The sequence below is a fragment of the Pinus tabuliformis genome, chromosome 4_2 (assembly GCF_031772625.1).
Source record: "Pinus tabuliformis cultivar Carrire ecotype Pingquan chromosome 4_2, CPIR1, whole genome shotgun sequence".
In the NCBI taxonomy this organism is placed as follows: Eukaryota; Viridiplantae; Streptophyta; class Pinopsida; order Pinales; family Pinaceae; genus Pinus; species Pinus tabuliformis.
Window position 1 is genome coordinate 543,511,046 of NC_142304.1, and position 60,948 is coordinate 543,571,993.

General features: G+C 40.0%; 2 pseudogenes; both read right to left on the reverse strand.

The window, feature by feature from the left end:
• Window positions 1-24,156: 24,156 nt before the first annotated feature.
• Window positions 24,157-24,925, reverse strand: LOC149170432 (myosin-11 pseudogene; annotated as a pseudogene).
• Window positions 24,926-58,009: 33,084 nt separating this feature from the next.
• Window positions 58,010-59,838, reverse strand: LOC149170433 (ATP-dependent helicase rhp16-like; annotated as a pseudogene).
• Between the last annotated feature and the right edge of the window lie 1,110 nt (window positions 59,839-60,948).

A 60,948-nucleotide genomic window follows, 5' to 3' on the forward strand; every position in this document is an offset into this window, starting at 1 on the left:
TACGACAGTGACGATGATCTAGACTATATCTACAGGATAACTGCACGAGAGCAGGACTGGGTGAATCCAACAGCAGATGACAGGATTTCATGGGAGCGCAAAAGCTCCTATACCTCAGATTCAAACGAGGAGATAGAATGATGGCAGAACCAGTTACACGAGGTAACCACGCTCAACTGCAACATGATGATAAGGTCACTACACTGTGTAGCAATAGAAACAAGAGATTTGCCTATGTATGATGGGTTGACAGCGGTGGATGGTTTCCTGAATAAATTTGAAATCGAATTACCGAAACAATAGTGTTTCGATGCTCCGAAATGGGCACTACGCACTATGCCTCCAAAATGGTGGGGTACAAATCAAAGAAGTTTTGAGGACTCGCGCGAATGCAAAAGGATGATGCTCATGTGGTTTGGAAAGCCTCAGATGTGGATGAAAGCCGGGTATGATGGAAGAAACAGCCTGCACGCCCACCTCTCCAGATGGGTATAGGCGTATGGTACGCAACCTACACAAATGCACACCATCCTCGCGATAGGAAACATGACCAACAAGTAGGAGCGGGAAAGACGATGGCACAAATTACGAAGTATGATAAGACCAAGCGCACCAAAGATTATCCAAATGAAAGCCTTTGACAAAGTGTGTGAAGTACTGAACACGGTCCACCATGTGAGATGCACTAACTGGGACCTGTGCATACCAACGATTATATGGGCTCATAGGACCATGTGCAAAACCCTGACCGTGCGGGCACTTCTGATGCTGAAGTATGAAGCAAAGCTATAATCCCCATGGAGCATGCAAATCCTAGTCCACGCATAGCAGCACCCATAGGCACAACAGTTCGCGAATCCTGGAAAGAAGGAATCACACAATTGCAAGAAATAGAACACATGGGACTTGAGGAAGAAATCCAATAGGGAAACCTTAGACTCTGCGAACTTGAAAAAGAAAGGGTATGGATAAGGAAGAAAATCGCTTTGATGGATGCAGAGGTTAAGAAGTTGGATGACGATTAGGCAAGATGTCTACAATCATACTAACACATTTGAGAACTATTATCGTGAATTGGTTAGTCTGATGCCTTGGCTTGGACAACATATCGCCAAGCGTAGTGACCAGGGTAGCGCATTGCAAATGGTGAAGTGTGTGATGCCGACCACAACAATAGAAGGTGGGGATTCTCCAAGAAACCTGATGGAGGATAGGATGGAGCTCTACACAGGTGGTGCAACCACCTGACTAGCCAGGGGAATGACAGTCTTAGCACTCCAGGCAGTTGGAAGAGAGCACGAGACTATAAACTATTCTGCCCAGGAGCTATGCGATATTGGAGATGCACATAGAAGTAGAGAGTCACAAGGTCCACGACCATGCATATGGGGCTGCGCTGCCATGCAAGTTGGCCAGAAAGTGACTGTTGAAGTCACTATTCATGATAGGATGTGTGAATTGAGGCCAAATGGAGCAGGTAGCAGGCATTTAAGATGCAATGTATGGTCAAGAGTTGGGAAAATCTACCGCCAAGAAATAATTAATGAACCAAAATGTGGGGGAGTAGTCGAATTCAAATTTAAAAAGTGTTATATAACATAAAGGGCTTCCCAGCAAAAAGCACTTGGTCATTTGTGAATTGAGTGATTGAGCAAAGCCCTGAGCATTGTGAGCTGAGCATTGATTGAGCCCCTAAATTCGCGAGTGACAAATCACAACCCAGATACAATGACAACAACTAAGGATGGTCTGGGAATAGAAGAGGTGACCACCAGCGATGCTACGCAGGCCTTCACTATGGAGAATGTTCCAGAAGGTGTCGGGGTTGTGGCAGATATCCCCAAATCACTGTGTACACCAGGACCCAAGAAGGATAAACAAGAAATGGCTCCCGTACATGTTTCCTCAAGGAACCCGCTGCATAGCAAACTATCGATGGAAGAGAAGGGGAAAGTTGTCATAATAGAAACAGATGAGGAAGAAGCAGATTTGCAGGCCCTTATCATCGCAAAGGAAGAAGACGAAGGCATGGAGGTGGATACTCAGGCTAGGCACTCTGTGACAAAACTACCCACCTATGTCTCTCTACAGAAATGGAAGGCCAAAGTACCCAAAGACCTAGACGAGACCATGAGTTTGCTCCAGACCCTGCTCCTCCCAAATGGCATTACATTTGAAGGCACGCACCTGGGCCATGTGCCAACTATGAAATTTGTAGATTAGGACCTCGCTAACCACGAGAAGTTCCCTCACCTTGAGACTGGAAACCTCATGAAGCAACACACTGCAGGGGTAGTAACAACATTGGAGTCACGGAAGTGGTTGCATGGTGTTTTTGGGAAAACTAGTGTCTTTTCGAATGACTAGCCCTCTAGATTTGGCAACTACCCTAGAAACAACAGTTTAAAGCAATTCAACGATTTCTTCTATGTATAATAGATAAGAGAAAGATAACAAAACCAACCTGGAAATTCCACTTAATCCATTGTTTGATCTCTCTCCCCCTTGACAGAGCTTGCAACTCCTCCCCATACTTAACCCGGTTGGAGAGTACCTGTAGAAACACAGTAACAAAGAACCATCAAAGCATCTTGATCTATTATAACATAAAAATTTACAGAATCGGATATATAATGAACATACAATATCATTCACAAATGATAACATTCACAATTGCACGATCATATGGAAGAAAACTTGAAGAACTTTATTAAATAGAAGGGATAATTACAACCCAGTTGTCTGATCTAGCATCAACCTCCCAGCATCAATCCCTCTTCACCTCATGAAATAGCAAGATCACACCAACAATACAATGCTCCTTCCTCAATTACAAACTATCAACACTTTCAATTCACAATATTCCAGCCTCTAGATCTCTTAGATGAGGGATCCATTTATAGATGTGTGCAAGGGTGTGAGTCATCTCTGGGTTTTGATTAGTGTCATTCCACTTGTTACAATTGGTTCCACTTGGATATTTCTTGGATCTCTTACTCATCCCTGGGCGAATTCAGACAGGCAACTATCATAGGAGAAGCTTCTAGAAGATTCCATGAGCAACCACCTAACAAATTGTCTCGAACATTTGTCCATCCTCGCCCATCGCACCCTATAGAAGGCCCAAACAGTATGCATCACACCTGGGCAGTGTAACACTTAGTATGCATCACACCTTGCCAGTGGAGCAGTCAGTATGGTTCAGTTTAGGCCATTTATGGATGGTTTCTCAGGTGGAACCTTTTGGGAATGATGTAATCATATTACCATGTTCTTTTAGGGTATAAAACAACTCTTTTAGGGGTTGAAGTGCCCAAATATGTCTATAACAGTTGCCCCCTAAAGCATGAAGTCGTAAATCTTGATGTCGGGTGAAATGCTTTATCATGAGGATCTGAGGTTTCAAACTGGAAGATGGCCTGCATAAGTTACAATACAATACATCATCATAATATAATTTTCATGATCTAGCTGAGGTAGGCATTCCCATGCTCATCTTTATAAATTCATTTTATGTACATAGATCAGATAGTCATCTACAGATGCAAACTGTTGATTCTTCAGATGTAGAGTCATCATCCTTGGTTTGGATGACCATCTGTGCAGCGTCTTTGTACATTTTATGTTTTTATATCCCTGAATATACCGCAACCTGGATGGGCGAGACTAGATTCGGGGTCTTCAAACTCATTCAATCTTTGCCCGATGTACAAGTCAATCCATGTGAAGAGATGTTTTGAAGTCGAACATGGAGAGACATCGCCTGATTACCAACCAATAATGTGAGCTATTAATAGGAACGAGAGGAATCATTGATAATGATAATGGACCTCAAGGTACTATAGTACAATTTACATGGTGTGAATATATGATCCGATGTCGAACGCCATGCAAAATCTTTCAGTCGAAGGCCATTGATGTCAAACTATCGTCGAAAGTGAGAAACTTGCCATTGAGGCATGCAAGCTTCAAAGCACTGAAAGGGGTGTTTCTAAGTCAACTTCTTGGATAATGAGCTGATGTCGACAAGAAGCAACTCATCGTAGGAGGGCCTTGATGTATCCCACATCTACGACATGAAAAGAAGAAAATGATTTCTAGAGATGAAAATGATCTGATGACATAAGGTTTAGGAATGGCGGTCATGAAAAAATGAAGGTTAGAGGTATTGCAGTGGATGAGGCATTAACTAGATTGTGGTTTCTCAACTAAATGACTTCTCTTGAACATGTCAATGACACTGAGATGGATTGGTAGCGTTAACCCCAAAAGATGGATGGTGCGAAAGACTAATGGTGAGATGATGGGTGAATGGAATACCCAACCCGACCCAATAATGGTGATGGAGCGAAAGTGTCATGTTCAAGAGCGACCTGCTACCATAAGTTCTTCAAGTTTTTTCCCTTTTTCCCCAGTCATTTCTGACTAGTACCTCTTTATTTTTGTCAAGCTTGAGGAGGATAACATATGCTTGTTCTATAATTTGCCCATTGGGCAAACCTATCGCTATGTTTTAATGAGTCTAGTGACAGTGAAACTCGGTCTTGTCTAGAATGGACAAGTTTGTCGCTATTGTTTTAATGAGTTTAACGACAAGGATAACTCGGTCCTTTTCATGTTTAGAGAGTTTGAAAAGGGATGAAAAGAAAACTCCAGAAGTTCTTTTTCATAAAATAATCCCTTAAGTCCAAAAAAGGATAAAATAATACAAAAGGGATGACTTTTCTGATCAATTTAACGAGCCGAGAAAGAGAAGCGCTCACACTTTTTCATAGGATAATCCCTTGGGTCCGAAAACGTATAAAATTATATAGGAGGGATGAAATTTCCAAGCACTTTAACGAGATAGAAAGGCCAATTGCTCGACAATCTTTTCATATTTAACGAGTCTAAAAAGGGTTTAAAGGAGACTCGATTTGAGGAACGAGTGGTGTCTAAGGTAGCAACTGGTTCCATGTAATCTTGGAACTTCTCAAAACATGGTGAATTATGTGAAGAGGTTGGCTAATAAGACCACTCATCGCAACTGTTTCTCAAAAAGGGTAAACAACCAAGTGGAAGTGTATGATCGGCCAAAAGAATGGAGGTGATGAGAGGTACACAACCAAGGCTCAAAAGGCTGATAGAATGGTAATAACAAAGGTTAATTACTTGAGGGTGGGTTCATTTTTTACAAGCTTGAACCATGGGGGAACTATGCTTGGAGTCAATTTCATTTTTACACAAGCTTGAAATGACAAAATTTTTCTTGAATCAGTGGTCAAAGATTTTCACTTCATTGTTTAGCACATCAGATTCTTTCGTCGGTCGTTCAACCTGCTCAATCACTCCATCAAATTGATTAGAAATACATATATTTGTACAAAAAATGAACTAAAACTAACATTTTACTTCAAGTATGTGAATAGTAAATACAAAAAGTAGTTTTACCTTTTACTTTCATCATTTCATTTCAAATTTGGGATTTTGGAGCTCTGGAGTGGTTTTCCCCCTAAAATTTCACTAGTCAATTTCGGGAGATCTTGTGGACCATTTTCCATGCCATCAAAACCAGGTAGGAGCTAACCCTGAGCTCTTCATTTTCATTCCATCTTTTCTTGATTCTTAGCTATTTTTTCCACTTTTTTCGGCTACTGGGGTTTGAAGAATTCATTCCCCAACCATTGTACCTAGCCTATATCAAAAGGTGTGATGCATACTGAGATGTACACTATCCAGTCAGTATTCATATCACCTTGCTCAAAGGCAGGGTGCGATGGGCATAGAAAGGAAACTTTAGCCAGTTTTTTTCATAGAAATTTTCCCTGATTTTGCTCAAATTTGGATCCTAACTCATATTTTGTCTACATTTCAGATATTTGTTGGATCAAGATGGTTGTCACATGGCGTGAACGAGAACATGAAGAGGACGACATGATTTCTTTACATGACGAGAGCACAATTGATGCATTAAGAAATTGTGGTTTGTTGAAGTTCTTCCGCATATACAGCATGAGGCAAAAGATCAGTTTGTTGCAGTATTTTCTTGATGCTTGGAATCTGATTAACCAGGTATTAAAGATAAGAGGTAAATCTATTCCATTGATGGTCGAGGACATTTACTTCCTGACAGGATTGTCGAGGCGTGGTTCCCCTCTTTCACTATCAGGATTCGCTCATGGGGGTGAATCCGTGAAAGATTACATTCATCAGTTCTATAGGGATGGATCTCAGCCCAGCAAAGATGGTAATACTAACATCCAGGATGTCATTGATTGACCATTGAGGGCCATTTTATTTACCTTTGCTAGATTGGCTGGCAGTGTGGCCTTACATTTGACAAACAGATCTTACGTGGAGTATGCCCTAGAATGCCTGGAACCAAGGGTGTTCGACTGGTGTGAGGCGATACTTTTGTTGAAAAGTGTGCAACAAGAAATTCTTGTTGAAAATGCAACAAGATGATGGAGCTTAGTGGAAATGAGTCACCTTCACTAAGTGGGCCCACAGGCAAATTATGGTGCAAAGTCTATTTTTAGACTATGTCTATTTTTATACATATGGATCATGTCTATGAGTTGTAGGATGTTGTTTATGGATGAATGGTCATGTTTGGAAAAATAGATGGACTTCTATTTTTGGATCACAACAGGAGTGATCAGAGTCTATTTTTAGACTGCTAATCAAAAATAAAAAATGTCAAATATTATTGTCTCATAATAATATTTAGACTATAAACTTTATCTTATCCTCTTGGAATACTTCAGTTTGAGCTATAGATGTGGCACATGCAGCTGACAAAAGGAAATACACTTTTCTTATGTGTTATTTGAGCTATTGCATGCAGGACATCAGTTAGAACTCATGTGGTTGAGTTCTGTGGAGTTAGATGAGAAGTTGATGGAGTTGTGTTCAGTTTGACTTTGTTAAACTAGTTGTATTTAGTCTAACTAGCCAATAGACTAAGTGATGAGTTGTGTGAATTAGTTATTAATTAATTCACTAATTATTAACTCATAATGCAACTAAAGAATACATCAGTTAACTCAGTGCATGTACAGTTCAGTGGAGACAGGTGTTAGAGGTTGAGATTGCTATCAGTTGTGACTATAGTTGTGCATGAGACTTTGCACAAGCAATGTATTGAGTATGCCCATGAGAATGCCCAGTAATATAGCATGTGGTCATGTGATTTCCAGTGTGAGTGATTTTCCAAGGTAAATAGAACTTGGAACGAGTTTGGATTCATTAATTCTCTTGCAAGGTCGTGCAGTGGAGGCAGGCAAAGCAGTGGAGGAGATTTGGAGATCAGATCTGAGCTGTATTGTGTGTAACAGGTGGAGATAGTGCTGGATACTTGTGAGGATTATTGTACTATGTAATGTTACATGTTCTTAATCATTAATGTATAGATAGTATGGGGTTTTCAGCTGTATGCTTTCCCCGGGATACATACTGTGTTAATGTGTGCGTGCAATTGATGTTTCATTGTTTTTAATGCTGCTAAATTGATGATCAATGTAGATGAGGTTATGTATTATGCATGTATTCTACAATAGTGTATAATCGGGATAATCTCTGTGAATAAGTGTCATATTATTCAAAATTTCTACAACTTCCTATCATAAAAGAACAACTCTCCAAAGTAAAGAATGGAAGAACCAAGGATTTTGGCTACGGATCCATATTGACTGCTTTTGCTTTGGAGAGGATTCCACTAATGCAACCTTAGAACATTTCACTGGGATTGCCAGCACCGAGGGAACCACAAATGCAGAGATGGGTTTATCTTATGGCCAGACATGCTGGCCAGTCATGGATTTCCTTCTCTGATGCCTTTTTCGAGTGGTTCAACCGCCAGGAGACAGTATTTGTGGAGTATCCATACATCAGGATGGATTTTCGAGGTGACCCAAATTTGGCGTTACCAGCTGGCGAGCAGTGGAGTGCTATAGGTAAAATGATTTGACCACATCTTTGTTTTTTAGTTTTATAATGTTTTAGTGTTTTTGATGTTACCAAGATTAAACAAACTTATATGTGTGTGCATATGTTGGAGCGGTGAGACCAGTGGTACTCCCACGGGTGGCAGATGACACTCTAGTAGGAAAGGCTGTAGGGAGGGCCATCCTTCGGGATTTGGACATATCGGAGACCCTGGCAGTGTTGCAGGATCAGAGCGAGGGCCTCACTCTCGGCATTCAGGATGTCAGGACCGATGAGTTACCTTTGAGGTTACAGTGCCATACTACTGGCGTACCGAGTCGGTGGACTAGGCTCTTGCGTATGATAGCATAGGCGGTGACATGTTATCACTAGCATCACTAGTCTAGGATGCTTTTCTTCATTCATTTTGAGTTTCTTGGTTAATTTACTGATTTTGCCTTGGACACAAAACATTTTTAAAAAACTATAAACAATCTATTTTTGATTTTTTGAGTTTTATTTTGGTTAAGCTATGCAATCCTAATGCAAATGTTGATGTGAAATGTTTTCTTTACAAATGCTACAAATGTCTATTCAACACATAGTTTGCTAATGAATCAGTCAATGTGTTTAAGTTTCTGGAAATGTGTTAATATTGAATGGAATCAAAATGTCTTTCCAAAATCCTAACTCTTAAGAACATGCGATAAATAGATGAGTTTCGAACGAAATAAACACCAGTAAGCTATAGAATGACGAGTTATGAAACTAACCTGACAATGAGTCAGTGTATGCCATGTGAAATGGCATCAGAGAGAAGTTCAATCAACGCGCTATACTCAGCGATGTTGTTCGGCGATCGACCAATACATATCCCCCTGAAACTCACTAAATCACCTCTTGGAGCGAAAATGGCCTAGGTTGCAGAAGATAGGTTCTGTGTACTACGACTAGCTCCATCGGCATACCCAACAAATGGTTCCAAAAAGTTTGACATCTGCAACAAATGCGAAGTGGATTACCTAATCAAAATGACAACTCTAAAAGAAAACACACTAAAAAAAAATGCAATGAAAGCATATATACAATGAGTTTACTACACTTAATCAAGTGTAGTAACATTTAAGATACAATCTGTTCCAGGGCTGCGACAATGGAATCCCATCATAATCAACCAGTTCGTAGGCTCCTTTTTTCAATACTTGTTTAACAATGTACGGGCCCATCCATAATGGCTCGAATTTACCTACTCCTAATTTGTCACAGTCCTTATCATGAAGCAAGACTAGGTCACCTTCTGAGAAGACATGAGGCTTGACATTTTTTTCATATTGTGCCTTGATGTGTTTCTTATGTGCTTCATTATCCAGCACGGCATCATGACAGGTTTCATCCAGATGGATTAGTTCCAAGAAATGTGCCTCTTCTTTAGAAGTTTCGGGAAGCATATCAATTGCAAGCTTGAGGGATGAGATTTCGCACTGAATTGGTAAGACTGCTTCTAGACCATACACCAATTGAAAGGACGTAAATCCGGTCACATTTCTCACCAAAGTCCTATATGCCCACAAAGTTGAGTACAGGATTAAATGCCAATTCCATTTGTGGACTCCAATCATTCTCTGCAGCATGCGCTTAAGGACTTTGTTGATCAACTCAACTTGTCCATTAGCCTGCAGATAATGTGGAGTAGAACTATCATGGGATAGTCCTAATTTGTTAGTCAATTTGATCATCATGTGATTGCAAAAATACAACCCATGATCTATGACTATAGCCTGTGGTACACCAAATCTAGAAACTACATGATTGAAAAAGAAAAGAGCAACTGTTTTGCTGTTGTTATTTAATGTAGGCATTGCCTCAACCCATTTTGTAAAATAGTCGACAGTGACTATAATATACCCATGCCCCCCAGCCGAGGTGGGGTTACATGTCATGAAATTAATGCCCCATTTAGCGAATGGACCAACAGAAACTACTGGGTGCAGTGGTGCTGGTGGTAATCTGGTTTTGCAATCAAAAATCTGACAAGCATGGAAACTTCCGACTGCAATTATTCAATCTTTGAATATGGTTGGCCATAAGTAACTAGCTTGTAAGATCTTTTGTTCAGTAGCATAACCAGATAGATGCTCCCCACAAGCACCTGAATGACAATCATTCAAAAAAAAATCGGCCTCCTCATGCGTGAGGCACCTTCGTAGAACTGTGTCGACACTACGACGGTAAAGTGTATTACCAACGACCAGATAGTCCTTGGCTTATTATCGAGTACGTCGCTATTCAAAGTGAGAGGTGTTCAGCCTAAAAGTTTGGGTTTGGGTTTTGATAGACCAGTATATCCCCATACCACAGATCACTTGGCGATATCAGAAACAAAGTCTCATCCACGATTGATGCTTTGGACGTTAAATTGTTGGATGACGAGGGAAGGTCACAAAGTAACTCTGTGAAGATGAGATATTTCTTTGATTTGGATTTGGTGAATTCCAGATCAAACTGCTGCAAAATGGCTATCCATTTGGAATATTTTTCACCTAGTAATTAACGCGACATAATGTAGGTCATAGGGTTGCAATCTAACACAATGGTAGTTTTGCGAAAGAGAACATAGTGTCGAAATCTATGTATTGCTTCAATGGCTGCTAAAGCCAATTTTTCAACATAAGAGTACTTGCTTTCTGTATTATTAAGATTGTGACTTAAATAATATATAGGATGTTCAATTCCATTATCTTATTGCACTAAATCCATGGTGATCGTTGTATCTGTAGCGGCAAGATACAGGTTAAAGTCTTTTTTATAGTCAGGAGCATACACTAATGATGCTTTTATTAGGGAATCTCTTAAAGCATCAAAGGAAGCTTGCACAACCTGATCCCATTGGAAGGGTACTCCCTTTATCAAAATACGTGTATAACCTTTAGTGAGCTCAGCATAATGTGGAATGAACCTCCTCAAAAAGTTAGATTTCCCTTGGAGTCCTGAATCTGAAGCAAATTTTAAGGTGGAGGCATGTCAAGGATTGCCTGAACCTTAAATGGGTTGAGTCGAATTTCATCCTTAGAAACTACAAAACCAAGTAATCGACCAGAACCAACACAAAAGACACATTTGTGCGGATTGAGTCGTATCTTGTAGTGTTGGCAACGTAGAAATATGGCTCTTAAATGTTGCAGATGATCAGTCCATTTTTGCAAATGAGCTAGCAGATCGTTGAGATAGGGTTGAACGATGTGTTGGATGTAATGGAAGGCCTAATTCATTTCCCTCTAAAAATTTTCCCCTGCATTCTTCAAACCGAAAGGTAATTTACGATATGCAAATGTGCCCCACGGACATATGAATGTAGTCTTTCACTGGTCCTGTGGTCGAATATTAATTTGATTGTATCCGAAAAATCCATCCATGAATGAAAAGATTTCGCATTCGACACATTCATCAATAATCTGGTTGATAAAGGGTGTAGGATAGTTGTCCTTTGGACACGCTTGATTTACATCCCTATAATCGATGCACACTCTAATCGTTCCTTGTTTTTTCATTACAGGAACAATATTCGATACCCAATCAGTGAGAGGAACAGGGTAAATGAAGCCAGCATGCAAAAGTTTTTCAACTTTTGCTTTAATGGTAGTGGCTTTCTTTGAATGGACAGGTCGAAGCCGTTGTTGTACTGGTTTGACATCTAGATACATCTTGATTTCATGTTCAACAATTCTCGAGTCAATGCCTGGAATTTCTTCATATGACCAGGCAAAGACATCTCTGAATTCACGAAAGTGAGTGCTGTAAATCTCTAGTTCTGATGGAGAACAAGATTTTCCAATGTGAATATTATCTACAACATTATGTTTGGTCGAAATATTAATTACAATAGTTTCTTCAATGTTGGACAGATTTTGCTCAAAATCTACTGTATTTACAGTATTTAATAAAAAATCAAAAACTAAAGGATGATTGAGGTCACTTGAATAATCTTCATTTTCATCTCGAAGGTGGGAATGATGGTGGTAATCTTCCCACGATGCCTCTCCTATCATCATTGATTTGATGATTCCTTCGTCTATAGAATGTATACGAGACCAAGGATCAGAAGAGGTACCATACTCTAAAGACCTATCTATCCAAACACTCGTCGAGCGCTGATTCGGGTTTGCCATCCAAGCCTAGAAAATTGATTGCTACAGAGCTTCGATGGGGCTTGGTGGCAACACCTCGCAATGATCCTCACTATCAAAATGGTCGGAGTTCTTCTTAAACTCAAATGATGTAGAATAGATCATATGATAGGTTTCCACTGTGGCCACTTCCGCAAGACCATATGGAGGTGAGAGGGCAAAAGTACCCATTAAGGAAGGGTCTTTTAGGAGACCTACTCCGACATTTTGAAGCAATTGTGAACTTCCATGGATCAATGGAATGCTTCCAGTAGCTTGTGAATTGTTAGGAAAAAAGGCTAGTTGGTCAACGATTGTAATTCCACCTTGGAAGGGAAATGCAATCTTTTTAAAATATGTAGACACAATGGTAGCCATAGCATAAATCCAGGGTCTTCCCAGTAAGATATTGTAATCAAGGTTTCCATTAATGACCTCGACTTCAATCTCTACTATCTTTCCCCCAAGTTCAACTTGCAAGTTACTTAAAATCCCATACGGAGTGTATGTTCTTCCATCGAATGCTTTTAACGTTGTTGATGATCACGACAAGGGTGTTGAACCAAGAGTTTTCCAGCAACTCATTAATATAATACAGGTAGATGCCCCCTCATCAATGATGGTTCAATGAACATTTTTATTGAGGGCTTTTACCTGCATAAGGAAAGCGAGTTGGGCTAGTAACTAAGGTGTATATCCTTTATGATTAAAGGCCACCAGATTGGAATCCGCTAGATCAATCCCACCTATTGCTGATAACAAAGCCTGCTTTTGGGAGGGACAATTTTGCAATACCTCAAGTGTCGACATAGCGGATGGCGATTGAGCCAAATTATCCATTATATTATAATTCTAAGCAGATCGATCACGAGGATTAAAAGTCTATTTATGTACGACTCCGTTTGGCAGTTTTATAGTTAATTCAGGAATAATGGGTGGAACAACTTTTGGCAAATTTGTTGTCGAACCACTAGGTTTATCTGTAGCCTAGTTGTTTTACGATGCTAGATTCCCATAATCTTTATTCCTTATCAATATCAAAGCATCATTTTTCTTGTTTGAGATGGATAGCATAAGCACTTGAGATGTGGAAGCATGATCGATAGCAACCAGATTTGTTTCCGGGTTTGGAAACGGATTAGTCAACACTGCTGAGGTATTTGAAGCCTTAAAAAAATTTGCAACCTCAGCTCAATGTGGACATTCTTTCATATAATGATCCTCGTTACATATCAAACATGGAAAACGAGGAGGTTTCTTTGGCCCAGTAGGGTTCTCAGATGATTTTCAGGAGTTGAATTTTCATGTTTCTTCTTGTTATTTTTCTGTTTCTTCTTGCCCCCTAGTTGCTTTGGATTCTTTCCCTTGTCACATGACACGGCATTAATCTCTGAGGCAAGAGGTTTGTCATTTGCATTTTGACTAGAAACCGCAAAAGCTTTACCAGATGGAGCCCTTGCGGTTTGCGTGCTTGAGGCACTGATCACGCAGTAACCTGCATGAGATTCCCTATTCGATTTAGGAGGAGGTGGAACAGAAAATTCTTCTCTAGGAGCGTCAGGCATTTTGTTTTAGAGTGTGCCAGAATGAGTATAGATCAAGTCTAAATATTGGGCACAAGAAATGACTTGCTCTTCAGTGACAACTCCTCCTTTCGCCATGTCCTCAGTGATACATGGAAATAAGGACTTAATAAACCACTCAGCTAAAAGCTGATCAGGAACATACGTCTTTACCATTCGACGATGACACTGCCACTCATGAATATGATCAGATATGTGACTGGTTGTGGTCTGTTTAAAGTTGGTAAGGAGTTATGTTCCTGTTTCGTACCTGATGGGTAACTGAAAGTGGGTTAGACAAGTAGTGACGAGGATGCTGAAGTTATCAAACGAATCTCTAAGCAATTCAATGTACCATTTCGATACTGGACCAGTGAGTGTTCTCTAAAAAAGGCGAAGCCCAATCGAATCATCATTCAGGGTATTAGATGAGAACCACAAATGAAAAGTCATTACGTGATTCGATGGATCTTCTCCTGGATTTCCATTGAATTTAGGAATATCGAAGCGAAGTTTATGAGGAATCACTGGCCACCAAGGGGCATATGTAATTGGATCATTTGTCAACCAATTCAAATCTGGTAATTCTAGAGTTGCTACAAAAGGAAACTATTGATTCAGGTTAGGTGGAGCATACCCAAGATAAGAAGGAATCACCTGAGCAGTAGGTCTTTGCATACCAGCATAATGTATCTGATGCTGGTAACTTTGATAAGGTTGTTGGACATAACCAGTATAGTGTGGTTGTTGATAACCGTTTTGAAAATGTGGATGTCCATTACCTACAAATACTTGTTGCTCAGGTCCTCGGTATGCTTGATATTGACCAAATCCAGTTTGAGCTTGTAAACCAAGCCCAAACCGAGGTTGGGTTTGCTGGAATTGTGGTTGTTGGACCATTTGCTATTGCCCATGATCAGGTGCTCATGTCCTAAGTGTCGGAAAATGCTCAAAATTTAAAGTGCTTAGAACTAGTTCAAAGTTGCATTACTAGAAATTTCTCGTCTTCTTGATTCCGGCGCCACAAACGGTTCGAAAAACGGTCGTCGTATGAGGAAGTTATGGCAAAAAGAAGAATTTGTCCATAACATTAGAAATTTTAATTTTTCAAAAAAAAATTAAAAAGGGAATATTCCGCCTGGCACGAAATCCGAGGCAACCACCAAACATTAAATGTAACTGCAGTTAAGTTGGTGGAATTTTGGCAGGAGCGCCAAATTTGGCGGACCCGCCATAATTGGCGGAGCTAACTGGAGTTAACTAAAGTTAGCAGGAGTTTTTCTAGGGGCAAACTGGAGAAACTTTAAATGGCCATAACTTTGGCTAGGAAAGTCGGTTTTGGACGAATTTGCTTTTGATTTTGGGTATTTTCGACCTTCTGAAGCCATTGGCATAGGTTTCACAGCCATCTGAGGTTATTTGCAGGTGTTTTAGCTTCGTGGAAGTTCCAAGAGCCACTAGGGCCAAACCAGTTCGGGAGCTGCATTGGGAATTGTGCAGCCAGTGAATGTGGAACGAAGGTCATTTCTGAAGTTTTCCAGCCTTCTGAATCCATTTCTACAGCTCGTTTTTCTTTTTGAGGCATTCTTTTCACTATTTTTCTTCAGGGAATCTTTCAGGGCCATTTCAGGGTTGGAGCTGTTTGGGGGCTCTGTTCAACCGTTTTTGGTGATTCAAAAGCCTATGTCTAATATTTTCGACCTTCTGAGTCTAATGGTAGAGGTTTCAGAACTAATTGAGGTCATCTTCACCTCAAAATTCTCCATGCAAGTTTAAAGGGCCATCAGGGCCAATTGGGGAAAGTACTGTGTAAGGTACAAAATTCACTGTTTAGTGTTTGGGAAAGAGCATGTTTGGCTAATTCCTATCTTCTAATTCTGTGTTTATAGTCAGATCTGTCCTTTGAGACACCATATTCTTGTATTAGCCTTTGTAGCGATTTTAATACAAGAGGACAAGCCTAGTTGGAGAGGCTTGGTCCACCAGATGTAGCCCAGAAGGGGTGAACTGCTTTATCATTTTGATGTATTTATTTGTTGAAGATGAGATGCTAAACAAAACTGATATAAAGTATTAAACAACAAGTAAATTAACTTTCGTACACACATAATCACCTGTTCAGCTGCAGAAAGTTACTTGTCTTATTCCGCAAGACCTTAAACTTCAAGTATGTGTATGTCAAAGACTTCTAAGTGTTTAATTTGTTATTTCTTTAGGCAGAGCCTGTAGAGGGCCAGGTAGCCTCTGGAACTCATCCTCTTTTTAGAGGTGAAATGTCCGGTGAATGCCCCTACAGTCTATCTCTGTATAAGAAATAAGAAGTTTATACATTTTTAGAGGTCATTTGGAGTGTCTAGCTCACAGTTGAAATTATTGGAAATGGATACCTTGCACTCTTAAACAAGTACATTCCATTTTCAGATCAGCCCAATACTAGAAGATTGACCAAGATGCGGATTGAAAATACCCATTTGTGCCTAAGTCATTCCAGATAAGGAAGCACTAACCTGAGGTTGCGATTTATCCATAGAGACAAGTGGTTGTTGTGTCGCAACTTGAGAGACTTGAGGTTGAGACACAACAGGCAGTGCTCGTACTTGCGACACAGTCATAATAGTAGGTGTAGTGGGAATATTCAACATAGGTTGGATTGATTGCATTGAATATACAACCCTTGCTTGTTGTGGCAGTATTGGTATCCAACCGCTAGATGTAATTCCATTTTGACCTGAATTTTGTTGGAAACTCTCACATGGTTGTTCCCCATGAGGGAACAATGAAAAGGCATACTGGCCTTCATATGGCGATAGTCCAGTGTTCAAAGGATATATTGCTCTTTGAAGACTGGTTTTCCCAAATTGATACTGGCATGCATGATCGAATTGCTGAGTTTCAACATAAGAAATACCAGATGGGACTCCGAATGAATAACTAGGAGCAGACCATGTTGCCGAAGCAGCCCCTGAGTGGACTCTAGCTAGTGATTGATAACTATCCGAAACAGATGGTATACTAGAAAACATTGTAGGAATGGTAGCAGGAAGTTCTGTTGTAGCTGTATCAGATGACACACTCCTAGATGTTGATGGTTGCTCATACATGTTTAGTCTATCCAAAAGATTTCCTAGCGATTCGACAGGAACTTGCAATGAAGGATGATTAAAAGAACCAAACTCAGGAGTATAAGGATACAAATGAATCTCAATTCCAAAATGTAATGGGGTACTAAATGGAGGATCCTCTGCTATCTCCTCTATAGCAATCAGACCAGGTGGAAGAGGTAGATCATCAGGTCCATAAAAGATTTCTGGAGCCAAAGAAGGTATAGCTTCTGTCGTGACAGATACATGAGGGGTGACTCCTTCTGAATTCTGAAACTCAACTTCCAAATGTTCAGGTAAGTGAACTTCAGTCTCAAAGGGATGTTATTGAACAAATACTGGTTCAAATGTAGCCTTGGTTTGAACTGAGATGGGTTTTGGATCAACTCTAGATGGAGTTGTTTCAGGTATAGAAGTGTCTACTGTTACACTAGGATCAATTCTAATGTTTTCTTGTAACTGTGGAACCTCTTCTCTAAAGGCAAATGTACCCTAAATGATTGGAGTAACTATAGTCTCTGACGATGTTGAAACAAAAGTTTCAAATAAACCAGATGAATTGGACTCAGTTAAATGAGATTGCTTTGTCCAAATTAGCTTCGTTTCTAGAGTCAAAGACAATTGACTCGCTAGTCTCCGCGAACGATGGGGTTTTGATTGACTTTCTTCCACGATTGCAGATTACTTGATTGACTCAAAATTAAGGGGAAATTGATGTTATTCCGAGTTCAATTAATTTTGAATATGCTTTGACATAACTTTGCTTTTTCAGTTTTTAAGAGTCGAGAAAAAGGTAAAGATGACTCTAGTCTCCTTTGATTTTTAATGAGCCTGAAGTGACAAGTGCTCATATGGACCTTTTCTTTTAAAGAGTCGAAAAGGAACGAAAGTGACTACTCTGGAAAATCTAGATAGAGGGATTACCAAACCAATCGCAAAACTGCAGTATACACCTTAGTGATAAATTAAAGAGAAATTACCAAGGACTTATGTATGGCAGTCAATCTTCCCGAATGCTGTGTTCAGTGCATTGCAATCAATAAGGCGGCAGACTCAACTTCCTATGGATAAAGGATATAAGCCTATTGTGGTCTCCCAATATATACTCGATGGTACTGGGAGCTTGAATCCGTACTAGCACTTTTCGTATCAAGGAAGAGGAATCACCCAACCTTCAATGAAAATGATAGTTACTAGTTTTTACGATGCTAGAACACGTCTCTAGCCTAGACCCCTAGATGTGTTATGTTAAGTTCCAAAGCATTGTTAGGTTCATTGAAATTTATTTTAGAGTCGATCTTGTTTAGAGTTTTCCTTTCAATGGTTCGCCACGTGATGTTGATTTGAAATTCCTAAAATGCAATCTACAATGATAAACAATCTTTTTTTTATTTTGAGCAATGAAAATCCTAGCTACTAGGGAAAGAAGATTATAATTCTTTCAAACAAAGAGCAAAGAACACACACTAGTGCATTTTCCTAAATCATTTTCCACACACAAACTAAATGCATATGTAAATGCATGTATTTGTTTCTCGTTCTTCTTAATGTGAAAATGCCAAAAAGGAAAACTAAATGCAGCAAAGATCTGAAATATTTCTTTCAAAATGACATTTTCGACAATTTCTTCTTCAAAAGAGAAAGGAAGACTAAACGACACTTTGCAAATTTGAATAAAAAAATTCTTTCGACACTTCAAATAAAAAAAAAATCAAACCAAATACATGACGAAAAGTTCAATCGACTATCCAGGGAAGGAAGAATCCATGACACTTCTCTTTTCAACACAAAACGACAATTATGACACTTTTTGTACCAAGCGACAAATTGATTCAAGCAACTTTTCGACAAAGGATTGTAAATGATGAACAAATACATAAAAAAATTTACTAATCCTAATCTAATGGAGGCTGATCTATGTGATACAAGTAGGCCTCAATAAGGAGGCATTCTTCATAAGCAGCAAAAAACAACTAAACAAAACTGAAAACAAGGTCAAAAACCCCCAATTTCTAGAATGGAAATAGGTTTAGTCAGTCATCACACCTAGGCTTCACAAAAACAGGGATACATCACACTTTACACACTCGAGAGGTGCGATGCATACTAGGTTACAATGACAGACAGTGTGATGGGCCAGGGAGCGCAACTGAAGTGGGTTTTGGCTTAGATGTGCAGCTGTTTTCAGTGGGTTAACCTGAGCTATGATGGATAGTAAAGAGAAAAGTATAGAGGAATGACTAGAGAGGTTACTGAACTACCAAAAGGTCATCTAAATGTGCTTGTAAGTCAAATGTTTAATTCATAAACTAAACCAGAGATTGATTGAAGCAGCATTCATCTACTATGCAATTGCAGAGCAAGAGCAGTTCAAAGGCTACCTTGCTGACTTCAGGCTCTGTCTATAGTTTATAAAACAAATAATAGCAACAAACAAACATCTATTAGATCCCCATCATGGTCTCCAATTTGTTTCTGGGAAAACTAGTGTCTTTTCGAACAACTAGCCCTCTAGGTTTGGCAGCTACCCTAGAAACAACAGTTTAAAGCAATTCAACGATTTCTTCTTTGTATAATAGATAAGATAAAGATAATGGAACCAACTTGGAACTTTCGCTTAATCCCTTGCTTGATCTCTCTCCCCCTTGACAGAGCTTGCAACTCCTCCCCGTACTTAACCCACTTGGAGAGTACCTGTAGAAACACAGTAACAAAGAACCGTCAAAGCATCTTGATCTATTATAACATAAACATTATAGAATCAAATATATAATGAACATACAATAGAATTCACAAATGATAACATTCAAAATGCACAATCATATGGAAGAAAACTTGAAGAACTTTATTAAATAGAAGGGAGAATTAAAATATAGTTGTCTGATCCAGCATCATGCTCCCAGCATCAATCCCTCTTCACCTCATGAAATAGCAAGATCACACCAACAATACAATGCTCCTTCCTCAATTACAAACTATCAGCACTTCCTTTCAATTCACAATATTCCAGCCTCTAGATCTCTTAGATGAGGGGTCCATTTATAGATGTGTGCAAGGGTGTGAGTCATCTCTGGGTTTTGATTAGTGTCATTCCACTTGTTACAATTGGTTCCACTTGGAGATTTCTTGGATCTCTTACTCATCCCTGGGTGAATTCGGAGAGGCAAGTGTCATAAGAGAAGTTTCTAGAAGATTCCATGAGCATCCACCTAGCAAATTGTCTCGGAAATTTGTCCATCCTCACCCATCGCACCCTATAGAAGGCCTAAACAGTATTCATCGCACCTAGGTAGTGTAACACTCAGTATTCATTGCACCTTGCCAGTGGAGCAGTCAGTATGGTTTAGTTTAGGCCATTTCTGGATGGTTTCTCAGGTGGAACTTTTGGGGAATGATGTAATCAGATGACCGTGTTATTTTAGGGTATAAAACAACTCTTTTAGGGGTTGAAGAGCCCTAGTTTATCGACATATAAGTTTTGGGTTGAAGTGCCAAAATATGTCTATAACACGTGGTGTGGAAAAGGTCAGGCTGTTGAACCTACTTTGGGTGCCACATTTCCACCACCCCCCAATAACCATTTTCGTCATCATGTAGGTGCTTTGCCTAGTGCATGATGGGTATTTATGGCTAGAGGAGCCCATCCCCATTACAACAGACCTAATTCATCGTGATTCCTGACTTCCATACAAAGGAAAGGACCCCGCAACCATATCGAAAGGAAAGGGTAGTGATTTGGCCCTCGCGGAGGCCATGAAGACGAAGTACAAGCTGGAAAAGAAGAAGAGGGGTTACACCATCTCCAACATTAAGGACAAAGTGGTATGCGTGGAAACCCAAATTCTGGCAGGAAAATTTATGTGAAAGTGTCATGCAGACGAGGTACCTGCACTGGTGGTCACACTGGCTGAGTAGTGCACGGAGGGGGTCCAATTTAACTGGTCTGAATTCCTCTACACAGAATTTTTAGAAAATTTTCACGAAGCGCAGGAGCAAGGTAAAACCTTCCACTATGCGTTGTTGTTGCTATCCATAGTGCTCGTAGCAGGGCAATTGCTATAGGACAGTCAATTCCCACAATTGGAAGATATTTACCAGAGGTCACAAAGTACACTTCGCTATGGGCGATAAAAGATGTGACAAGGATCCGTGACACCAAGATCTTCTGGGTGTTCATGGAGATGACCATTTGAATGTGGATCAACCGTAAGTTGCAGTTGTCACCCAAGGTTTACAACAGTCTGCAGAGTTTTGCAAAATTTAAGGTAGATATGCACAACATCTTTATCAGGGTGCACAAGGATCTGACGAAGCAGTGGATGAAGCTACCTTTTGTAGCCAATGACGATGCCATTTTTACTATCTTGGAGGCATGGCCTCCAAAATGGCATGCCCCAGATCTTGCAGAACTCGAGAGGGTGGCAGTGCATAAGAAGAAAGATGATGCCAAGTTGCGCATTGCAAAGTTGGCCGAGAAAAGGCGGAAGGAAACAATAGCAGTCGAGGTACGGGCAGTACGGGAAGCGGCACAGAAAGCCGCCAAGCAGAAAAAGGTAGCAGAAGTAGCCACAACAGTAGGGGAAGAAACTACAAAGGTGGGTGAGGGCCAAGCAATTCCCTCGAAGGGGCAGGAGGCAGAGGAAGCAGAAACAATAGAAGGAAACGTGGACCCGTGGACCGCATCCACCTAGTTGAAACGCCAACACCTGACAAAGCGAACAGGATCAAGGAAGAAGGTCAAGGCCATGAAATTGTCCATTGACCCAATCACTCTAACCGAGGGTGATCTGCATGACATCGGCGAGACAATGTGCGATGTCACCAATGAGGCTCTTCAAGATTTTATGCAGAAGCACCATACTGTGTTGGGGGCCCTCAAAGTGTAGTTGAAGGAGTTACAAGTGCACCCCCCTCAGGTTAGTACCCTTTCAACCAACCTCACAGTAGGATCCTCAGCAGTAGAGCAAATGTTGCGTGCATGGATGGAAAACACAATAGTGTTACTGGAAGAGGGGCTCTAGTGACATCGAATGAAGCCGATAGGTTTTCAGTTAGCAGGATCAAAGGTATCGACATTAATCTAGCTGCCCTTCCTCGCGAGACATTATATCTATTGCAAGATGGGATAACGGTAGAGCTGCGCGCTAGGGAGAGCCGCGCGATCCAAGTCCTCCATGAGCAAAAGATAAATATGGAACAACTCAGCTTGCAGCGCGACAAAGTGGTGTCGCAAAAATCAACAGTTAGTGTAGGTGGTAGACGACACTTGCCGAAGCATCTCGGAGTTGGCCATCCTAGCAGATCTACCAGTGGAGGTGTGGATCCACAGGTTAGCAATAGGAGTCCACGAGGCCAGGGAAGAAATGACAAAGGTTCAGCTGGAGTTGAATCTTCAGATCGTCGAGCTGCGGTTAAAGGTGCATTCATCCACTCCCCCAGAAGTCAAAGAACAACACACTAGCATTATTACAGCGGGATTGGAGGAAATCAGAGGTGCAGTGTGAGACTGCACCAGCATGTCGGAAGGATCACTTGAGGTCCTCAGAATTCTGCAGGAGGACCCCAACATAAAGCGCTTAGAGACAGAGGCGTGAGAACTTCAACAGTAGTATGAGAGTGTCTGAGGAACTATGCAGATAGTGGTCCTCACCCGGCAGCTTGCGAGGATGCAACAAGCTAAAGCACTGAAGGAGCAGGTGGAGGTAGTGTGACACAAGGAGGCAGTTCTCAAAGCACGCATCCAACCTTGGATCGACAAGGCCTTCACCATCACAGCAGACATCAAAAGAAAGATTGAAAACATACAAAGGATGCACACATTGATGTAGAGAAGCACCCCAGACATAGAGGTCTCGGAATAGCGCATGCAATAGATCCAGCAAACAACAGCTCAGTGCACCGCTAACCTCTTCGCAGTTCGAGAACAATTGGAGGGACTCCACACAAATATCATCACACCGACAGAGTGACTCGAGGGTGAGTCATGATGTTTGTGTTGGGGGCCTGTTAGGCATGGAATCCCCCCAAGGCATGTATTGGGGCTCAAAGATCAAGTTTTCACCAAATTGTGTTGTAAATCCTGTGAATTGCGGGCGCAGAAGTACGTTAGAGTCACGGGGTGATCCACCCTAGTTTTGTAATGTAATGTTGACCTACCCATGGTCCATGGACCATGCGATTGTATAAATAAAGCGAGGCTCTAAGTGTAAAAGAGAGAGAAGTAGTAGATGTTGGACACCTAATCCTCAATGGGTTAGTGTGGAAGCTGAATAGACAAAGTAGTCCAAGAGACCTTGGGATGTGAAACTCAACAGTCACATAATGTACTATAAATGTATATCATTTGTCAATAAAAATTGTACTTGCATGTTTTATCTTTCATATTGTTCTTGCTGCCCATGTGTGTTTAACATGGTATCAGAGCAGGCGTATTCCTGCCCTGCATAATTAAGTTGAGCCATTTGTTTTATGGCCTTTCTGTGTAGTTTATTTCTGCCATGAACTTCATGAATATTTTCTCATGAATATTTCTTCAGCTAAATTTTAGCTGCAACCTGTTAATACCTGCTGGTGTCTGGTGCCTGAAATCCGCTGCTGACTGACATCTCTGACCCCTGTCTGCCATATTCCTTTTATACAGACCTGCGCCCTATCTGCCACATTCACTTGAACGATGAAACGCTCCTCTGCCTGACACTGCCAATGCTGTCCAAGCTATCTTGACATGGAAATGGTCATGGTTTCATAAACGTTTCAGAAGTGTTGTGCATTCACCTGAATGAATCGCTGCTCCAGGTTGAAATGTTCCTCTGCCTGTTCTTCGTGCGATGTTGTCTTCAGTTTGTATCTCTAAGTTTGGGCGAGGCACTTGGTGCAGTGAGTGTGGAATCCTCACCACTAACCATTCAAATCATGTCTGGTGATTACTGGAGTATGCATTAGAAATCGTTTTGGTATTTGAACGCTGTTATACGCATGCGTGGAGATGACATGGTATGCAGCGAGCGTGGAGTCCATTGAATACGCGGTTTACAGAAATGCTATGTGAAACGTTGTTTTATAGAAATGCTATGTGTTAAAACACTGCTTTACATAAACTCTGTTATATATACGCGGTTTTCGTGTGCCTGTATAATTCGATGTTCTCCATAATGCAGTACTCTTAGCACTCTGGACTTTGAATCCAGTGACCTGGGCTTAGACAATAAGGGATGTATTATTTGTCACATTACCTGAGGATTGAGTTGTGTTTTCAGATTTAATTGTGTGGAGTGGGTGCAACTATTCTCCTCAGTCGTGTACTCTACTGCTCTGAGACAAGATCTGGATAAAAATCCAATTGTATGTTGCAAGGGAATAGCTGCTCATGAGCTGATAACACCATTGATCAAGAGATGAAAATAATAGAAAATGTAGCCTTCTGTATTACAGAGTACATGGCAACAAGAAATGAAAAGCTGAATTCTCAAGAAGCTGAGATGGTAGATTGATATCTGACAGATCTGTTTCTTGCATAGACTTTGAGATGTCATCCACAGAGAATGGTATACTCAAGTCGTCATCCAACAAGAACAAATTTCCATGAGCATCGTTTGAATCTTCTGCCATCAACATTTTCATGCTTGCAATAACATCTGGAGACACACTGTGTGTGCCATATTCATCGTCCCAGTACATGGTACTGATTCTATACAATTGTTGTATGCTTAAAACCAGACAGAGATCGTGGGAAATTTCATCCAAATATTTCTTTGGCTTTTGATGTATAACCAAAAATCCCACTGCTTGTCTAATATGCTTGAGTGCATCCCAGGCTGAGCCTGCATACTCTTCCTTTGCTTCACAGCACCAAAGTTCTAGTTCAGCCAACCCTGCTTTTACATATTCTCCATTGCTAAATGAGCAGCATTCACGCCGTAAAAGGAGGCTGTTGAAAAGTTGTACATTGATGTATGCAAATGTCTGGGTAAATACCTTACGAACAAGAATAGATGGGACATAATTTCCACGCATAGTTTGGAGAAGATTGGTTAGGCTCTTGATAATGCTTTGCCAATGATTGTTGGATGCTTGCTGTGTGTTTGCATTTGCTTGGGATCGAGATATCTTAACTGCGCTTGCTCTTGGTGTTCTTGGGACCTGGATACATAGGCCAAGCAACACAGATATTTCCTTCTTAAGATTGTCACGGATAATCCCATATTTTTTTTAAACATAAGCTATAAGTTGCTATTTGAATAACAAAGCTAGATACTTTGCTTCCACTTGGAATACAGAATCCAACCCAGCAATCATCCCACCAGTTCCAAATGGAAGGCCTATGCCAAATTTATTAAGGAGTCAAATTGGAGGCTGAAATACTCATTATATCCATAGGTGATCTGCATCTAAATTGTATTCCTTGTGTTGCATTTGCGAAGGGGACAAATCCAGGGGCCATTGCTAGTTGAGGATTTGAAACCAATGATGCCATTACTTTGCAAACAAATGTTAAATTTGAAGAATTATTGAGTTTTGACATTCCAAAAAGGGGCTTGACAAATCACTGCGCTAAAGATACATTGTTGATCATTTCAGAATTTTCCCGATTCTAACACTGGGTGAAGATACTTGATTCTCTTGAAGCTTTAGTTCAGCTATGAGAAATCAATTTGCAGGGTTCGATCTAGCTTCCTTGCAATTTATTATATTTAGTATCTTGATGACACAAACTAGGCTCTACTAAGACTATCCACAAATTTCATTTGTAAAGAAAGTCAAAGATTGAATCTCTTTTTCACAGTGTGAGTAGTTTGAATAATTTGAGAAGTACATTAAAGCAGCAAGTCATTTGCTACATTGAAATTGGTACTGTACTGTTGACTAATATAAGCCAGAGGACCAGCACTGTATAGTTTGCTAAGTATTTGGACATATAAGGAGGTATATCACTGTTGGTTCAGCATGCTAGAGACTCATTCCAATGCCTATGACCTGAGCAAGTGTTGGAGTAGCATTCTGGGTCTGAAAGTCCTTGTTAGAATTTACTCTCATTGCTTATCTTCATTGCCAGAAAGTGGAAAGTGGCAAGATCAGAGAATTGTGTTATAATTGTTGAAGTTTTGATAGCCATCATTTCTGATTTGAAAGTGAAGGAGTATTTGAAGGATCCAAGCAAGTTTGCAGTTGTTGCTACCCAAGTTGTGGTATTAAAACTCATTATAGTCTCTGTCTACATATATGTGCATTGATTCCTTGATTCATTTACTACACATTTATAAAGGATATACCTGTGTATTGTGAGTGGGTATTAATTTTCTGCACTGAGTAGTAGTTGTGATCAGTTTTTAAGGTGTAAATCTGACATTGAAGAAAAAAATGGCTAGAATCAGTGAAGTATTAGAGTTCCTCAAAACTCTCATATTGTCTACTAATCATGATATATTAAAAGTCAGCAAAGTTTCTCTCACAGACATTCAGGTCTGTCTACAAAATGCACAAGAGAAAAATGATTTTTTGCAGCTTGAATCACAGCTACAGCAAGAAGAGCTACATAAAAATAGACATCATTCTGAACCTGTTTTTGTTTAAAACATTGAGACAACCACCCATCAGCAGCAAGTCAATAATGTTACAGTTCATTCAAATAAAGCAGCAGCTGTACATGCAGATGCAGAAACTCAATCTGCACTTCCCAAGCCCATCATCAGACCTTGGGAACAGCTTGTCCACAACAAGCACAGAACTGGTCTTGGATATGACAAGGACTTGTCCTTTCATATTCCAGAATACTCAAAGCCCATTCAGTTTCAGAGTGCTGGATTCATTCATGATAGTTAACCTTCTCCTCATGACAGTTCACCTGCTCCTCATGACAGTTCACCTCCAGCTGTTCCAGATTCTGCCCCTCTTCCACAGCAACAACAACAACAACAGATTGTGAAATGTCAACACTGTGACTGAGTTGGCCATCTGAAAGATCACTGTTTTGATCTTCATCCATGTAAGCACTATCATAAAACCACCCATTCTTCACACAGATGCTTCAGAAACAAACATCCTGCAAGAACAAAGATTCATCTTGGATGTATCACTTCTTGGAAATGGGCATCAACAGCCAAGAAGATACTCCAATCACATGTCAGAACTTGTTCCAGAGTATTGAATAATCTTGCAGTTGAGTTTTCTCCATCATCTCACCTTGTATCTGATAGGGGGGAAAATGATGTTCATCTACAAGCTTCAAAGCCACATCAAGCAAGCCTAAGCCACAACCTGCCACACCAGTTTTAGAGTTGTAGCCAGAGATAAAGATGCCTGTGAACATGTCTTCAGTTGGTAATCTAGGACACTTCCCCTAGCAAAAGACTCCAGCTTCTTGCTAGTTTCGGAAGAATTCCAGGAACAAAATTGAGAACACTTCCTCTAGCAGAAGACTTCATCTTCTTGCCAGTTTTGGAAGAGTTCTAGGAATTGCATTAAGCATTCTAGAGTTGTTGGTCATCCTTAAACCATCACAGGTTGAGACTTCCCTTTTCAGGTTGAAGTTCTCCTTTTTATGCGGGGTGAGACCTCCCTTTATTGGTTGAAGGTTTCCCTCTTCAAAAAAATAGGAGCACTTCCTCTAGCAGAAGACTTCAGCTTCTTGCCAATTTTGGAAGAGTTTCAGGAACTGTACTAATCGTTCCAGTGTTGGTGGTCATCCTTAAACCACCGCCCTTTATACCAACATTTCAGAGAGCACATTCAGCCTTGTGCTGCCATGCATTTTTGCACATTTTGTATTACAACTCTCTTCTTGGACTCATACATAACACTTCAGATTAAGGGGGGGAATTTTTGGCACCTAATCCTCAATGGGTTAGTGTGGAAGCTGAATAGACAAAGTAGTCCAAGAGACCTTGGGATGTGAAACTCAACAGTCACATAATGTACTATAAATGTATATCATTTGTCAATAAAAATTGTACTTGCATGTTTTATCTTTCATATTGTTCTTGCTGCCCATGTGTGTTTAACAGTAGAGGAGAAAGAATCTAAGTGACCAAGTGAAGTGCGTCTTGGGTCGTAGAGTAGGAGAAGGCTCTGCAACTGAGTGCACAGAGGCCTAGTAGTCCAGAGTTGAGTGCGCAGAGGCCTAGTAGTCCGCAGCTGAGTGCGTAGGGTGGAGTTAAGTCTGTAACCGAGGAAAGAATTAATAAAGAGAAGTTTTATCATAATTCTATGTATTTGTTCTTGAGTTAATGCATGGTTGATATAAATTGAAAATATACTATTTCTATACTATGCACACCTGTATGAATGGTTTATATTGTTAAGTATAACTTAAATCATGCAAGTAGGCTAAGTTAATAAACTAAAATTGCAATATCAATGAAGTCTTGGGTAATAACATGGAAGTGCAACATTTAGCCCCTGAGTAGGGTTGCACAAAGGTAATATCTCAGGCTGCGAGGTATCGGAGAGTGCGCGAAGCAACTTGTGCACAAGGTCAAACCGCGGACCACTTGAACTCATCAGACATCTCCAGGGTCTGTAAACTTGGTTCTAGCACGCTCCCATACTACTTCAGGTGAGACATCAGTCCGCACTCTATGAACTATTGCGAAAGGGCCAGTAGTACCAGGATTTGTTGGCTAAATCAACTCTGAACCTGGGTCAAGCCTCAATAAGCCAACATTGATCCTAACGAGATAGCCCGCGATCCTCTACAAGATGAAGCTGTCTATCTTATCGACTTTACTAACCCTTGGTATGGTGACATTCTTATCTACCTCCAAGCATAATGTTTCTGCCCTAAAATATCATCAGGTGACCATCATCGCATCTGCCACCAAGCATGACACTATTTACTGCTTAATGATATGTTATATCGTCGTGGTGCTGATATAGTTCTTCAATGTTTCCTCACTCATGAGGAGGTGGAACACCTTTTAAATGACTGCCATACTGGGGCATGTGGTGGTCATCTTTCTGGCATATCTACTGCTTAGAAAATTTTGTGCGCAAGCTACTACTAGCCAACCTTCTTTAAATATTATATCAAGGCTATCTGGCAGTGCCACCCTTGTCAAGTGTTTACAAAGAAAATGCACATTCCTCTAGCTCTACTACACCTGGTTATATCCGTCAGCCCCTTTTCCAAATGGGGGATAGACTTCATAACTTGGAACCCCACTTTCTCTGTTGGACACAACTATATTATCGTAGTTGTGGACTATTTCACGAAATGGGCCGAAGCCCTTCCCACCTTCTAGGCCGATGGAGAAACTACAGTGTTATTCCTATTTAATTAGGTCATCTATCACTTCGATGTGCCTCACACAATAATTATAGATCATGGGTATCATTTTCAGAATCACATGGTGTCTGACTTAACATCATTACTCGATTTTTGCTAGGATCAATCATCCTCCTACTACCCCCAAGCTAATGGTCAAGTAGAGGCCATCAATGGCATATTAAAGACCATGATCTATAGGTTAGTAGGGAATCATAAAACCCACTGGAATCAGATGTTATATCCTGCACTATGGGCATACTAAACTGCAGTAAAAACTACTACAGGCTTCACGCCTTTTCAACTAGCTTATGGCCTTGAAGTAGTTTTACCAATCGAGTGTCAGATTCCTTGCTTACAAATAGTCATTGAACTCTTTCCCAGCACCACTACCAAAGAAGATCATGTGTTATACCTAAATCAACTAGATGAAACCTATCGAGATGCCGAATTGGCACTTAAAGCCCACAAGTGCTGGCTCAAAGCCCAGTACGACAAAAAGGTCAAGCCTCGTTCTTACCGAGAAGGAGATCTTGTTTTACTCTACGATAAAAAAATATGACTTCTTGGGGGCAAGAACACTTCAACCCTTATGGCTCGGTCCATATTTCGTCACAAAATCCCTATCAAAAGGGTCATATGAACTTTAGTACTAGGAAGGAGTCCTTCTCGCTAAGCACCGAAATGGGTTCTATTTGAAAAAGTATTATGCCTAGTATTGCACTAGGCATGTGCTTTGTAATTTTATGTTTTTATAAGTTTTGATTCTTTTTGATGTGACTGGAATTTTTGGTATTTCTTGAAGTATTTGTCTCATACATATTTCTCATTATGTAGATGTCTTCATTACCCTTAGCATACGTAGGATACACGGATGGTGTCAGTCTTCACACATGGCACATTGCATTAGATGCTCGGGTCATTTACACACCTGAGTTGGAACTATTTTGTTCCGACGGAGTCTTTCTTGGTATTGCCACCAACAATATTGGTGAGTACATGTCCGTGATTTCACTTCCCACTAAAGCGTCATCAAGGGACATCTCCAATCTGGTGGTCAGGCTAGACTCTCAGCTTGTTGTTATGCAATTGGAAAACCACTATCACATTCACAATCCAATCTTGTTACGTCATTATTTAGGGGTACAACTCTTGGAATGTCAATTTGATGTTATCACATATGAACACATTCCTATAGAATTTAATATAGTTGTTGATTCGTTGGCAAACTATGTGTTAGATTGGCATCTGTCTCATTCATTATAGTTACATTTATTAAAGTAAATATTTACACAATTAAAATTTTACAAAAACACTTAAAAAACATTTACATCATAAAATACCAAAATATATATATATATCGAATCCAGTCTTTTACTTCAGAAAATATCCCAAAACTTGGTTGTTTTAAGTACAAAATTACTATTAAGCCTAGTTATAAACACCCGATGACTATGCCATGCATCTGCTAATAGAACCTACTGCTCATGAAAAGATAACACTTCTCTAGCTATCCTCCGAAGAGGAACTAGAAACCGCTCAGGAACACCAACTGTGTGTTGATGCATATGAGTGGGTATCTCCCTCATATGAAGGGGGGGCACACCCATGCTCAAGCCCTCCAGGTTCCTTAGAATCTCACGAAGACTCTCAGAATCACCCCCGCCTTTGGGTAATTGGCCTCCTCGCCTCACTTAGCGACGCTCACCTATAGATTGCACCGGTGCCACATCTGTGTCAAGCAAAAAGATTCATGTCAATACTTGTTCACCCATAAAATCAACAAAAACATAACATAAACATTCAAAAGCTTAAAAATACTTTAAGTACTCTAAAAATCCTTCTTACCTTGAGGCCCCCAATTTGTACCAGGCGGCAAAATCAAGTCAGGGTCACCGGTGAAGTCCATGCCCTTGTAGGCATAGTCATCGATCATCACAATCTGGCCACTGAGCCATTCGAAGAAATCTTCTTCGAAAAAATGTCGGATGGGTCCTCCTCCTATGTGAGGATCAAGCGATGCCCATCACCTCTATCTAGGCTCCCTCAGATCAAGGGGACCTAAGCTCATTCATGGGCGCATAACTGGCACCCTCTCAAGTATGAAGGAGACAATGAGAGTGCCATACCCAAAACTCTATTGGGTTTGGGTCTTACATGCGGTCAACTTTGCCTTCAACTGATGAAGCACTGCCTCACACCAATTGAATATCTGCAGCTAGACATAGTCAACTACAAGAAATAGTTGGGCCTTTGTCACAACATGGGGACTTTTTGACCCTGCCAAGTGAACAATCATCCATAAAATGGCCCTCATAGATCTGGATCTAATCCTCTCTATTGGGACACTGTTGATGACGAGTCCGCTCTCAGGGATACAGTAACCTTTGACCAGCTCTAAGGTGGATCGGGGATCAGGCCTACCACCAGTCAAGTTTGTCTATGCTCCTCTGCACAACAAACCTGTTAAGAAATATGTATCATCTCAGTCAATGGCCAACTCATGGTCCCCAATCTGAAACACTTGTTTGTGTTCATCCTAGCGCTGAATAATCTAGCTCAAATGTTCCTCCTAACCTTTCACCAAGTCCAATTGTGCATACTTCATCAACCCACAATAGTGCAATGCAAGTATGTAAGCTGGATCATTTCGCATCAACAATTCTTGTCAGTCATGGGCCCATTCTCTCTATAGACTAGTCATAATGGCTCAAAACTTGCACAAATCAACCCAAAAATCAGTGCAAATGGGGAAAAAAAGCTCAAGAAATCATTGCCAAGGGTTTTGGGGTGCACCCTCATGCACTAACACCCCTTCTAGTGACAAACAGGGAGGATTAACACCCTCCCCCGAGTCGTAAAGGGCGTTTAATGCTCCCTACAGGCCTGGAAGGGGGTTTATGTGCAATAAATGATCTAGGACTCCCCATATCTCCAAAAATACACCCCAAAAGTAGCTAAAAAAAGGTTTAATAATGAAAGATCAGGGTATTTGCATATACCTAGGACTGACGGCATGTCAAATAGTCGGCCGGATCTCCCACAATCATTTGTGGAAAATCTGCTCCTCTTTACCTCCAAAACACTCTCACAACTCTCAAGTGATGAAAATGGTGAAAGTGGAAGCTCAAGAACTCCCTTATAGTCACTTTGGAGACACGACTTATCTTAATTGAAGTCATTAAAGTAGAATTAGTCCATTTCCTATGATATTTATCCTACACCATGACCCCATATTGGCAGAAGTAGCTCATGTTTTGATGAAAGAACTTTCAAGATTGAACGACAGAAATGACCATGTTCGATTCTCAATGAGTGCTTTCTTTTATGGGATGTTTTCTCGCTCTAAAATTTGAAAAATCCCCGATCTTTTCATCATCGAGCTCGTTAAAAACTTATGACGATGGTTTGAGAAACTCTTTTCCTAGCTCACTAAATTGAAAAAGATCAACTGAGCATTCTTTTTGGGGACTTTTTCTCGCTCATAAAATCGAAAAAACCTCGAGTTAGTTCTTCGAACACATTAAAAAATTAGTAAGAAGCTTCGAGCATTCTTTTTAGGAACTTTTCTCGCTCGTTACATAAAAATACCCTAAGTTTTCGTCATTGGGCTCGTTAAACACTTACGACGACGATATGAGCGCTTTCTTTTTTGGGACTATTTCTTGCTCTTAAATCAAAAAATCCCTGAGTTTTTCCCTTCTTTGGGCTCATTAAACACTTATGATGATGATATGAGCGCTTTCTTTTTTGGGACTATTTCTTGCTCTTAAATCGAAGAATCCCCATTTTTTTCCCTTCTTCGAGCTCGTTAAATCTACGAAGAAGGAATGAGAAGTTATTTTACCTCTTTTTCCTTGCTCACTAAACTAAAAAAGGTACCTCAAGTTTTCTTCATTTCACTCGTTAAAATTCGATGAATGTCTATGGAGTTTTTGTCACGTGACTCATTAAAATTTCACGACAAAGATCAAGTTTACGTTGTCTCCTCGTACTCGTAACAAAATGAGGCAAACATCTATTGAGCATAGGCTTCTCTTTATCCAGACTCAGTAGATTAACTTACGGAAAAGGAAGCATTCTAGGTATATTAATAAACCTTTGTCGCACCTACTTAAAAACTATGACAAAGGGACCACCTTGGAGTCATTCTTTACGATCTTCTCAGAATCTCGAAATATGAAAATACCACAGAGTTGTCTCGTCTGGACTCATTAAATTACACAGATGTGGAATAGAGTCGCTCTTTTTATGATCCTTTTTAGACTCTTAAAACATGAAAAGATCGACGAGTTTGCATGTCTAGACTCATTAAAATAATCAGATAGAGCATAGAGTCACTCTTTTTACAGTCCTTTTCAGACTCTTAAAACATGAAAAGATCGATGAGTTTACCATCTGGACTCACTAAACTAATCAGATGGGGAAAGTGGAGAATACAATTTCTTTGTGTTCCATATTGTGAAATGATTTTTTGGCAGCAGCCGCTCCCTTGAACATGGCACTCCCTCAGATAAACCTTCCCTGTAATGGCCTCTAAATATGAATCTTAACATCCTATGAGTTTAGCCTATATACCCAGATGTTCTTGCATCTTTTTATCTTAACAATCTTTGGTGTTCATGAGTCTAGTGCTGCATGGTTAAAACCATTGTTGTGCCTTCTATTGTTCAAGGGAAAACCTTTATCTTTTGTTTCCTCCATAAAACCATCAAGCATATCCTATCATCATGCCCTCTGTCACTTTGACCCAATGCTCAAAAGATTCCTCAAAAAACAATCATTCTTGTCCTGTTTTGTGTCGACTAATGTAGGACAGCTTATTGCCTACCTTTCGACAGGTCTCTTCATATCGACTTCAACACTCTATCTAGGAAGAAAACCCAGAAACACTTCAGTGCCTTGGTACTTGCAGACATCAGTGGTAGGTCACCTTGTGTTTGGTTAGGAGTTTTCATTTTTGGCTCCTGGTTAAATGATTCTATGAGTGTTCGACGACAAAAACATTATTCACACTCTCTAGATTGTACTGTGCATCTTAGAGACCATCACCATTATCAGTGGCCATCCTTGCGTCTGTTAACGGTCTCCATTATTGACTGGTAATCAGGCGATTTCATGCATGTTTGACCTCAACACCTATATTCACATGTATTGATCTATGATGTTGCAGTGAAGTGGAAATCAATACCTTGGGTAGAGGTTTACATCACTCCGCCTTGTTTCCTCTCCCAAGTTGCATTTGTTTTTTTTTTTAGACAGATCATCAGAATGATCCTATTATGACACAGGTTCCACATTGTGCTTATCGGCGGACAGCGTCATCATATCTCTTTTCTGAGAAAATAAATATGGCATACCTACTAAGCGTGGGAATGCCCAACTCAGGACATAATTTTAGTTGTTTTATATAAATGTGTTGTATCAGGTTTCTCATACCGCCTGAAGCTCTGATCCTCCCTCTCTCTTTTCCAAAGAAAAGGACAATTAAATATAAAATATTTCAGCCATCGTCATAGACTCTAATCTCACACTTTAGGGGGCATCTATTATACAAGAAAATGACCTCCTCATTAGCTCAAAGGAGAAAGACATGATGACTGAAGGACTTACAAAGTTCACAGGCCCAGTTGTCAAGCTAATGCTATCTAAACACTAGCAACCTACTTTATAGAGCTTCCTAGCAAGGCTAAGGGTGTGTTAGTGCCTAAGGTAACTATGTTTGTTGCCTCAGGAAGAGCGTTAGTGAACCCTAATGAGTTTCTATGGGTCAAGGGAACAATCTGACTGAGAAATATACCAAGATTCTCTCCTATGTCAGTTCACAAAAGCAGGGAAACATCAGAACTAAACCTATTTTGGGGAATTACTAATTCCTAATGGAGTATGCAAATGGGAAAGAGCACAAAGGCATGGAAACATCATTGCTTTTGCTTAATGGTACTCACGAAGGACTTGGAAACCCTATCCTCACATGCTATATATGCAAGGCTAGGACCATTGTAAAAGGGATCGAACCATTTGAAAGGATTTCCTATTTGACTGTCAAGCTGAGTCTTAGACTAAGGAATCAAAAGAGGTTAAGAAGGGAGAGAGAGAGAGAGGAGCTAGAGGGTTAAGGGAAGGCTGATACAACCGATGGTTGTAATCACTCTTTCTACTTAAATATAGAACTGCAATTTTGTTGTCCACTCCGAGATGTTGGTAGGATAACTTGTTTATATGTTTATGCAACATTGTTAGCATGAGTGTCTTAGATATATGCAACTAGATATATTTATATGTTCATGCATTTTTTATCAAGGTTTTATGTTGTGATATTACGCTTGTCTTTGCTATGTGAAGGTTTTGATCTCGAGCTGGCTTAGGGGTCTTCTGCCTAGCTACATTGCGCTCTCTAATAACACCACACTAAGACTCGAGGTAATGATTCCTTCTCACTTTTATATTCATTTGTTAAGCATAGATATGCATGCATCTTTGTGATAGCTGCAACTAATTTGACTGTCTTCCAAGGATCTTGTGAAGATCCTTGAGGGATTCTACATCACCAAACACCCGTGCATTAATCCTTATAGCAGCCAAAAAGTGATGAGCCCCAGTATTGCGGAAAGTATGTTGCAACTCGTAGGGAAACCAACTTTATTTTATCAACCTGGGGTTCATACAAACTTAGAGGTGATAGTGCTATATGCACATCAGATGCAACAATCTACTCTTGTCACTTCTCAACTAGGGCGATAGACCACTAGGGTTTTTCAAACCAATCTTCTATTGGCTATAAGGAGGTTGACTACTAATAGTGAATGTAAAGCTATTTTTAATGCAGAAAATAACTACTTACCTATGTTAAGGAAATGAAAGTGTTGAGTAGAAAGTGATATGAAATTATATGAAATTACCTAGCCAATAATTAACACACGTTACTTGTGGAAGAGACCTAATTTAACCTTGCATTCTATCATCTAGTTATCTAGACTAAGTAAGCATGGAAATGACCCTAACATTGCTAAGCCTAATGTATGCATGCACTAGCTAAATATTGTAGAAAATTGTCTTTTGGTTTTCAATTTAGAAATGTAAATGTTAAGCTAAACAAGTTGATCTTTTGCAAGGGAGGAAGGTTTGGGAAAACTAGTCAAAAAATGACATTGAGGGGCATGTATGTCAAGTTGAAGGCCTACCCTAGGCTTTGATCATCAGATTTTCCCAAAACATCCTAAAACAGGCTGCTACAGGGTTTCTTGTAGTTTCTACAGGATTTCTTGTAGTTACTACAGGATGTCCTCGTTTACTACAGGAAACTTAGTTGAAAGATGTAGGAAGGTAGGGAAGTTGAAAGGAAGTGTTGGGAAGGTGTATGATTGTGGAATAGGTATGGGGAAGGTGCACACTACCCAAGGATCATCCCAACTCTTCAAGATGGTTGGATTTTCTCAAGGTAGTTGTCCACAGTGGCTACAAAATAGAAATATGAATTGGTGATTGGTATGGTTTGGAGAGGGTGTGAGAAAACGTAGATGAGACTACTGGAATGAGTTCCTCCTTGCAAAACAGAAACTCCTGCAACAACACATATTCATTTCTTCATTTATGCACAACTTTATGTAATTGTGGAAAAGATGAGTTGAATTTGAGAAACAGATTTATTGATGGCCAATGGATTAACTCTATGGAATGGAATTCTTTCTAATCTACAACAAACTCAAGAAACCAAAATGATAATTGCAGGTGATTCTAAGAAATCATTAACAATGATCTACTTCAACAAGAAATCCTAAGCTATGTAACAACCAAGAGATAAATATATTTTTGTGGTTGTGAGAGTGGGGCCCTCAAACCATGATCCCATGGGAGATGAGGATGAGACCACTATCACAAGATTTTATGAAGTCTTTTCTTTCACTACTGTAACATTGATCTACTTATCCAACTAATGGAAGAAAAACTAACCAATCATTCAAGGACTTCTAATTTAAACAAATAGAGATAACTTCATAAACTAATCTATGATTCTAATATAAGGATTCATATACAAAAAGAGGAACCTCTGCTGCTAGGGTTGGGCCCTAACCCAAGAGCTTCAACCCTCTGAGCCAACTCAGTGTTGGATCAAAGAAACCATTTTCATTATCACAAAAATCTCAAAAATTACATGAGAATAATAGTCACAATATATTAGCTCGAAATTGCCTCTTTGTTACAATAAAAAGTCGAATCCTATTGAGGACCTAGGCTTTCTTATTTATACAACCTTCCTTAAAATTAGGGAGGTGTTGTTGTGGCTACAACCACCATCCAAAATTTTTCCTTAGCTTCCTTTTGGATCCCCCTTTCCAACCTTCACAAAAAATTGCCTTGCTTCATCAAGTTCACAAGATTCAGTGTTTTTCTTGCACAAAGGTAGCCTGTCGATCACAGCTCGATGCATTCCCCTCACAGGCTGATCACCTAGACTTGGTCCAGTTGCAAGCTGAGTAGCTTCCCCAAGAAATTATGCAATTTTGGAGGGCAACCAACCTTCCCTCCAGGAAATGCGCAATCCTGATTGGAAGCCTGCTAGGTTCCAGAATTGTGCAATTCTTCTAGTTAGCACTCACAGTGAAAATTGCACAATTTTCCCTAACAGGGCTTCTCAGCCCAGAATTTGCGCAAATCTAGGCAGCAATTAGCTACTCTACCTAAAAATTACGCAAATCACATGGGAAGTCAGCCGAGCTCCTAGCCAGAAATGTAGATTTCCTTCAAGCAGTCGAACAACCTTTTGCATGTGCAGCTGAGTTGACTGGTTCCCTCCAGGACCGAGCAAAAAAAACTTGCATGCATGGGCTACTCCTCCCAAGGAAGCATGCAAAGGCATCCCTTGTTTTAGGGATCTATGTTTAGTAAGTGGAGGTTACATGCAAGGATCATTTTAGAAACCTCCCACCAAGTGTCGCTTTCCCTAGATTTGTGGCATGTGCGTCACAACCTCGATGTTACAAAAACTCATCAACTGGATGCTGGAAATCTCATTCCTCACATCAACCTTGCAACTCTAAAATCCCACATCACATCTAGGAGCAGCCAACACATTCAGCACAGTTTTTTTGGGGTAAGCCCACTTCCCATGCCTTGTGTTGCATTTCTGTCACTTTTTATGTTTTCTCTTGTATGAGTATTGTTTGCTTGATTTCTTTGAACACTTGTTGTCATTTACATGTATATTAGCTTTTCCTAGCATCATTTCAGTTTTCGTCAACATCTCACTATTGTCGCATGCATGAAACTATTTTTTGCAAACAGTCGTCGATTCGGTGACTCGCCTCACCCACATGCATGTTGTTCCATTTTATGAATGTGTCATTCACCATTTGCATGCATGATCATTCGCTTATGCTTACACTCAGTATCAGCATGCATTTGCATTCACATTCGCATTCAGTTGCCCGTCAGTGAGTCTGGCCAACATTGGCCTAGACTCTGCCTCACTAGACAACATTGTGCAATATTGAGAGGAAAGGCTCTTCTTTCCTTTCTAGAAATGCTCATTTCTACCCAGCAACTAATCCTTAGGCCTGCTTTGCACAATCCTGAGGGACAGTGACTGTTGGCCAAGAAAATTATGCAAGGCAATAACTGAGCTTGCAGCCATTGCCAGCTAAAATTGTGCATTGCACAATTCCAATAGTCAGCAGCCACACTGGATTGTGCATTACTCAGTTCTAGTAGTCAAATAGTCTCCCAATAGCCCATATTGTGCCTCGCCTAGTCTTGGTAGTCAGTCTCTAGACCTCCCGGCTGAAATTGCGCAACCTTCATGATCAATCACACAGGTATGTTGCAATTCAATTCTCAAGTTTAGTTTGGTTTTCAACTTACAGATTTCTTTCCATGAGTGTTTCCATGTCTCTAGGTATTGCATGTGTTCATCTACCTCTCAACAATGTAGGTACAATGGTTTCCAAGAGGGCAAAGCTAAAGACACCATTCAGAGCACATCTAGAGATGCAGTCGATCAAATGTATATGAGCTTGCCTACTCATGAAAATATAAGTTGTTCGTAGACAAGAACATCAAGATATCACAGCAAGCAGCATCATGAATAGTAGTTGAAGGCAGCATACCAAACGCAGCAAATACAGTGAATGTAGAAAATGCAGCGAATGTAGTGAATGCAACAAATGTAGTGAATGTGGTGAATGCAACAAACGCAATGAATGCAACGAATGCAGCAAATTCAATGAATGCAAGAGGAAGGTTGTTAAAAATACAAAGGTGAAACAAAGTTGCAAGATCAAGCAAATCCACTGATAATGAAAGTAACTTTGGAGACTCGGGCTATGAGGTGACGGCGTGAAATGAATATCGCGTGAAGATAGAGAATGGTACAAAGAAGGAGTTGCACAGAAAGACGAATGAGTTGTAGCAAGAAAAGGAACATCAGTGGGCACAACATGCACTTGTGGATGAAAATGTGTGTCTACAAGTTAAAGATCCATCCCAACAGCTAACACGGAGTAGACATGGTGAGAAATGTTGTTGATTGGATGCAAGGGATTCAACAATATGCATTTCATTATGCGCACGCATGCAATCCAACCCATTCAACAAACTCACCATGGTGAAGACAAGAAGCAAGTCCAACTAGAGTTGAACATATACTTCATCAAGTTGATGTGCATGACCACTAGAACACACTTGAAGATCAGCACGGGCACTATGCATCAATGTGTTGCCGATTCGGCTGCACCCAAGAAGATCTTACACATGTTAGCAGATGAGTTGGATGAAGGAGTCGAACCAATGCACTGGTTGCAAAGGAGGGAAGAGTTAGCTTCAGCAAGATGTCACCATGAGGTGCATGCACACCATCACAGATGACCAAGCTTGGCATTAGCTCACCACCTTCACCATCACAAGCATGTCAAAGGGTTGGTTTCATCATAGCGGACTGAGTGTCAGTGATGTCTTGCATGGCTTTCTCAAGCCATGTTGTCTCACATGAGTACATGTGCATTGTAATGTTGAGTCATGTCAAGTGCAAGTCAAGTGTCAATAGTTGGATCTAACAATCATAGAGTAGGCGAAGAGTCATGAGGGTAGTTGAACTGTCACAAAGGGGAATGTCAAGGGTCACCCCACCCCTTGTTATAAATAGTCCCTCATAAGTCATTGTATAGGCTTTCGGTCAGCCATGCTTCCAATAAAACTATATTGGAGAGAGATTGGACAATATTGTAATGCGCCTTGGCTTCTCCACTGCACAGAGCTATTTCATCTCTTTGGAGGAGCAGGAAGATGTGGTTGTAACGTTCTGTTGTTGGGGCTAGTGGGTTTACATGGATGTATTGTATGATTGGAACTTACACTTCTTTATATAATAAGAGCCATCATGTTTTCATGCATATTTTGTTATTGTAGTTGGACTGTTTCGGCTACTATAGAAATGTATGTTACTTAACTTACGTAGTTGTGTATGAACTATTTTGTATGTAATTATATGAATCTTGTTGCATATGTGTTGTTGGTTTAGCCATCACTTTGGATTTCTAGCTGACCTGATTTCGAGCTTGTGATGCATCTTCGCTCATGTGTTCCCTTCCCAGCTAAGTACTATTACAGGTTTCCAAGGGGCGCACTCATCTCAACCCCCATGTGTTAGAACCTCTCATGCTCCTTCCCTGACTCACTGCAATGGTCATACCCTTGCTACCAACAGAGTTATCTTACTTGCCTATGTGCGACATCATGGTCAAGGCATTGCTTTATGACCCACTACTGGGACTCCTACACCAAACGATATGAGGTCTAATTGGGACTTCTTACCGGGGAGATCTCCTTACATGTTAGCAGGTCCAGCACCATCAACATTTTGGTGCTAGAAGGAGGGTCAGATGACAAGCTGAGTCCTCACATCTATTTTGAATCTCTACACATCTATCATGACTCACTATCGAGCTGCTCTTCCGAAATGTATGTCTTGTGGAAATGATTTCATCATCCCGAAAAATCTCTCAGATAACTTGTCTCATAAAATATTTTATGGTTTAGGCTATGTAGCCTTGGTTAGGCATGCAATCATCATTGTATGCTCATGCGAAAGACAAAGATTCTTTGAAGAATACATGAGTTGCACGTTGTTCATTTACACGCTTAGAGGGAACCCAATGCTATAGTGTGCCACGTTGCTCGAAAAATCTATTCATTCTCTTGCTCATCTGGTCACAAATATAGATCGTGCTTTTAATCACTTTAACTATAAAGCTCTCAACAAAGAAAATATGGAATTATGAAAAGCACCTGATGAATCTGTTGAATAGTTCCACACATGCTTTTCTAATCTCGCATACTGATTCTCAAAAGATGATATTGATTGGGAATTTCTTGATGGAAGGTTTGAGTATCTTCTTCACATGTCTGAACCCCACTCAATGCACTTCGGTGATGGAGCTGTGCAATCACAAGTAGGCATAATTTTTGTCACAAGTGCCTATCCACCTTCACCTCATCAAACATCTCCACCACCGCAAAGTGATGTGGGATATCATGCACACACCTCTGTTGAACTGTCACATCCTTGCACCCCACTTTCTCTTGATATTTGCACAGATTTAGCTTGCAAGCCTATTGGTTGTAATGTGAACTTGTTCCCCCGACCTTCGTCCTCATGTTCTATTGATCCTCTAGATTGTATTGTCTTGTGTTCTCCCATTCTGGACTCCTCACCTGTTATGAACGAGGATCAAGCTGTCGATGGATTTGGTGTTATGCAGCCAACCTATGCCATCATTAATGATGAGTGTGTGGGGGAATCTAAAGAAGATCTCATGGTGAAGGATGACTCCCTTCCAGTCGTGCCTCATCCACTTCACCTTGACATCCCTTGTGATTCTACCACTGCTAATTTCCCCTGTGAAAACCCATTTCCGGATGTTTCTACTTTTGATCATTCACATGACACCTCAGATGTCAGTCTATCATTATAGTGTAGAGAGGACACATCTTCCTCAGAAAATCTATTCAATCTTTCATTTATCTTTCTTGAAAACACAGAGGGTGAATATATTCACTTCTCATCTACCCCTCAACCCGATTCATCAAATCATGATGATGCCCACAAGTATCTTGAATTTTCTGATCTTGGGTGTCGTTATCTATTCACTTCCTCATCTGATCAAAATGTTGACTCAAATGTTGTTAATCTATCCAAGACATTGATCTATGATTTCTATCTCTCCATGAGGTCAAAACCCCCCAGACTGTCGAGGCACTTCAGCTCGAGATGATGGTTATGTCAGGCCCTCGCTGTCCTGAGGTTGGTTTCACTTCTGGTCAGGAAATTTTTGAAACACTCAAGGCTCCTCATCACTCTCTACTTTGCATTGAAGATCAACCAAACACCCTAATTTCACTTCCTCCACTCAAACTACATGATCCCATCGCTCATGCATTGGAGGAATCTTACATAGGAAGCACACATGCAAAACACAAGTGGTCTAACCTTCTCACGTTTGCTTGCATGAAACAATCAAGAGAATGCATACACTCAAGATTTTCACACAGTGTAGCATATTACCATGGCAGCTCCACAGAATTCATGTCATGCGCTCTCACTCATCTTTGTTTTGTGGATACTTGTAAGCTCGGACTATGTTTGTGTTCACTGTTACATCTTTCTTGCTTGCTACTTCACACAGTTGTCTTGCTCGCAAACCATGCCTTCACCAAAATGGGTCAACCAATGCGTCGAAGGCTGCATTGGAAGTATCACTTCACGTGAGATGACCCATGCGCTGTTAGATTAGGAGTAGGAGTAGTGTTTTCTTTTGAGTTGTTTGCTTGTATGCTTGTTTTATTACTTGTTTTGTTTGTTTGTTTATTTGCTTGCTTGTTTTCTTGCTTTCTTTGGTTTCATTTCCTCTTCTGATCTTGCTTTGCTTTGTTGCTTATTAGTACACTTGTTTCATTCATAGGTTCATTTCACATGAAGCCATGTATGACTCTTGAAGCAAACTGGGTGACGTACAAGAGGGCTTGTAGAGCTATCACTACTTGGTTATCTGTCATTTGGCCTCTATATAAAGTACTTGTTACTTTTATTCCATGATATGTCGAAGGAAAGTATGTATTGTTTGAAGTGAACCTTGGTGAAAACACACTGCTTGCGCACTAACTAGTGTCATCTACTCTAGTCAGTTGTTTTTGGGTTAACCCTTGTCAGCTCAGGCAAGTAGAGTAAGGTGAGGGGGGAAACCTTAACAGGCACGTCAAAGGTATAATAAACTATTTCTCTACTGGAACAACTTCTTCTTCTCTCAATAAGTTGGGATCCCTTTTCTGCCTCTAAAATGAATAAGTGCTATGCAAAGTTACAAAAATGAAAAAAGTGAAAAAAGTTTGAAAAAATGAAAATGAATAAGGTGAAAGAAGAGAAAGGCTTCCTGTGTAGAGAGGTGATGAAAGTAACTCCACCGGGGTACTGACCAGGCTCGCTGGCAGCGGAGCCATGCTTGTGTTCCTATGTGACTCCACTGGGGTACTGTCAAGGCCTGCTAGTAGCAGAGCAACACCTAAGATGAAACTAAGACTCTGATGACTATACTACTTGTGCACTAATATACCCCTCAACCCCAATTGAAACAACTGTGTTGCCTTGGATTGGAATGTGTTTTAATTGACCAAGAGCTTGGTAGAAACTACATATCACAATCAAGCTAGTGTGGAAACCAAGAGGAGTTGAGAACTAAACAATACTTCTCGAGGTGTTAGACTTGCTTTTCATGAACAAGGTCCATTCAGAGAGATGGAGTTCTACCAATGTGTTGCCAAGTGTTGTAGCAGCTACAACCACCCTCAAAAAATTTCCTTAGCTTCGTTTTGGAGCCTCCCTTCCAACCTTCACAGCAGCTTGCCTTACTTTGTCAAGTTCACAAGCTTCAGCATTTTTCTTACACAAAGGCAGCCTGTCGATCACATCTCGATGCATTACCCTCATAGGCTAATCACCTGGACTTGGTCCAGCTATATGCTAAGAAACTTCCCCAAGAAATTACATAATTCTATAGGGAAACTAGCCTTACCTCCAAGAATTGCGCAATCCTGACTGGCAGCTTGTTGGGCTCTAGAATTTTGCAATTCTTCCAGTCAGTACTCATAGTGAAAATTGCGCAATTTTCCCTAGCATGGCTACTCAGCCTAGAATTTGTGAAAATCGAGACAGCAGTTTCTGTTCACACCTAATCTTCAACGGTTGGGTAAACGGGAACGTGAACAATCATCAAGAAGATGAACTGATCCATCCATTTTATGTATATAAACAATAGTTATCTAATGAAATAGACAGTCAGTTTTCTTCTGCCCATTTTTGGAGTTACCCTGGCCTGACATGGTATCAAAGCGCAGGTCCCAGATTCCTTGTAACTCCTCTAATAACGCCTATGCCTGAACGTTTGCCTGGCGCCTTTGCCTGAACATTTGCCTGCCCAGAAATGATGGTGCACTGCACCACCTCTGTCGCTGCCCAGAGATGCGTTGGACCCAACGCTCATTGAGGCGGTAGACGGTTCGCTAGCTGCTGTTTCGTCCGAGGAGGTAGACGGTTTGGGCGAAGAATCGAGTGTTGCTCCCATTCTAAAAATCTCTGTAAGACCATTGAAGGCCTCTGTTCCCATTGAAGGCAGCGGGGTTTGCTCTTGACAGCGTCACGGATTGACAGGGACTTGCTGGTGATCGAAGGTGGGAAGCGACCGGCGAGGAAATTCGCTGTTTGGTATCGGCTCTTACCTTTAATTGCAAAATTTTTTGATAGATTTTCTGGAGTTAAGGCGAATTTACACTCGGATTTGTGAACTGAGTATAGTTTTTGAGACTTTGAAACTAAACTCGTGGTATCCCAAGAATGCTGGCGACTCCGCATACGACTGAGATGTGAGACTGTGGTGCGTTGCATTTGTCTTCTGTGAGGAGTGTTATGTCTTGATCCTCTACAGTGTGCAATATATATTGGTCCTCAGGAACCCATAACTTGTGGACATTTCCTCTCTGTCTGTCATGGACTGTAACTAGATGCTGTGGGACTTGAGGTAAAGTTGCGGACTGCTCATTTGAATTGGAATGAGTCCTTTATTCCTGAAGTGTTGCACTGGTTCTGCATGTATTTCGACTGATAACTTTTTTGCTTTGAATTAAGTGAGTTTTTTCGATTGTAAGTTTGGTAGAAACCCAATTGCAGGAGACCTGCTTGAGTCCTGCCACTGCCATTCTCATCAAATTCGCCTGGACTTTAGCACTCGACAAGGTAGAGACTCCGCATGAAAAGGCGTTGCATTTGTTTTCTGCGAGGAGGTATAACGTGTCCCTTAAGTTTGAGAATGCCGATATATGACAAGAGAGATGTTTTTAACTTCAGTATGGCGGTTCTAGTATAATGTTGCGCAGATGATTTTAACTTCAGTGTATAGTAGTTTTGGTATAGTGTTGAGCAGTTCTTCAGTGTATATTTATGATAGCAGTTTTGGTATAGCGTTGAGCAGTTTGTTGACTTCATGATATTACACAGTTTAAATAATTCAAAGCATTTGTATATCATTCAAAATATTGCGGTGTTTCCATAATGTCTTATATACCAAAGCATTTGTAGTATTGATATATTGAAGTGATATATTAATAGAATGAAGTGGTATATTGAAGTGATATATTAATAGAATGAAGTGATATATTGAAGTGATCCATTGCGCATTTTTCAAAACATAGTAGTATTGCAGTGATATGTACAATGAAATGCAGATGTTTTTAGCAAAATATTAGAGGGATTTGAAGGCTGTAACGTAAGGATTTTTTTTAGCAGAAGTAATTTTTTACAGAATGCATTCAATCATCTCTATGGTCGGAATAGTTATCACTGGCAAGGAGAACTATTCTGAATGGTCTCGGATGGTAAAACACACCCTCATCTACAATGAGTTGTGGAAAGGAGTGTGTGTCGGAGAAGAAGACAAAGACCCTGTGCAGCCCACATCAGATAAAGAACTTGTCATTTGGGAAAACAAGAACAAAAAAGCCTATGCATTAATCGCAGCATCTGTAAATGAAGAAGTAAGTCGTCATATTTCATCCTATTCCACTGCCTTTGAAGCTTTACAAAAGCTGAAAGAACTCTATGATTCACATTCTGCACTTGAAGTTGTTCAGCTCATGATTAAACTCTTCACTCTTGAACTGAAAAATAATGATCCTCTTGCTCTTGCATCTGAAATAAAGTCTATAATGCATGATATTAAATCCACTAAGGTTGAGCTGGATATCTCTCTTATTGCCTTTCTCAAAGCACTCTATCCTACCTACTCCAATTATCTTGAGTCATTACAAGCAAATGGAAATCTTAAAGATATAACTTTTGACTCTCTTGTGAAAAAGTTTGCTGAAAGAGAGAAAGCCTTTGGAAAGAAGACAGTCCCTGAATCTTCTGAAGAGAATTTTTGCCTTGCTCATAAAGAAAAGAATCCTGCTCAAGATTCTACAAGAGGAAGAGGTGGACGAAGAGGAAGAGGAAGATACTTCAGAGGCAGGGGGGAAGACATTCTCAAGGAGAAAAGGCAGATCTGCATTGCATTCACTGCAAACGAAATGGATCACATGATGCTTCTACATGCAAGCTACCATGGGACAAAATTGAGCAGAGAAGAAACCAACAGAAAGGTAAAACTGATGACACAGACAAAGGTAAAGCACCTGAATCCACTCACTATATTGAGGCACAATGTAACATTGGAGTAAATGAAGATTTGTTTAATGCTTCACTTGCTTCTTCGAAAAATGATTGGTTGCTTGATTCAGGAGCAACTTGTCATATGACTCATAGGAAATATTTTTTTGAAGATTTCACTGATAATGTTGATGGAGCAGTATACTTTGCAGATCAGTCAAAAATCAAGCCATCAGGGCTTGGCACAATTAGGCTTAAACTGCCTGGTCTTCCAGACTTTCTTCTGGATCATGTTCTATATCTCCCACAGCTCAAGAGAAACTTGATGTCCTTGGTCCACATCCGCCAGCAAGGTCACTCCATTCATATGTTTGATGGAAAGCTTGAGGTAAGAAAGGCATCTGACCACTCACTTGTTATGAGGGGAATAGAAGAAGAAAGACTTCTTAAACTTCAAGGAACCTCTACTCATGCACAACATTTCTCATATATTTCTCATCATGAAGAAGGTACACTTCCATCAAGTTTATTATGGCATGCTAGATTTGGACATTTAAACTATGACAGTCTCCGCTTATTAAAGAAAAATGGTGTTGCTGGTTTGCCTACAATTCCTAGAAAACATAAGCAATGTGATGCTTGCATTCTAGGAAAGCATAGCAAACAGTCTTTTCATGATTCACATTCAAGAGCATATAGGAAGCTTGAACCCATTCATTTAGATTTATGTGGTCCAATGCCTGTTCCTTCTGTAAATGGAAATAAATATATCATGACATTTATTGATGATTACACCAGAATGTGTTGGGTTTATTTATTGAAGAACAAATCTGATGCTTTTCAAACATTCAAGAATTTTCATAAGTGGATTGAAAATGATGCACAATCTCATATTGGGTCTATTCGCACTGATAATGGAAAAGAATATACATCAAATGAATTTGAAAACTATCTTCGCCGACATGGGATCAAACATCAAACAACTGTACCTTATAATCCCCAACAGAATGGTGTAGCAGAAAGAATGAATAGAACAATTTTGAATATGGTACGATCCATGTTTTTCTTCAAAAATGTAAAGATAATGTTTTGGGCTAATGCTATTCTATGTGCTGCATATATAAAGAATATATGTCCATCTAGTGCTATAAGAAACAAGACTCCTTATGAATTGTGGTATGGACATGTTCCTTCGGTAAAACATCTCAGGATTTTTGGTTCCACCTGTTATGCTTTAATACCAAAGGTACATAGAAACAAACTTGGTGCTAGAAGTCGTAAGTGTATCTTCCTGGGGTATTCAAACACCTCTAAAGCATACCGTCTCTGTGATGAAGTAAATAAAAAAAAAATTTGTATCTAGAGATGTCATTTTTCTTGAATCATCCAAATCTGACAGTGTTGTTGAGCGGCAACTTGATCGCTTGGATAGATTCACAAAAAAAAAATCATTTCAAGATTTTGATAATCATATTCCACATCTTGAAGGGGGGATTCCTATACTAGATCAGCATCTGGAATCTTCTTCTGAAGAACAATCTCCCTTGCATGAAACTCCAACACTAGATGATCCTTTAAGTGATGTAATTGATAGAATTGGGAGACTCAATCTTGATTCAGTCCCAACTCAATCAACAGAGCAGCCTGGACCATCTCAGAAAGGTCCCCCAAAGTGGCTGACAAAGACACTTGAAAGTGTTCATCCTGATGAAATTGGAAAAACAGGAACCAGAAATACAAACCGACAAGATGGAGGTGATGTAGATAACTCTAATTCACCTGTTGATATGGATGTTACTTATGATTGTGAATTGAACTTGTCTACAGATTTTGAACCAACTTCCTTCAAAGAAGCTGCTTCTCATGATGAATGGAAAGAAGCGATGCAGAAGGAGTATGATGCCCTCATAAATAATGGCACTTGGAAGCTGGTTGATCCTCCATTTGGAACCAAACCAATTGGCTGCAAGTGGGTCTACAAGAACAAGTACAAAGCTGATGGCTCACTTGACAAGCACAAAGCTAGGCTTGTGGCAAAAGGTTTTGCACAGAAGGAAGGGGTCGATTATGAGGAAACTTTTTCCCCCACAGCAAAATGGGCCACCATCCGGACACTCTTTGCACTAGCTGCTCAGAACGGTTGGAAAGTCCATCAAATGGATGTAAAAACTGCATTCTTGAATGGAGATCTAAAAGAAAATGTTTTTATGTCCCAGCCTGAAGGATTTGCTGTGAAAGGACATGAACATAAAGTATGCAAACTTGTGAAGTCCTTGTATGGCCTCAAACAAGCACCACGAGCCTGGTATGAAAAACTAACTGAGCTTCTTCTGAAACTCAACTTCAAACATTTTGATCTTGATGATGCAACTTTATTTGTCAAGAAAGTTGGCAAAACAGTTGTATATCTTGTGGTATATGAAGATGATCTTTTAATGACAGGGAACAATGAAAGCTATATTGCATCCATAAAGAAAGAATTAGGAAAAAGTTTTGAAATGACTGATTTGGGCTATGTTCATTACTATCTTGGCATTGAAGTAACCCAACATCCAAAATCCATATTTCTTTCTCAAAAGAAATACATTGGAGATTTGTTAAACAGATTTGGCATGACAGAGTGCAATCCTCTTTCTACTCCAATGGAACAAAACTTGAAGCTCACATCTATTGAAGGAAAGGAATTTGAGGATGCAACAAAGTATAGACAACTTGTAGGAAGTCTCATCTACCTCACTACTACCAGACCAGACATTTCTTTTGTTGTTGGAATCCTCTCCAGGTTTATGCAAAAGCCTTGTGAGGGACATTGGTCTGCTGCAAAAAGAGTTCTAAGGTACTTGAAGGGAACTCAAGACCTTGGAATCAAGTATACACAGGTGGACGACTTCAGCTTGATTGGATACTCTGATTCAGACTTCGATGGAGACAAAGAAACTGGGGTATCTACTTCAGGATATGCTATGAGTCTTGGATTAGGAGCTGTCTCCTGGAGATCACGCAAACAATCAGTTCCAGCAGATTCCACAACAGAAGCAGAATACGTGGCAGCAACTGAAGCAACGAAAGAAATTGTGTGGCTCAGGAAAATTCTTGAAGATTTGCAGGTAAAAAAAGTACAATAAACTCCACTCATGATTGATAACACCTCTGCAATAAATTTGGCCAAGAACCCAAAGTTCCATGATCGTACTAAGCATATCAATACTAAATATCATCTGATCCGACATCATGTTGAGGCCAAACGTTGGGTCCCTATAATACTAGTGATTACCCCATTACTATTGTAGTTATACCCCTTATTTATATTGTTGTGCCCCTATTACCCCCATATTGTTATTACTGTGCCCCATAGAATCCCTCTATTGTTATTTTTGTGGCTTTATATTATTATTGTTAGGTCGGCTGGATTATATTGTGACTCCTTAGACTCCTATATATAGAAAGGAGGTTTTGTCATTTGTAACATCCAAGAATTGTTCATTTATGTAATGTAAAGGAGGTTTCCCCCTCGAAGAGGCTGAATTCTAAGGCGTTGATCTTTCTTTTCTATCTTTTCTTGAGCTGGTTTCATAACATTTGGTATCAGAGCTTTGGATTCTAGGGTTTCGCTGCTCCAAACTGGTCATCGTGGAATTTTCACTATAACCTTTTTTCTGTGACGTTTCAGAAGTTGCAAAAAAAACCCATTTGAGAAGAAATCGAGCTGAACCTTGGGTCCAAATTTCAGAGTTTTTCGCGCGATATTTACGGAGATATGATCTGAGGAAGTTGGTCTTTTTGCAGACTCCTGAATTACATTCAAAATAGGTGACCTGGGGAAAATCGTCATAACTTTCTCTCTGGGGATCAGATTGAAGTTTCGTAAGAAGGTACAGAAAGAGGATAGACTGTAGTTTCTTGTGGGTGTTTTTCAGATCCAAAGGTCGAAACAGTGACTCGCAGCACGTCATACAAGTTAGCTCTACTGAACTAGTCTATAATCAAGTCACTGTGGGAGATTTCGCATAACTCTTCCTTGGAGAATCCAATTTGGGTCAGACTTGTGGCATTGGAAAGAGGACACAGAGAGATACTACAGGTCACAAGTTCAGAACTAGATGATTGGAAAGTACAGAGATACATCAGAGGCAATATCGAGCTCCTACAAAGTGAAAAACGGTGTGTAGATTTTTTTTAAATTTTTGCTTAAGCTTGGTTTGAAAATTTATTTTGAAGGAATTCAAAGGGCATAGTAGAGCATTATTATCGGTAACTGATGCCCCGAGGAAAGAAAATGCAAACACCTAGTAAGGAACCTGAAATCTCTAGCATGACTCATGAAGAAGAGGAAGAAATGCTACATGATATATCAAAATTACAAGAACAAGTGCAACAAATGTCACGCTCACAAAAGTTAACAGATGCTAAGATAAATGGCGTGGAAGCTAAGATGAATGGCATGGAAGCTAAGATGGACAATTTGAAGATATATTTGAACACAAATTTGAAGACAGGCATGGCAGATTTGAAGACAGATTTGACTAATTTTCTACAAGAAATACTTACTAATGGTGAAAAGGTAGTAAAGGAAACTCATGATGAGAACAAAAGAAATGTTAATCATGATTCCATAGACGCTAATGTTGGATCGAAGAATCACCACATTCCAAAAATCGATATGAGGAAGTTTGATGGCAAGGATCCCGCCACATGGATATTACAGATGGAGCAATTCTTCGATCTCAATAATGTGCAAAACACACAAAAGGTACGTATGGAAACTTTATATTTGGAACCAAATCAGTTTGTATGGTATCAATGGCTTTGTTCTCGTAAATAATTTATCACTTGGGCAATTTTTACGGAAGAATTGATAGCACATTATGAGGATACAAAAAGCAACACTTTTTTTAGCCAATTGATAAGTCTCAAACAAAAGGGTTCAATAATGGAGCACATTGAGGAGTTCCAAAAATTGAACATAAGGGTAAAAGATATTCCAGAGGAGCATAGGATTGATGTGTTCATAGGGTCTTTAAAGGATAATATCCAACATGATGTGCGCCTTTGGGAACCTGATTCATTAGAGAAGGCATTCAGGTTAGCAAGAAAAATGGAAAGCAAAATTATGGCAACTAGGAAGCATACCATTCACAACTATAAAGACGGAAGTGTTGTTGCCCATAGTCTTCCACAACCTACAAGGTTGACACCACAACAATTGGAAGAAAAAAGAGCAAAAGGGCTTTGTTACAATTGTGATAGCAAATACACAAAAGGTCATAAGTGTGCTGAGAAGAAATTATTCTACATAGATTGTGAAGAGGAAGAAGAAAAGGAGCAAGAAAGGTCAAAAGAAGAGGATATATTCCAGGAACAAAGCCTAGATGAAGAACAAATAAATCCGACCATATCTTGTAATGCATTGGCGGGAATTACCACTCCTCAAACCATCAAGATAGAAGGACAAATCAAGAAGAAAAAGGTAATAGTGTTGATTGATTCAGGAAGCACCCACAATTTTATTCATTGTAGGGTAGCAAAAGAATTGAATTGCTTCCTATATCCAGCACCAGAGTGTCAAGTGATGATTGCAAATGGAGGAACAATAAATTGTTCTGGAAAGTGCCATAATATCAAGCTATCCATGGGAGAATATGTATTGACTAGCCCAATGAATGGGAGGTGCTGATGTTGTACTAGGAGTCCAATGGCTACAATCCTTGGGTACAATAGCTTTTAATTTTCAAGAACTTTTCATGAAATTTTCTATGGAAGGAAAGGAAGTTGAATTAAGGGGTATTGCAGGGAAACCAAGAAAGATAATCAGCTCTAATGGCATGACAAAGCTTCTAAAAAAGGAGCAAAGAGGTGTAATTGCACAATTATGTTCGCTAGATGTTTCCACATTGGAATCATCTATTTCTCCAAATCTCCAAAAAGTCCTGGACAATCATTCCAAGGTATTTGAGACTCCCAAAGGTCTCCCACCTATGCGTGATCATGATCATGCTATTCATCTGATTCCAGGAAGTGTTCCTCCAAACATCAGGCCGTACAGATATCCATATGTCCAAAAAAGTGAAATTGAACGTATGGTTGCAGAAATGCTAGAGGCTGGTATAATTCAACCGAGTCAAAGTTCTTTCTCAGCTCCAGTAGTATTGGTGCACAAGAAGGATGGATCATGGCGCATGTGTCCAGATTATAGGGAGCTCAACAAGCTCACTATTAAAGATAAGTTCCCCATTCCTGTCATTGATGAATTACTGGATGAATTGCATGGATCAATTTACTTCACCAAGTTGGATCTTCGTTCGGGATATCATCAAATCAGAATGAAGATTGAAGACATTCCGAAAACGGCATTTAGAACTCATGAGGGTCATTATGAATTTTTGGTCATGCCTTTTGGCCTTACCAATGCACCTTCAACATTTCAAGGTTTGATGAATTCAATTTTCAAACCATTCCTTAGAAAATTTGTGTTGGTATTTTTTGATGATATACTAATCTACAGCAAGTCTTGGAAGGATCATGTTGAACATGTTGACAAGGTGCTACAACTATTGGAGGAGAAACAATTATATGCAAAAAGATCCAAATGTTTCTTTGGAGTCCAGGAGGTGGAATATTTGGGTCATATTGTATCTCATGAAGGAGTTAAGGTAGACCCTAGCAAAATTAAAGCCATTAAGGAATGGAAAATCCCCACATCCATAAAGCATCTGCGAGGATTTCTTGGGTTGACAGGGTATTATCGCAAGTTCGTTAAGAATTATGGGAGAATAGCAGCACCTCTAACAACATTATTGAAGAAAGATTCATTTTCATGGACTCCGGAAGCAACAAAGGCCTTTAAACATCTTAAAGAGGCAATGTGCCAAGCACCGGTCTTAGCTACACCGGACTTCACAAAAACCTTTATTGTGGAATGTGATGCTTCAGGAAATGGAATTGGTGCTGTTCTAATGCAAGATGAAAGACCCATTGCTTTTGAAAGTCGTCCAATCAAGGGAAAGTTTTTAAGCAAAGCTATTTATGAGAAGGAAATGTTGGCAATACTCCATGCACTTAAGAAATGGCGACCCTACCTAATGGGAAGACACTTCAAGGTAAAAACGGATCATGATAGCCTTAAATACTTTTTAGAACAAAGATTATCCTCTGAAGAGCAACAAAAGTGGGTCACAAAGATGTTGGGTTATGACTTTGAAATCATCTACAAAAAAGGGAAGCAAAATGTGGTGGCAGATGCACTCTCAAGAAAGGATGAGGATATGGAAGCATTGTTGTGTGCCATTTCTATTATCCAACCAGATTGGATAAACGAAGCAAAGGAGGAATGGAAGAATGACGAAGAAGTGTGGGCACTTATTCAAAAGCTACAACAAGATTCCAGTACTTCTGATACATTTAGCTGGAAAAATGATTCGTTATGGTACAAAGATCGCTTATACCTCTGTAAGAATTCCCAGCTAAAACAAAAGATTCTTATGGAATTGCACACTTCTCCCTTAGGAGGGCACTCAGGATTTTTAAAAACTTACCACAGGGTTAAGAAGGAATTTTTTTGGGATGGCCTTAAATCAGATATTCAAAAGTTTGTGGCGGAATGTTTGGTTTGCCAACAAAATAAAGTTGAAACAATTAAGACACCGGGTCTATTACAACCTTTATCCATTCCAAGCCAACGTTGGGAGGAGGTTTCAATGGATTTTATCACAGGTTTACCCAAGTCTGAGGGAAAGAGTGTCATCATGGTGGTAGTTGACAGACTTACCAAGTATGCACACTTTTGTGCATTATCACATCCATTTAAAGCCAGTACAGTTTCTACTGCATTTATGGAAACAGTTCAAAAGCTACATGGAAACCCAAAGATTATTGTAAGTGACAGAGATCCCATTTTCACTGGAAATTTTTGGACAGAATTATTTTCTTGTCTTGGTACTCAGTTAGCTCATAGCTCATCTTATCATCCTCAATCTGATGGGCAAACTGAGATAGTAAACAAATGTTTGGAAGGATATCTTCGTTGCTTTGTATCTGATAAACAGACACAATGGGTCAAATGGTTGCCTCTGGCTGAATGGTGGTATAACACTTCCTTCCATACAGCAACAAAAATGACCCCATTTATGGCACTTTATGGGTACCAACCACCATCAATCACATCATATTTAAGAGAAAATTCTAAGGTTCAGGCAGTGGAACATCACATCGAACATCAACAACAAGTCCTCCAACTCTTAAAGGATAACCTCGTGTTGGCACAAAATAGAATGAAACAACAGGCAGATCAACATCGCAGTGAAAGAAGTTTTGATGTAGGTGATTTGGTATTCCTACGACTACAACCATATAAGCAAATGTCCCTAAAGCAAGCTAAGAAGGATAATAAATTATCACCAAAGTATTATGGTCCGTACAAGGTGTTGGAAAAGATTGGTACTATGGCATACAAATTGGAGCTTCCTACAGCTTCTCGATTGCACCCAGTTTTCCATGTTTCATGTTTAAAGAAGGTTATAGGCGACAAGCTCCCAGTTCAAACAATATTGCCAGAACTTGACGAGGAAAGAAAAATTATATTGGAACCGGAAGCAGTCACAGAAACAAGAACTCGACAGCTACGAAATCGATCAATTTCAGAGTATCTTATCAAGTGGAAGAACTTATCCGCTGAAGATTCCACATGGGAGGATGAGAATTTTATGCAGAAGTATCCAAAACTGCTCAAGCGTTGAGGACAACACTATTTTGAAGGAGAGGGGCATGTTGGGTCCCTATAATACTAGTGATTACCCCATTACTATTGTAGTTATACCCCTTATTTATATTGTTGTGCCCCTATTACCCCCATATTGTTATTTCTGTGCCCCATAGAATCCCTCTATTTTTATTTATGTGGCTTTATATTATTATTGTTAGGTCGGCTGGATTATATTGTGACTCCTTAGACTCCTATATATAGAAAGGAGGTTTTGTCATTTGTAACATCCAAGAATTGTTCATTTATGTAATGTAAAGGAGGTTTCCCCCTCGAAGAGGCTGAATTCTAAGGCGTTGATCTTTCTTTTCTATCTTTTCTTGAGCTGGTTTCATAACACCAAAATAATCCATCTCCGTCATTGTTCCACAAATGAGCAAATTGCAGACATCTTCACCAAAGCGCTTGGAAGAGAAAATCTTGAAAGATTCAGAACGATGCTTGGACTCACCAACATCCCTTCAGATTAAGGGGGGGGAATGTTCACACCTAATCTTCAACGGTTGGGTAAACAGGAACGTGAACAGTCATCAAGAAGATGAACTGATCCGTCCATTTTATGTATATAAACAATAGTTATCTAATGAAATAGAAAGTCAGTTTTCTTCTACCCATTTTTGGAGTTACCCTGGCCTGACAGTTTCTCCACCCATAAATTACGCAAATATCCTAGGTAGTCAGCCTAGCTTCCAACTAGAAATGCACATTTCCTTCAACTAGTCAAACAACCTCTTACATGTGCAGTTGAGTTGACCGATTCCCTCCGGGACCGAGCAAAACAAACTTGCATGCATGGGATACTTCTCCCAAGGTAGCATGCAAAGGCATCCCCTGTTTCAAGGATCTATGTTTAGCAAGTGGAGATTACATGTAAGGATCATTTATTAAACCTCCCACCAAGTGTCGCTTTCCCTAGAATTGTGGCACGCAAGTCACAACCTCGATGTTATCAAAAATCATCGACCAGATGTTGCAGATGTCATTACTCACATCAACCTTGTAGCTCTGACATCCCACATCACATCTAGGAGAAGTCGGCACATTCAGCTCAGTTGTTTTGGGGTAAGCCCGCTTCCCATGCCTTGTGTTGCATTTCTATCGCTTTTTGTGTTTTCACTTGTATGAGTATTGTTTTCTTGATTTCTTTGAACACTTGCTGTCGTTTACATGTATATTAGCTTGTCCTAGCACCGTTTCAATTTTCGTCAACATCTCACTGATGTCGCATGCATGAAGCTGTTTTTAACGAACGGTCACCAATTTAGAGACTCACCTCACCCACATGCATGTTGTTCCATTTTCTGAATTTTTCATTCATTATTTGTGTTATCTCAAAATCAGGCCCTGGAATGCTGCAAACCAGGAAGACTTCAAGTAACTGTTTCAAACCAATCTTTTGACTAAGGCTTAGCCTCCTTAGCCTGAGAGGGCTCTCTCAAAGGGTTATTGATTTTGGTTAAGAATAAGATGGCTAACTCTTTGTGATATATCTATGATAAATATGGATGCTGGAAAACATTAAACAAGTTTCCATTGGGCCTATGGAGTCAATAAGACCTCAATAAACAATGATACTGCCTTTACATAGAAGTCAGGGCATTTAGCATTTGGATGTTCAGAACACAACTCATATAAAACCACAGTTCATAAATGCATACAGGAAATCAGAGCACAACCAGTGAATTCTGAGTGATTACACATCTATGCAACTGTAAAAGACATTAAGGAAAGAATAAAATCACACATTCTGAACATGGAAATCCTTCATGAATCCTGAGAAGAAAAGCAGCCAAATTATATTACTGAAACTCTGTCTTTACATAAGCCAAAACAGTACTCTGTTATAAAATTTCCAACCCCCATTACATTGTTGTTTCAGTTATATATAGAATCCTTATTCTAACTAATTCGAGCTTCCTCCTCCAGCATGAGGGGAATTCAATAACTACCTCTACTGACACCTATCAGCTATTGAACTAACTAATGAATACAAATAAAGTGCTGACTGGAGTTTTTAAAGAGTTCTAAATTAACTATGACTCTAACTCCATTTTCCATGCATAATGGCCTCTCCTTGTTCTTTGACACCTGGTTCTCTTTCGATTTGGCTGAGATGGATGTTTAATGCTCCATATTGACCTTGAACGCTGAATCTTTTAACTGCTCAGAAGTATTAGGAGATTTCCCTTACTTCTCGGCTTTAGTTTTCCTCAAAATGCTCGAATGTACAGAAGCATGTCCTCTAGCCTTTAATAACCCAAAACATGGAATACTGCCACGTTCTTGATGTGCTGTAAGCTTCATCGATGGACATGTGTGCAGGCAGAAGTTCCTTGTATGCACATCATTTGATACCTCTTGAACGGTGATAAAGGGACTTTATGACAAAAATTCGAAATTGGATTTGAATATTCAACCCTTTAAAAAAAAACATCTACCTGTCTTGATCTGATTGACTATTTTTGCTCCAGCTGATGTCTTGCATACCCTTTTGGCGTTTCCCTTTCAAAATTCCCGCTCATAATACAAAACTGCCTGTCTGTGTTAAAACCATCACCTACAGCAGTTTTGTAGCGCGCTACGAAACTGCTGAGTTATTTGCATTCCTTCTCCCGGTTAAGTCAATTGTGAGAGGTGTTGAACAAGATGGGCATGAAGACTGTCCAAAAGTTGAGGTATATTCTTCTATACAACCTCTGCAGAATGTGTGTCCACATGATGCACTAACTGGATCATCGCATTGATCATTACAGAGACTGCAAACATTTTTTGCTGTAGATGAATCAAATGTGTTGTTCTGACCATTTGCAAGTGACATGGAAGTTTTAGAATAAACCACCAGGTATGGATGATCTACTGCCTGGCGCAATCTTGTGAGCAGATCAAAGATATGAGCATAATTGTTAAGAAGTGTTCCCGCAGTTATATATGTGTTAAACTGTGATTGACTTTGCGTATATAAAGCTTGGTAAAAGTCCTCTTCTCTTGCATCAAATGCATCCCGTCTTAGAAATGCTACTCTGGGAGGAAAGGCAAGATCTGCTACCCATTCGTACTTGGTATGCCTTAAAACTATGCTATCTAGAACTTTGTACTTGAGCAAAATCAGAGCCTGATGACCTTCATATCTGTAGCCCCATTTCTTTATTGGATTTGCAACATACTTATTCCACCAGCAAAAATGGTGTAGTGGTGAATGATCACAATGATCATATTTCCGCCAATGCTTGCAAAAGCTATAATCAAGTGATTTGCAGTCTCATTTCTTACAGAAGTAATAGGAGTAAGGATAGATCTCTAAGAACCGAACAAGCGAATACAATTCTCCCACACGGTTTTGAAGAGGAGTGCCACTGAGAGCCCACTTGTAAGATGACTGTAATGAAAATACAGTTTTAGCTGTGTTGCATCTTCTATTCTTGATAAAATGGGCCTCATCCAATATTATTCGATTCCATTTGACTGAATGTAGAATAGAGGACCCTGTGTCAGCTGATGAACCTGAGGCATTGCTGGCAGCCTCTATAGTATCTTCAAAATCGGTATTCACGTTTTTCTGCTTTCTCCATTTCCTTTGACCCTTACCCTCCACATATCCATCGGTCTCTTTCATCTGCGATTTGCATTTCCTCCTGCCAGAAGCCAGTTCGAATTTTTCATCATCTATTGGTCTCTTAGACTTTCGTTTCCCCTTCAACTTCTTGTCATGGACATCTGTTTCACTATCAATACCCGCATTACCTGATTTCCTTTTTTACATTTTTTCATTGGCATTGCTTTTCAGTTTTCACGGCAGTGGGTCCACAAAAGAAACGGAGGTGGATGGCCAACCGATCTGGATAAAATAATTTAGTACACCATTGACATTTTTCTTTTGCAGGCATCAAATGCTTTCTATGTTCTATCTCAACAATGGAATAAGTAGTCAAAACAAAATCGTATTGAGAAAGCTCGGCCACATCTTTACATCTATTGGCGCCATGATAAATCAAAACTTTAGTGCTTCCTTCAACAGTGAACCCAACAATCTTGTTCCTCCATTTGCAAGTCCGTATAAACTTGCATTTCTCACAATATTCCCACCCGTTGTGGACAGAGTGTGCGTTCCATGCCCTTCTTTGTCTCGCGGGGAACGATATTCCTCTAATAGAGACAGATTCAGATGCCCATATAAAGCTTCAAATCCCTTGATAAAGTATCTAGCTCCAATCAATTTCCTGTTGCATTGACTTGAAGTGAATTTTGTGCCATTTTGGCAGATCCCTTTCCATCTGGTCGGAACAGACCTGAAACATTTGTCACTGAAGCTTGCAGATTCAGGCCATACTCCTGTATCCAGGTGAGCAATGATAATGTTCTTCCGGAACTCTCCTTATTTCCATAGCGATTGCTCAGGAATTTCTTCATTTTCAGACTCTCTCGCTCCTTTTTCTAGGCCAAGAAATCCCCATGAGTGAGTTGTCTGCAGACTGCCGACTTTGTTGACAAATACAGACAATACCTGCGGGTGTTTTGATAGAGAGACAGCGTGCTCTTCTTCCAGAATGGCAGCAAAACCATTAATGTAGGCTGTGTATGAGTAGAAGATGGCTTCTCTGGCTGCCCTCTTGTTTCAGAGTATTGATCCCAAAATCCTATAATGTGTGTTCTTTTCTTTTTCAGATAGTGGGTGAACAATTCTTCATCCGTCGGGTGAAAGCAGAATCCAGGTGGCTGAGAACTGTTCTCCATCTGAATCTTCAAAGCTGAAAATCAAAACAATGTCTCTACTGCCGCTCCTTTTTAAATGTAATTTCGGCAGCAGCTCACTGCCCATGACAAGGAACCGCTCACATTTTCACCTGTTATAAAAGCCCTAGCACCCAACAACATCAACTGATTTGTTCTTCTAATTGTGTTTCATGAACAGGTCAGAATACCACATTGAAATAAAACAGATAATTGAACCCACTGGACTATTCGTGTCAAGACTGTATCCTGAGGCACGCAAGCGAACCCTTTGTCTCCTTCTCAGCAATAACTGCAACACATGCCAGTACCACGACACCTAACGATCTAAAACACAGTGGATTCTGATAAGTCTGACAGCTGGGTGAGACTTGCTATGTATTCAAACAAATCCCCAATTTCGTAGCGCAGCCAGTGCAAAATATGAATTATGCGCTACGAAATCACTTGAAGCATGTTGCGTTGTGAAACTGTTGAAAAGGATTTATGTGCCTTTGGCAAACAATCAAACTGATGTGAACAATTTAGAACTTTTTCTTGAGTGATAACAGTGGCTCCACTTGGGATAGTGTGCTCCTGTAGTACACTAAGAACTCGCAGGTCCAGTGCTTTATCCATTTATGACAAACTGAAATTTGCTCGACAATCATCCCCTTCAAGCTTCTGGGGCCTTCACCTCGGGCTTAAGCTTGATGATCACTGTAGGAGAAAGAAATCTACATCTACTAAAAAAAAATGCTCAGTCAACCTTGAGCTTATTTGCCTTTTCCTACCTACCTACCCTAACAA